At 37.0% G+C, this 67,262-nt stretch overlaps 4 protein-coding genes across 11 annotated transcripts in view; 1 reads left to right on the top strand and 3 right to left on the bottom strand.

Annotated features, from left to right (window-relative positions):
* Positions 1 to 12,673: 12,673 nt before the first annotated feature.
* On the bottom strand, positions 12,674 to 14,895 carry LOC127787148 (LOB domain-containing protein 30-like). 2 transcript variants are annotated; one of them, XM_052315046.1, is made up of 2 exons: positions 14,296 to 14,895; positions 12,674 to 13,221 (listed from the first exon to the last, which is right to left on the bottom strand). In XM_052315046.1, exons 1-2 carry the CDS (start codon positions 14,674 to 14,676, stop codon positions 12,868 to 12,870), a joined length of 735 nt encoding a protein of 244 aa, XP_052171006.1. In that variant the 5' UTR covers positions 14,677 to 14,895; the 3' UTR covers positions 12,674 to 12,867. The 2 variants fall into 2 exon arrangements, with proteins under 2 accessions (XP_052171006.1, XP_052171005.1); XM_052315045.1 differs by having other exon boundaries at positions 12,674 to 13,236; positions 14,296 to 14,885.
* Positions 14,896 to 21,050: 6,155 nt separating this feature from the next.
* LOC127786684 (molybdopterin synthase catalytic subunit) lies at positions 21,051 to 56,144 on the top strand. Of its 7 annotated transcripts, none has more exons than XM_052314257.1 (3): positions 21,074 to 21,161; positions 22,289 to 22,398; positions 55,331 to 56,144. In XM_052314257.1, exon 3 carries the CDS (start codon positions 55,432 to 55,434, stop codon positions 56,038 to 56,040), a length of 609 nt encoding a protein of 202 aa, XP_052170217.1. In that variant the 5' UTR covers positions 21,074 to 21,161; positions 22,289 to 22,398; positions 55,331 to 55,431; the 3' UTR covers positions 56,041 to 56,144. The 7 variants fall into 7 exon arrangements, with proteins under 7 accessions (XP_052170219.1, XP_052170216.1, XP_052170214.1 ...); XM_052314258.1 differs by having other exon boundaries at positions 21,093 to 21,161; positions 22,279 to 22,398; XM_052314259.1 differs by lacking the exon at positions 22,289 to 22,398 and having other exon boundaries at positions 21,051 to 21,161; positions 55,419 to 56,144.
* On the bottom strand, positions 25,855 to 26,460 carry LOC127787642 (uncharacterized). Its single transcript, XM_052315700.1, has one exon. It carries the CDS (start codon positions 26,458 to 26,460, stop codon positions 25,855 to 25,857), a length of 606 nt encoding a protein of 201 aa, XP_052171660.1.
* A 9,822-nt stretch (positions 56,145 to 65,966) lies between the features above and the next one.
* Positions 65,967 to 67,262, bottom strand: part of LOC127786683 (uncharacterized) — a 2,460-nt gene continuing 1,164 nt past the window's right edge. Inside the window, exon 1 of the mRNA XM_052314253.1 lies at positions 65,967 to 67,262. This exon is cut by the window's right edge and continues 1,164 nt beyond it. Coding sequence (XP_052170213.1) covers positions 66,182 to 67,262 — 1,081 coding nt within the window. The 3' untranslated portion in view covers positions 65,967 to 66,181.

Raw genomic sequence — 67,262 nt, 5'->3', positions numbered from 1 at the left:
AAATATTTTTGGATCAAGAATTTCTTAAAGTGATTCATGGTTCTTACATTTCTTAGAAGAGGACTGTAATTAATCTATTATGGATTGGCACATGGGTTACTATTTTTGATTAGTATGAGATACTAATAATAAAGGATGGTGAGTCACATACTATAATCTATGAGATGGATATAATAAACATGTGGGTAGATGTTAGTAGAATATTTACTAAATGTGACGCAAGTGATATATCATATAACTTAGATGATCTATAATCTGTCACTGGTTTCGATTATATTATTGGTTATTTGATCAGAGGCAACATAGTTGTCTTGTATGTTGGTGCTTGAGATTTTTTGTTACTAAGAATCACCTGATTTTCGCGGTGGGAGACACATTGTGTGGTCTCTGTGCAGTGACACATGGAGGCAGGTGATTGTTAATAGGATCTGTTGACCTCCAGCGTGAGATGAACATCATATGCAATCAGTAGTGGTTGTGATTGCACAAACCCTTGGCCAAGGTACACATGATTGAAAATGTATTTCTAATGTCAGAAGACGTTCTGATGTGTCATCTCAATCACACCACGCTTGATCTTGGCATAGCTATTGAGTTAATGAGTTCAATCAGTCCATGACTCTCACTCGATCGGGATGTTAGTCGATAAATGGATTATAGTACATGGGAATCGAAAGTCCAAATAAGTTCTCTTTGAAGTAAGACTTCATTACTGGTAAGATCGCCCTAACATAATGTTAGTTGCCACTCAAGGTCTTTCGGGATACATTGAGGAGATGGAGAGATCCTCGTTGTAGACCAAAGATTTTGGTCAATGTTGAAGTGTTTGACGTGTCCTGATTGCTACTTAGTGGTCAATCTAGAAGGTCACATGCATATCTGAGTATAGTGATTAACAGAGCGATGAAAACTATAACAATCATGAAGAGTTAATGGATAGGGTTTAAGTTAGTCAGAGGAATTGTCAAGAGTTGACAGGCATGCCGATAAAAATTAATGAGGGCCTATGTTTCACCATGAGATGATGAAATGGTCATTAAGAGTTCATAGTAGGGCTAGATGCAATTTGCAGAAACTTTAAACTGGGAATAAAATTGATCAACCAACCTTGGAGGCGATCAATTGACTCGTGGCTGAATCGATTAATAGGTTGAGAATCGATCAACCGTTTCTTCAAAATCGGTCAATTGTTTCTAATAGGAAGGGTTGTGATTCCACACGATCTTTTTATCGTTTCTGTATCCAATCCTATAGACGCGTGGAAGAGGAGGACGACGATAAGGATGGCGTGCCTAGGACATGCCTCTTACTCTTCTACCTTGTCTATTCTTTCTCTCCTAGGGGTTTGTTCGGATTTGGAAGCATTTAAGGTTTTAGGACATGATATGAAAGGGAAGAGGAAGAAAAATGGATAAGGTTTTTCATTGCAATTATTGCTAAGTCTTCTCTCACAGCTATCGTGTTTTTCTTCTCATTCTAGAGCCCTTTTGAGATCTCTTCCATTCTTGCTCCCATTGCTTTATTGTTTGATTGTTGCTAGTGTAGCAATACTAATCCAGAAAAGAGTCTATTGGATTTGGGATTTCAGTTTTGAACCTAATTCCAACTTAATCAGCTACAAGAGGTTTTTCTAGCACATAGTCTCTCTTGCAGATTTCAACCTCTATTCGATGTGTGGACCAACTAAGGCCCTTGTATTTTTTGGGGGTTGGATTGGTTATCCAGTTTGCTGTTCAGAGTAATAGGAGTTTGCTCAGTGGAGCCATTTGGGAGCTATTGACAAGCAACAATTGCTGCCTCAGTGGACTTTTAGACTTTACATCGAATCGAAACTGTAACAACCCGTTCTCCCAATCAAGCCATTACTCGGGAAATCTCAGGATTTTTTTTTTTTTTTTCATTCACAAGATTTATAAATTTTATTTTTTCCATCCAACCAATCTTAAAACCACAATCTTTGCATACTTCAAAACCTCAAAATTCCCCAATCATACCCTATTTAGCTAACCGGGGTTCAAGACTGAAGCTAAGTAAGGTATTTCAAGTGTACAACGGAGATCAAAATCCTAATAGATTGTCATGTGTTACCATAACATAGCATGTTCATACATAATTGTCTCGGGACTAAAATAAGATCAGAATAAGGATTACATGCCAATCGTACAAAAGGTGATATCGAAAGTAATTTAACATACATGATTCCCTTCTTCAACTAACTAGCCATGTCTTTCTCTTCGCTGCAAGCCCCGGCTGGAACGTTGAATGTTCCAGGGGCAAAACCCAGGTTAGATGCTGAATCATCTAAGTGAATAGCATAAAAATAATTTTAATGAAATGCATGAATGATCATGTGCATGGCATAAATCAGACTTAACTTGTCAATCTTGGGACATCATCTCGGCGTACTTAGTCCCTGGAAAGTAATCTGGCCACCGCCTGTGGAAACCACCATTCCCATGCTTTCCGTAAGGGCGAACATCGCCTCCTCCACAAGGAGACCCCAAATCCCGACCCACCAGTCATAACAATGACATGATTCAAATATGAAAATAGCATGCAAATCATGTGCCATGCATGTCAGAATATCATGTCTAGTTAATGCATCAAGTAATGATCAATATGCATGAAATAATAAATTTAGAAATAATTAAGCCTCTCACAAGCTAAAGCATTTGAAATGGAATACCGAGAATATAGGTAGGTCAATCACTAAACAGGGTAGTACCACTCACCTTGCAAAAGATGATTTTGCCCCTAGTGTTGTTTTGCCTCGAAATTAATGCGAAACTTCAAACTCCTTGGCCAAACCACCCCCGGCCAATAATTCCCAATAAAATCTATAATCCAATTTTTTTTTAGGATTTTTCAGAATTTTTCTCTAATTTTCCTCAAATTCCATAACCTTAATTTCTTCAAAAATACAAAATAAATACCTACTCAAGTAAATTTTTCCATTTTTCTCCATGAAAATTCCTAGAATAACATTTCCAATCTCTAGAAATTTTCTGAAATGTTTTTAGATTTTCTCCCTATTTTTCACAATTTTCTCCCAAAATTTCCTTTTCTTTCAAAAATCAAAAATAAATAATTCCATAATCATTTTTCCAAAATTTCTTCCATAAAATGTATAAAAACAGTTTCTTGATTTTCTGGATATTTTTTCATATTTTTCTATTTTTTTCCTTTTTTCTTTCTTTTTCCCTATTTTTTTATTACATTTCTTCTTCGGTCGTTTTCTCTGGCGACGGCGACCAGCGACTATCTCCGATCGACGATCCGACGACACCTCTCCTGACTTATTTTGAGCTTCTGATCACAGTGGTGGCCTCCGATGATCAAAACGATAGCCGAAAATGCCTCGAAATGGCCGATTACAGTCGGCTCCGGCGGCCTTCACGATTTTTTGATGAGCCCCAAAACTGCTTCAAAACACATCCTAAAATCACCAAATTTTCCATAAATGTTCTCCACTACATGGGCAACAAAAGCCCTCAACCAATTTTCTCAAACGAACACCAAAACACCCTCGATTGGGCAGTTTAAATTCCTGCTCCGGCGACCTTCAATTTTTTTTCTAGTTATGCATAAAACTCACTCTAAACTACTCCAAAATCTCCAGATTCACTCCCCACGACCCAAGAAACAATAGCCCCTTATCAAAAACAATCGATTCTCTCTCTAAACCCTCCAATCGAATTTGAATTTGTATAAATCCATTTGGCCGCAAGATTGCTATTTATAGGCGATTTCGACCCCAAAATCCTTTGATTCTCAAGTTAATCATACCCTAAGATGCTAGATCTAGCCCATAATCACCTTGATTCGTCCTAAAAATCGAGAAAAATATCTCAACATATCTGATTACATCTTCGGCCATATACGACTGATTCTTGCGATTTTCATGGCAGATCTTCAACCAATCTCCACCACAACCAGCCCATAATGGTCTAAACCTACCCTAGGACCTTCTGGAAACCCTCTCTGGCGACGACATGATGGCTGGCTGGAGATTTGCAGTGCCGTACCCAATGTTGAGATAATTTCAGATTTGCCCCCTACTCTATTTTTCTCATTTTGCAGATTGGTCATTCCCCAATTCTTTAGAGTTTCCTCAAGCACGCCAAACTCTAATTTTCTCATTTCAGTCCCCAAAGAATTAAAATTTTCAATTTGACCACATTTGACCAAAATTTAGAAATTTCACTTAGTCCTGAATGTTTGAAAAAAATTACATTTTTACCCTTATCTTGCAAGTTTCTTCAATTTTATTAATTCCAACTTTTCTTGTTTTTATCTCCAAAATTTTGTTTAACACAGACCATATTTTGGCCAAGGATTGAAAATTACACTTTGGCCCTAAAGATTGAAAAATTGCATGTATACCCAATAATTTCACAAAATTTCAATTTTATTCATTTATAAATTTCTTGGGTATTACAGAAACTTTCCAGGAAGGTATATTTCTAAATGCCCAATGGATGAATTTGCTTTATATTGCATATGACATTGGAAACCGAGTCTTGCAAGGTGGTCTTGTGCTTATTTTCGCTACATATTTGTATGAGTTTTCGAATAAGTTTTGAAAATGGTAAAAATGTTGCATTGATACTCCAAGTGTTATCATTCCCCTTCAGTGGTATTAGAGCATTGGCTTAGCTTCAATGATCTATGCTTGATGTTTTGTGATATGCATGTGTTTCGGGCAAGAAATGCTCACTATTTTACATGTTTATGTAGAAACGATCACGGTCAACCATGTTCAGCCATCGATCGACAATTCTCGGCCTTTGGCCTAGTAGAGATGTCAACTGGAAGTAGACCAGTTGATTGGTAACAGGGAGCTGGTCAACAGTTTTGAGAAAACAACCAATGGTTTGAGTAACCCAGATACCAGTCGACTGATGCCTAGCAAGCTGTCGACCTTTTTTGGTCCAGTGGGAGGTTGTCAACTTATTCTTTAGAATGGTCGACCAACCCACTTGGTGCCTAGAATTGGTCGACTGTTTTGGTACTAGCAGTATTGGTTTGGGGTTTTTCGATTGCTATTTCGATGTAATGAGATTGCATTCGGGTAAAGTCGATTGATGCTCTTGATATAAGATATCAGTAGTCCGGAAAGGATGCATATTACATTAACATGGAATATTTTGCCAAATTATTCAATAAGATTCAATGGATGTGTGATCATGGACTTTGTACAATGTGATTGTATGGATGAATGAATGAATGAATGTTACATGTATTCATGGTCTGTAATAATAATAATTTCATTCTATTTCGGATTGTAATAAGACATAAGTCTCCTTGTTATTTTCATTTTAGTAGAAACAAAATTTTATGTAAAATGAAAATGAAGCCATCAAGAATTGGTGATTTCAAGGAACAAGAAGGCGAAGAGAGAATTTTTGTGCATGGGATGTACGTTGTTTGTATGTATGTCCCTCAATGCGATTGGTTAAATTTAGAGACCTGGATTTAATCAATAAGCATAAAGTTCGTGATCATCCACAATGTATGCATGAGTTTGTTGTGTATGAGATACATAATAGAAAACTTAAATACATGTGCAAAGTGAAATCTCTAAAATAAATTTAGTGTACATGAGTTGTTACTTTAAGTCCTTATATTGATTGAGAGTAAACAAAGTTTTTATTTGTGCCACATAGAATATACACATAGAAAATAAAAAGTGTTATGTCATAAAAAAGTCACGTCAGCGAGACACATCAGATTAAAATTTATCTTGACAAAGAAAAGATCAAATTACACCCATAACTTAAAAAAAAAAAACATAAATCCCAAACATTTAAACCTCTGATCACTAACCCAAAATATGCTATCTTCTTATATTCTCAATCACAAAATATAATAGAACTAATACCCGTTCTTTCTTTTTGTTAAACTTGGTTTTATCGCTCTTTCACTATCTTGTTTATATAATTTTTTGTGTCTCACGGTAAGTATTTAAAACAATAATTTTTAATAGTTAAAATACAAATTTTAACATTTTGCACATTAAGGACTAAACGCCATGTTTTTTAATTGATGAGGGAGCACAACAAATCAATCAACTTATTCAAATATTACCAACTAGTCATTCACGTGGTATGTCATTTATAAAAACAAGCACGTTCATACACGCATTAATGTTCTTTTATGACAAGGACTTAAAGTAACAATTTTTAATAATTAAGATATCGAATCTTAACAACTTACACATCAAGACTTAAATGCATATTTTTTTATTGTTGATAAGGTGTCGTATGTATTAAGGCTTTTTTAAAAATTCATAAATTTGTCCTTCATTAAATCATGTTTTCATTGAAGGGCATAATAATGGTCATTTATAATTTACAAAATATTTTTTTTATTGTGTTTGGTCGACAAAAAAGATAGAAAATATTTATATAATGAAAATATTTTACACCAAATGATGTAAAATAAGTTATACCAATTCAAAATTCGTAAGTCATTTTCTAATTTACAATAAAGTGAATAAATGATCTTTTTCTTTTGTCAAAAACATGTTTTCATATGTATATATTTGTATGTATATATATATATAGATACATGCACATACATATATACATTTATAGTGGCGAACCCAAAAAAGAATTTTAGTCCGGGCTAAATTATAAAAATTATAATTACTTATAATAATATATATAAAAATAAAAAAATCAGCTGGGGTCAAGGCCCCAGTTGGCCAAAACGTGGCTCCACCACTACACACTTACATATGCATGTACTTACAAAAACAAATATATGTACATGCATATGGAGACATATATATGCTCACATATACATGCATATAAACATGGCTAAATACATATTTTTACTCTTATACTTTTACGTTTTTTTCGTGTTATTATTCAAACTTTTTTGTTATTTTAATTACACTTCAAAACTATACAGTTTTGAGTTAGCTGCATATCTCAGTTAGGGTACGTAATACACGTGCACTAAAATGCCCAAATTACACCACTATCTATGCCATAGCTTTTTCTTTCAGTGAACAGTGACAAGGCAGGTGTAGGCCAATGGCTATGGCGAAAGGTGCAGAGGCCGTCCTCGGTTGAGAATGGCAAAAATAGAAGAGTTAAAGGCATTGGCGATGGAGTAAGGCAAAGAGACGAAGGCGTCGAACATGGCAAAAGGTGTATAAGTCATCGACAACATACTTTCATCGCCAACTCCTTCACATTTTTGTCTTCCGTCACACTGACACCTTTGCCTCTTCACCTTCTGCCACTGCCAATGACAAGCTCTATATCTTCCGCCATCGCCGACACCTTTGCCGCTTTACTTTTCTTCATCACCGACGCCTTCGCCTTCCCTAACTAACAATGATCCCTGTACTTTTCGTCGTCGTTGGAAACTAAAGGAAGAAGTTGTGGCATAAATGGTTGTTGTGTAAGGGATAATTTCACTACAAAAAATCTAGTATTTAGCAACGAAAATTAGCGATAGAGCAATTTAGTGACAGAATTAGCGACGAAAATTTCGTTGCTGAATTAGCAATGAAAAGAAAAATAAAAACAAGGCCCCACGTTCCCACCGTGTGGGCACCGCGTGGCCTCGCTTCGCCTCTGCTTGCCACTTGGCGAGCCCACCAGCAACCACGTAGCGGCGTTGGGAATTATTTTCCCAACGAGCGCTTTATTCTTTTCTTTTACAGGGATTGAACCCTAGACCTCTCAGCCTCCAAAGACTTATCCCTAGGTGCGCGACCAGCTAATCTGAAAGTTTCAGTGATTTAGTATGCGCATAAAATATTTTTATAGTATTTTTGTTTAAACTTTTCAAAATTACATTTGTACCCCAAAATTTTGCAAACTTATTTTTAAAATATTCCATCACTCATTTTGAATTTAATTTGTAATTTCATGTTTTATTAATTTGCAACTTAACAACGGAACATTTCGTCACTTATTTTGAATTTAATTGAATTTTTTATAAATTCTACATTTAATTATGAAAATTTTTATTATCAAATCATATTTTAAATTTAATTTAAATATTTTATGAATTTAACATTAAATTTTTATATATGTTTTGTTAAAAGTTATTTTCAGTAACATTACTAAGTTTTTGTATAAATTCCTGAATTATATAGCGTGATATCATCTAATTAATAATGAAATTTAAAACAAGTGAAACGTATCATTTCAATATCGTAGATATTAAAAATTCTATCTGTATATTATTAAATTAAAAAAATAGGTATCCGTTAAAGGATAACATATTATTCAATAATGAAGATCAATATATTTAAAAAATATATACGTATATAGGGTAAATCTAGATTTTTATTTATGTACTTTTACATTTTTTTTTATATAGTTAGTTGAATTTTTTGTTATTTAATTACACTTATTTATCAATGTTTTTAAGTTAATTTCATTTTTATATCTATATTTTTTAATCAATTTAATCACTTTACTTTGATAGGTAAAAAAGAAGAAGATAAATACGAGTATATAGATATAATCAAAATAATAAAAAATTAAGTTGTCACAAAAAAAAAATTAATTAAATTGACTCAAAAATATAAATTTAATTGCTAAAATATGAAATTAACGTATGAATTTCACATTTTATAAATTTATTTGTTAAAATATATATATTTTTTATTTTTTAGCAATGGATTTGTTTTGTTACTAACGTTTTAAATTTTTAATTTTTCTTTTTGCGATGAATTTATTTCGTTGCTAACGTTTTTAACTTTTAATTATTTTTTTCTTTTTTAGTGACGAATTTATTCTATCGCTAACGTTTTTATTTTTTAATTTATTTTTTTTCTTTTTTAGCAATGGATATCTTCCATCGCTAAATTTTTAACTATTTAATTTAAATTTTTTTAGCAACGGATAATTTTCATCACTAAAGTTTTTAATTTTTTTATTTTTAGCGACGGATTATTTTCGTCGCTAAATTTTTTAATTTTTAATTTATTTTTTTTCATTTTTAAAGGCTGATAAAGTTTTTTATTTTTAATTTATTTATTTTTCATTTTTAGAGACGGATATTTTCCATTACTAAAGTTTTTAATTTTTAATTTAATTTTTTTCACTTTTAGCTAAGGATTTTTTCGTCACTAAAGTTTTAATTTATTTTTTTATTTTTAGTAAAGGATTTTTTTAGTCGCTAAAATTTTTAATTTAATTTTTTTATTTTTTAGCAATGAAAAAAATTCGTCGCTATATTTAAAAATTAAAAAATATTTAATGACAATTTTCATCGCTAAATTCAAAAAATTTTAGAGACTGAATAAAGTGTCACAAATCCGTCAGAAAAATTTAGCGACGGATATTCGTCTCTAATCTATCGCTAAGTAGTGACGGAATAATTCCGTCACTAAATTCTGTTACTAAAAATTATTTTTTTTGTAGTGTTTGAGCATTTCAATGTGCATGTATTTCACACTCAAATTGAGGTGTGTAATTAATTAAGAAATATATAATTCAGAGTTGTAATTGAAATATCAAAAAATTCGGGTGGACACATAAAAAAATGTGAAAGTACATAGATATAAATATATATTTGGTCTTTAAACATAGTTGCACATATGTATGCATTCATGATTTCATGCATATATATGCATATATAATGAATTTTTAGAAAATATTTTACAATGAAAACAAAACACTAGAAGATAAGATAAAAAAAAAAAAAAAACAAGACTTAAATCTCTTCCAAAAGGACTAATAAGCAAAATTGATAGAGTAATTTCTCGCCATAAGGCTCAACAAATGATTTCTCCCAAATGGCCCAATTTTTTAGACCATTTGGGAGAGAAACAAATATCTCATAAGTCTCACCTTATTAGAAAACTCATGAAGAATAATATATCACTCGAATGATAGGATCCAAGAAAAATAATAAGATCAACATAATTATTCGTTCTTAATATTTCGAGCCACATTCATTCCCAACCTTCAATTTATTTAAAAGTTGGATCATGGGGAAGAACCTAATATATGTTCCGATTGATTTATTTTCTTACTTAATCTTCATTCTCATTAGTAATTTTTAATTAACTTAAGCATCGAAGACCTTTTTAGGGGAAGGCCTCAAGCACAACTTTCCTTATATTTATCTATGAAATGTCCACATATCTAATAAGCAAACAATGATGCATAGGGACTTGTAGTCAATACGACTCAATTCTTGAGGATGACTTTCCACCATCATTAAGTGATGTCGTGTAAGGGAGAGTAGAAGTTCGGTTAAACCGAACTAATTGAACCATAGCGACTGAATTTGTTGATTTAATTCGATTATTTTCTTGTAATGGTTCGGTTGAGTTTTTTTTTTAGTTCAGTTTTCAATTCAATTTTTTGATTGAAATAATGGAACTAACCAAATCAAACAAAATGACATCATTTTGGGTGTTGTATAAAAGAAATATACGAAGAATCTATATAAATAGAATGACAAAAGCGAAAAGACCAAATTGCCTTAGCCTTCGGCCCTTTCCCTTCCTTTTCATCTCCAACTCTCCGACGACCCATCACTTCCTCTGATGTCGATGTCGACATTGACGCCGATAGTGCTCGCCCGTCGACGCCACCTCGATAGCCATTGCTACTAGGCTACCAACATCACTACTGTGCTCGTCCATCAACACCACCTTGGCAGTTACCATCCCTTCAAACTGTCACTGTTTCCTTTAGATATTCACACAATACTTAGGCCCATTCGGTAAGTTTTCTGGAAACCTTCTTATGGGTGGGTGTTCTACATTAAAACTTAGATATACTAAAATCCAACCATCAGATCCTTTTAATTTTTGGGTATGTGTGGGTCACTGAGTCAAGGCAAATCTAATGGGCAATTCTAATAGTCAGAATCCGCTGTGGATGGTGGTCGACGACGTTTTTTTAGAAAGAAGTTTTGAGTTTTTTGACAATAAAATTAATGTTTAGATATACAAAAAATCAACCGTTGGATCAAACTCATTTTTTAGTATATGAACCATCGCGATTAAGGGAATTCAATGATTGACCCCGATCATTAGAATCACCGGCTGACTAGGTGGACGACGGCAATAGTAAGTCCGAACATTAGTTCGGTTTGTTCAATTATTTTTGGGTTTATTTGGTTTTTAGTACGGTTCAATTAGTTTAGTTCAATTTTATACAGCGATTCAATTTTTTTGGTTATTGAATTTCGGTCGATTCGGTTTGCACACCCCTGGTGTCATGTATGGAAATGGTAGGGTCTTGAGCTTATAGTGTGTTTGATAGCACACATTTGTCATAGAAAATGTTTAATCATGTGTAATTATTGCACATATTTTTTATGGAAACAATCAAACACTCTTAATTTTCAATGAAAAATATATGTATGGTACAAGCATTTAAATTTTTTTTTCATGGAATTCATTTTTCAAATGGGTGGGGTAGTTTTTGTTTTTTAGGCAATCATTATCTAAAATTAAATTTTAAGTAATGCAATCAAACATATTCTTATGATGATTCAAATCGAACCACAAAACTCACTCTATGAGCAACGTAAGTAGTGAGGAGAGGTGAGGGGTTGCACTATCACCTATCATAAACAACCACATGATTAGGGGTGTAAATGAACAAAAATTCTCGACTCAACAAAAAGAATTTAAACAAAAATTCTCGACTCAACAAAAAGAATTTAAACAAAGGCTTGTTTGACTTGTTTATGTTTATGAATGAATTCGTTTATAATTTATTTAAAGATCGATTAAAGTTGAAATTATTGTTTGTTTAAAATGTTATATCCTTATCTTTCATATATTATATATACATAATTATTAATTAATTTGGCTTTTTCATTAATATAATTAATTTTTTACACTAGTTGAACAATAAACGAGTTTGTAAATGATGTGTTCATTTAATAGGTTCATTTATTGTTCATGAACAAATTTGAAATGAGATTCGTTTAAATTAAAAGAATGAGTTCAAACTTAACACAAACATAAGCGAATAGGGCTTGCAAATATTCAACTTAGCTCATAAATAAACTAAACCCAAACAAAATTCAACTAAACTTGACTCAATATTTAAAATGTTGTCATTGAATAAACCTTTTCAGGTATACATTGTAATGGAGCCCAATAGAAGAAACCTATAGGCCCTCCGAGTTATCCTTGCTAATAATGAAGGAATGAAAGAGGAGACATCAACAAAGATAAACCATGGTGAGAATAAACAAAAATCTTAAAAGTCGAGGTATAAAGAGAATAGATCTCTAGTTTTGATTTGTTTATTGACAAATCTTGAATTTTAAATTCTAAATTTTTTTAATGTGAAAATTGAGGAGTCTTTATTGCAATAGCCTTCAGTTGAAGCGTCCCACTCTCCCTATAAGTCATGGTCTGCCACACCCGAGCTGGTGGGTCAGATAGGTATAGTGCGAGTCGAAACCCAGGTGCTAGCTCCACTGATATATGCAAATTATCGACAATTACATGGAAACAGATTCAATCCCTCAAAGTTGAAGTATCTTAAGTCTTCAAATGTGTGCAGTGGACCATTTACGTTAGCTTAAACTCTAAACTTTAGATGAGTTTTATCGAAAACTCTACAATAGTTCTCCTTTTTGTTGCAATCTAGCAATATGTTATACGAAAAAATATATATATTTTTTTTGAGTAAATAAAAGGGAACCCCTCGTAATGCAATGCTAGAATGTATATGAAATATTATGAACTAATATTGGATTACATTAGGGGTTTTTTTTCAAGATAAAAAAAAAGAAAAAAAAAAAGATTTGATGCTAAAATAACTTTGCCAACAAAAAGGTAAAATGAGGATCACTAAACTGCTGATTCAGATCCGGACCTAGCCTCACGGTCCGGGCAAGCACCATCCGGTCGGGTCAGGCTCATTCGGAGCGCGGTGGCAAAGGCGGAGCTTCGGTGCATGGCACAGTTGCAGAACCATGCCCTCGCAGAAGTCCGCTCGCCATTGCTTGGAGATCCCCGCCGCCACTCCCGCTTCCTCCGGGCGGGGGAGCTCTGGTGACGCCGAGCTGCTGGTACTGCATGGGCGGCCACGAAGCATGCATCGTCGGCTCAAAGAGGGAAGATAAGTCGTAGTTGCCCGGGATGGAGGACGGCTGCGGGAGGTCGGATATCGAGAGCGGATGCTGTACTAGCAGCGGCTGCGACGGCGGCGGAAGCGCCGGAGTTGGAAGCTCGAGCGCTGCAAGGTGGGCTTGTAAGTACGAAAGCTCTGCCTGTAAATTCACCATCTGTCATCACAAATATATATGATTATATACAAGAAAATGACCCAAACAACACTCAAATTATCCAAATTAATTAAGCTTTAATCACATCATTAACAAAACCCTATATATATATATAAAGAACAACTAAAAATATTCTACATCCTAGATGAATCCGGAGAGCTCACTGTTGTCCGTAACGGATAGGCACAAACATCATTCTTATTTTGCACAAAAAATCTATGCTTGCCTTTGCCACTGTGTGTGTATATATATATATATATATGCACACAGAGAGAGAGAGAGAGGGCTGTTCTCTTTTAAACACTCAAAAGGCCGACCAATTTCCTTAATAACAGCAACAGCCATCTAGTTTGCACAGAAACTGGTGCATGCAACAACTTATTATTAAAGAATCATATATATATATATGCAACATCTAGATTTCAGTCAACTATACTTGTATTATATATATGTGTATATTATATTTATATATAACACTAATAGTATATATATAATGCTTACAAATTGAGCTGCTCAGTCTTCAGTTTGACCCAATAAAGCCTTGAACAAGCTTGCATGATTTCATCGCGCAAGAACTCAACTGATCCTTACATATATATATATATATATATATATACATGTATTAGAAGTTGATTATGGGCATGGGCATATATATATAGATATATGTGTATAGGGTTTGATGATAGTTTGCAAATAAAGAGTAGATTTTCATTTCCTTGGAAAAATGGGATTAAGATTACTGCCCTCTGTCGATTTACCCACAAAAGGGAAATATGGGTTTTTACACATTTATATTTCTAATGTACACCCACTTGGAATTATTCACTTAATTAAGCTTATTATATACATGGCAACACGTATCAACTTATATATATAAGTTACAAATATATATATATATATATATTAATAGTTTATATATATTAATTAATTCATAAGAAAAAGTAATAGTAACGTCATTTTGTTAGTCCTTTTGCGCAGAAGTTATGCGAGATAACATGTAATAGGAGTTTTGGGATTTAATAAATAATTAAAAGTTAGGGCTTACGGTTTAGAGTTTACCTGTTGTTGGAGGGTGAAGATTTGAGCGACGCAGCCGTAGATGGGGTCGCGGAGCCGAGCCTGGGCCTCGTAGCAGATGGTGACGACGGCTTCGGGCCGGCGGCTCACGGGAATCTGCTGGAGCAGCTTGGAGACGTTGCTGGCGCCGAACACCTTGTGCACGGCGGCGAAGTGGGCTGCCCCCTGCTCGGAGTCGAAGTAGGGCGCGAATATGCAGCCGGCGACGCACTTCCTCCGCAAGAACTTGCAAGCACCACAGGGGCCTCCGCCTCCTCCTCCGCCAGAGCCCCCGGAGGAGGAGGAGGAGCTTCCCCCTCCGCCTCCGCCCGCTCCTCCTCCGCTGCCTCCGGCCGAGGAGGCTGTGGTTGCGTTTGAGGCCATGTTTTTGGATAGATAGGGGAAGAAGGGGGTTGTGGGTGGAAGCTTAAAAGAGTGAGTGAGAGAGAGAGACAGAGAGAGGCTTTAAAGCCACGCGAAGAAGCAAACACTGGGCTTAGCTGCTTGCGTGAAGCAAACATGCGAGTTTAAGCCAAACTACTACTTCTCTTCTCTCTCCTTTTTATATATAATTCTCTCTCTCTCTCGTGAATTTCGCTACCAACGCTCATGTTTCTCTCTCTCTCTCTCTCTCTCTCTCTCTCTACAGACACATGTAAATTCTTGTGCTATATATATAGTGAGATGCTATATATATATATATAGATGTTGTGAAATAAAGATGATGGATTCAGTACAGGTAGAAACGTGAAAAGGGAAGTACTGTTTGTCTTTGCCTCTCCTGCGTGTTTGAAGCTGCGTAGACGCCAATGGACGCCATCTCTCTCTCTCTCTCTCTCTCTCTCTCTCTCTCTCCCTGAAAACGACTCACCTGTTCTTTCGAAAGAACATTGATGATATAATCTTATTTATATAAAAACCCGACACCCATCAAAGTAAAGTGACAGCCATACATATATACTTTTGTAATTACGAGTCGTTTCGAATAACTTTTTGTTTCTTTTAATCAATGGGCTTCAACTTAACTCTGACTATACCTTGAGCATATATATATATATATATATATTAACAATTAATGGGCTGTCTAATTGTGGAATTAAGCATGGATTGAAGATATTGTTCTATGGTGGTGATGTATGAGTTTGAACAATATGGTATCCATTTTAGGGTATAAGAAACCAAATATAGAAAGCCATAAATTAACAAGTGGGTACATGAGCAAACGTGGTAAAACGATGTAATGAATGATTAATTAACCAAAGTATAGTGTTAAGAGACATTAATTAATTAATTAATTTTCAACTTCCTAGCTAACTAACAAGTGTCCTTTATATTCATCAAGCGACGAGGGCCCATGCGAGAGAGGACATCCTCGCTTATATTCAAGTCATTGTGCATATGTAGAAACATTAAAGCAAGGTTTGTAAATTAATGAGGAAATTAGTGGGTGGATTAGCCAAAGCTAATTAATTAATTAGTTAGTAATTGTTTGCTTTTTTTATGCCATAAAGTGATTAGTCAAAGCCAATTAATTAGTTAATAATGGGTAAGTTTGGCATTCTAAAGGACATTAGTCAATTTGTGGCCCTAACCGGTATCTTAATCTTATTTAAGTAATGATTGTTAACCAAGAAATGAATTGAAAAAATTAAAATATAAAAAGTATTTCAGATAAAAATATTTTTTTATTATATTTATTAAATTAATCTGATAATTTACTGAAAATAATTAACGAGACTTTTTATCTGGGATTTTACGGATAAATTTTTTTCATCTCATAAAAATGACATTTTTAGTGCATTTAAAAAAAATAACCAATAATTTGATAGAAATCTTAAAATATTTTACAATCTTTTCTTACCTATTATATATCTTGATTCGAAAAACATTTCAATCTTATCTTAATACAATTTTATCTTACTCATTTTAATAAATGTTATCTTAAAAGATTTACAAAATCAAATGCACAAGTCACATGGTCTAGTTTATAGATATTAAAACGATATCTCTTTACCCATTAGAGAGAGAGAGAGTGTGTGATCGCTCCCAATATTTGGATAATTGGTCATGGTGTATGGACATTCCTAACATTATTTAGCCATTTTAGTCTACCATGTTACATTACTTGCCATTCGGTGGTCTACCATGTTTGTGATTTATTTCAATTAATTTGTCAAAAAATATAAGAATAATACTAGAAATTATGACTGATGACATCATTATCAGTTTTGCATTACTCATAATAAATGTTGCAATGGTTAATCGGTGTTTGGAAGCTATAAAGAAAATATAATAAATATACATTATGCATACATGTTTGAAAATAAGATACATTTATAGCACTTTAAAAATAATTATTCTATGTTTATGCAAATAAGATACAATAAATATATTTTATTTTAGATAAAGTGTATATTTTATATTTTATTTCTAATACATAAATACTCTCGTCAATTGGTGATATGTTTGAAAAACAAGATTTTTTCACCAATCAATGAGTGTTTATACATTAAAAAATAAGCATAAATTGAAAATATGCATGTATATAAACTAGCCATGGCCCTAGTAATGATTAAGGCACAATAGCCCCAGGATGTAGATCAACTAGCAAAGAAAAAATATGCTAGAGTGTTACTTTTTGGGTCCTCAAGTTCCATGTTTGAGCCATGACCAAGAGATAGTTTAGTAGGTAATAAGCGATCCTGAAAAATGAAAAATGCTTGTCATCTTCAAGTTTGCGGTTGTGCTAGAGGCCAAAACTTGCCTGCTGGATTTCCTAATTTACTTCTCTTGCTAAAATCGTGTGGTCGAACAACGGGAGACGCTCGTGATATATAGTACATTAATAAAAAAAATAATTAAAGTACAATAAATATGCATTATTTTTGTTCTAAAACAATATCAAGACACAATGTATTAATCATCAATTAATAAAAGTGTTTTATGAATAAAAATAGAATATAATTAATATACCTTACTTAAAAATAATATGCAAATTTACGACATGTTAACTATTGTCCTATGAATAATTATTAACGTTACTTTGAAAATAAAGTGTGTTTATTATTTTTTATCACGTGCACTTAAAAGCATGAGATAAAAAAAATTCCATAAAAAAATATGTTAATTTTGATAAAAGTATTTCTTATTTAAAAAAAAAAAAAGGAGTTAGTTGTAGTTGGTCGAAATCATCAGGGGGAGAAGTGTAATTAGAGTGATAAGTGGGGGGTGGGGAATGAAACGGAGTAAAAGATTAGCGTACGGTTGGTAACGGCGCGGGTCACCGCGCCGCCCGGTAGGCTGTCCAAAGCGTGTTGTGTGAGAGGGAAGCAATGGCCGACACGTGTCCCGACTCATGACCCTCTGCTGACGTCCTCACAGTTCGGTTTCATCAGATTTGACCCTCCAAACACGCCCTTACCTCCCTCCCTTTCATCTTACTTTACCTCCTCCTCTCTCTCTCTTTCTGTTCAAAACCCATATGCCCATGCGTTACACGTCTTTTCCATGTGGTCTGGTGTAAAACGTGTCATGCATTAAATTCATTATCCTAGCTCGAGAATTTGTACCAATTTAGTATAAAAAATAAATCATGATCAAATACATAAATAGATACAAAAAATTTATGTAAAAAATTTAATTTAAAAAGATAATATCACTACGATGATATTGTTACTATAATAGTGATATTATTATAATAATTTTAAGATATTGAATACTTATTTATAGTTTTACCATTTATCTATACATATATAAAAAAAGAATTAATTTGTATAAATTTATATCATAAGGTAACGTTTATTAAAATGAGCAAGATAAAGAAGTATTAAGATAAGTCCGAAATTATTTTTAAACCAAGTTATGGAACAGTCAAAATAAAGTTGAGAAGCATTCTAAGATTTTTATCAAACTGTTTGTTAAATTCTTTAGAATGTATTAGAGGACACAAAAGTCATTTTTTTTTCTTATATGTAAGAACCAAGATATTTTTATCTTGAGAGGATGAGAGATATGCATATCTTGAAAAATCAAGATAAGAGATCATTAATAATTTTTCCAATAATGATTAGATAAATTTAACAAATATGTTAGAAATAATAGAAGTTTGGAATACATCCCATATCTTGATTAACAAACGCCCCCTACAGAGGTACAAAGATAAATTTTGATGAGTCATGAAAATAAATCTTCAATTGTAGACGGAATTTTAATTACAGTCAAATTCGAGGTCTCAATCAATATTAAATTTGAAGTCCCAATTATAGTCAAATTTAAATTCTAGATTATAATTATAACAGTTCAATGAAATTTATTGAATTTGAATTATTGTTGGTTTAATTTTAATTTTTTAATAATTTCATTAATTTATCAAAATTAACTTACAAGCATATAATAAAGTGGATTGCTCGAGACACCTTTGAAATCACCTCTGATCTCTAAGTCAGACAGGATATAAAAGAAGTAGGCATGATAAAAATTTTAAAGGGATAAAGTTCGAAAGTAAATTTGCCTTTTTTAAGAATTCTTTAGAATAAATGGAATGTCTTTTGGATTTTCTTTATATATATATGTTCCCTAAGTTGATTGGTGTCAATTTTTCCACTCATTTTCTTCCCATTTTACAAAATTACCCTCTCTTATTAAATTATTGAACCCCATATTTACCCTTATCAATTCATAAAATTTATAATTTTGGACACTTATAATAAACTTGATCAAACGTAGGTGAAATTAACTTATCTACCTCGTCATTTATTTTGTCCTAATAGAAAATTTGAGGCAAATAGTAGTTTAGGAACCAAATTGTCCCTTTATTGTAAAGGCCACGTTCATTCTCTATTCTTATTTATGAAATGTTGTTACTTGTGCAAAAGGACAATTTGGTCTTTTGACAGTTACTACTAAGTAATACAAATTTAATATTTTTACATACTAAACAAGGGACAATTCATATCTAAGTTATGCCTCGTTTACCAAACATAGAACAATAGTATTTATCTCGTCGCTATACTCGGTTGCACGAAAATATAAATGAGAAACGGATACAATATGAAACAGAAAAAGGAAAATGGCATTTAAAGCAGGCATATGCTAAACATGAATATCCCCTGAAGTCACAGATATAACACATTTTTTTAAAAGTAACAACGGAAGAGCGAAAAAACATGTTAAAAAAAAATTACAATAGACTTTTTTGTAAATATAATTTTTAATATATAAAATTATAAAAAATAGTTATTCAATTTAAAAATAAACATATTCTATAATGCATTCAAAATAAATTTAAAAAAAATAAAAATTTTGAGTTAAAAACAAAAAAATTCAAACTCTAACATCTTCGTGGACAAAGGAAATGTGTTTTTGATATTTTCTTAATATTATGAAATGGTCTCGAAATGTTTTTAAAATTGTAAAAATGACCTAAAAATATATTTTTGATATTTTTTGACGTTTTGGTATAGAGTTTCGAAATGACACCCTCGAGGTGTTTTCGTGCATTATAGGCACCATGTACCAAACGTATTTGTTAACTCCTTTGTAGTCACAATGTGCCAAACGTTTTCACAATTACAAAAACGGATCGAATACGTTTTTTTGTATTTCAAAAACACTGAAATGGCACCCCTGAAACGTTTTTGTGCATTATAGAATGTCTGTTGCACTTGTTAGTTAATGTATATTGATTATATTTATTTTTAATTCTAAACACTTTTGTTAATTGATAAAATATTTAAAAATAAACTATATTTATTATCAATTAATAAGAGTATTTGGAGATTGGAATCAAGTTACAAGAATACTTGTTACCATTACTTAAATTTCTACATTTAGTATTTTGCTCCTTGTTAAGATGCATTTAATGCACTTTATTTTCTGCATTTGAATACTTTTACTGTTAGTAAAATATTTTAAAACACGATATATTTATTTTTCAACCAATAAAAGTATTTAATCTTAAAAATAAAATGTATTAAGGTATTGTTTGTTAACCAAGATATATGCTAGAAAATGTGAGATATGAAAAGTATTTCGGATAAAAATATTTTTCATTATATTTGTTAAATTTATCTAACAATTTTTAAAAAATAAGTCACTTAATTTTTTATCTAAGATTTTTTAAATAAATTTATCTCTTCTCCCTTTAAATAAATTTATCTTAAATCTTATAGATAAAAAAAAAATGACCCATATATCTTCTAATACATTTCAAAAAATTTAACAAACAGTTTAATAAAAATATTATAATATTTTTTATTATTATTTTAATTATTTCATATTTTGGTTCGAAAAATATTCAAAACTTATTTTAATATAATCTTATCTTATTCATTTTAATAAATACTAGTTACGTTACCTAAATATACCTTATCTCAAAAAGTAACAGATATTTCAACAAAACCATTAACATTTGATTATTTAACATTGATAACATCTAATAATCTAACAATAGAAACGGATAGAAGAGTAAGAATTCCTAAGATTATCGTTCACTTATTTAATGGGAACTTGTCGAGTGAGATTCACATTTATCTTTTCTTGTGATCTTTATAGTTATTAGGACACTCATTGACAAAACCCTCATAATTATAGATCATTTGAATACATTTTTTTAATATTTTTTTCTATTAATATACAAATATAAGAACAGGATACTGGGTGGGCCTCAGTTAGGACATGGCCCCAGATTTCAAGCCCATTGGGCTGCTTGGGTTTAGCTAAGAACGGAATGAACCGGAAAACCGTGAACCGGACATTGAGCCTAAGCCCATCAGAACTTCTCGTCTTCTTTCTGAAGTCTGAGCAATCGTCTCTCTCTCTCTCCCGTCGACATTGAAGCGAACTCAATCAGTCAATCAAGCTTTGCTCAAGTATAATTCTCTCTCTCTCTCTCTCTACATAATTGTATATGGAAACATTAGAATCGTGAATTTGTAGCGTGTTTGTAACTCTTTAGCCTTACAATTCTGTTTGCATTCAGAGTAATGTTTTAAGCACCTCTGGATGTGTTCTCTATTTACAGCTTATTATCTGATTTCTGAAGCGAAAGTGCGGCTAACTGTTTGTGTTTAGACATAAAAATCTGAGTTATGCGTTCTTTGTATTGTTGTAACGATGGAGTTTCCTTGATTAGAGGATTTAGTCCTCTTCCTTTTGGAAGACGCAGAAGGGTGGAAGGAAGAGTCCCCAACCAGTTGAGAGCCCGTCTTGTTTCTGATAGATGTGGAATTAAGAATGGATTAGGTTGAGAATATCTAGCATGAGCTTATAGCTTTGAACATTTCAGAATTATTTTCAAGAGAACTATTTTCTGGTTCAGAGACTAGATAAACTTGGGAGAACACATTTGGGTATCCAAAACAAATTTCAAGTTTAGAGACTAGATAAACCCAAAAGAATGCATTTCAAAAGATGGTTCTTGAAAACTATTTAAGAATTTTATCTTAAAAAAATCCAGGTTCCAATACTTGTTCTTGCATAAAAATGAGAACTGTTTAAAACCATTTGTATCTTCATAGTCTTTGTTGCCTTCGGTTCTAAAACAAAAACAGAAAAAGAAGTGCACAGACATGACCAAGCTGTCAATTGTGTTATTTTCAACTTCAGATAGAGTTTATTTCCTTGTGCTTTTCATTGTTTCATCTTTGTCTACTTTTGTCAACTTCTTTCCATGGTTGTTGAGCATATGGTGGTTCCTTCTGTGACCTTTCCTTGCCTCTGGAGTTGAGATTAGTTTAGTGTATGGAATGCTTTTCTGTGGTAAGCTACTTTATCAAACCTCATTATTTTGCAATTGTCTATTCATTTTATCCTGATGTAGACCCTGTTGCTGGCCTTCATAATGGTTGCATGGTATGCTTGGCTTGTTTAAAGCCTCTAAGATTTTAAAGCAAGCCGGATGCGTATATCAACAGGGAAAATAAGTGACGTATGTAACAGAATATGTTCCAAATTTTAGTTCTAACACCTTGAATTGATGGGTTGAAGTTGATCATAGGCTACAACTGCTTTGGTTCATGTTGACCATGGGGATGTGAATAGTCCAAATTTCCCACTTTGGGTACTTTGGTTGATGAAGGTTTGACACCTGTTCTTCTGTAAGTCAAGGTTAGTGGTGTCTACTATCAACTGAAGATTATTCAAGTTAAATATTCTCTGAATTCTCTCTCTGGTGTTGCTCTCTCCCTGTCAACTTCTTCCCCTCCCTATTTTGTCTTCATTCTGTCTTTGCTAGCTTCATGTTTCTTCTTCTTAATCAAACCTTTCAAATCTCTTTGAAATCTATCAGTTTTGTCTATGGTGTTGAGAACAATTAATGGAAGACAGAGCATATCCCTATCATCCCTAGAAAGGAATAAGAGCACTAACATCACTTCAAGCCAACTGGTCTAATCTTCCAAAAGATGTTCTGAAGTTGATATTAGACTGCTTGTGTTTCATTAGCGTGGTTCGTTCTAGAGGTATTGTAGTTATTGAAGGTCCATTGCCAAATCCTACATCTGACCACTATTGTACAGCCCAATTATCTGACCTCCATGGCTGATGCTTCGCAGTGAAAGTGACCAAGGCAACAGTTACTCTGGTCATGAGGACCAAGAAAACCCTGTTCACTCTCTTGGCTGCTGCTTTCTCAATCCAAGAAGAGGCTATGCAATCTGAAGGAGATGCCAAAAGATGAGTTGAACTTGAGACTGGAGTAGCGGGTGGCTGGTGCTTTTGGACAGAGAGGAAAAGCCATATATCTTCAATCCCTTTGTGGATGTTGGCGTTCATCTTTTCCCATGTCTTCTATTAATCACCAAAGCTATTTCATGGTCAGACCCTATCCTTAGTATCAACAACTATGGTGTGAGCCCTCTTGCACTCTGATGTCATTTATGCAAAGTGCAGAGATGGCCCTTGGAGAGGTCCCAAAGGCAGTTGTGGGCTTTATTATGATATCATATGCTGGGAAGATGAAGTTTATGCATTATCCTTTTAGTGTCGGTTGATGTTTGGGATTTTAGCAGCTCTAATTTGCCTTGACAAATTAGGATGAAAGTTAATTCGTTCTTCCACAAGAAATCATTGAATTCATGGATCCCACTAACGCCAAAGAGTTTTACTTGGTGGAGTCTCTGTAACAGCTCTTGATTGTAGTAAGGTACATTGGGAAGTTCGTTGGATCATGGAACAGTCATTTATGCGTTCAATATGCTTTATCCTGAGAATATTGATGGATTCAACCTTCTGTACAAGACAAAGCTATTTCATGTTTATAAGCTGGATTTTAGCAATGAAAAGTGGGAGAAGTTGGAGTCTCTAGGTGATGAGATTCTGTTTTTGGGTGCAAGTGAGTCTATTTCAGTCTCAGCCAGGGACTTCTCAAAGTGTGAGAAGAATTCAATATATTTCTTGGACCATCTGGATCGTCATTCCTTATACGGAGGCCATGATATGGGAGTGTTCAGTTTGAAAGATGGTAGTATCAAATATATTTATGACTTAAACTGTTCATAGGATTCAACCATCGCCTTGTTCGGTTGTGCCTCCTCATAAGTGACAACCTGGTGACTTCATTTAGAAGCCTAACATTTTTCTTTTGATTTCAAAACTATTCATGTTCTTTATTTAATTAGTGTTGACGACAACGCTTAACCACTAGTGATGTGAGTATATTGTAAGTGATGACAAAAGGCCATCCAACCACTTTCTTCTATGGTTCGGTGATTGGGCAGTACAGATCAACAAAACTTGAGAATGAGTTTTTCTCACACCAAGGGAGAATGAGGGGATTTTAGTTGGCTTATTTTTATTTATCTTGTTTTATTTTATCTTCTATTTAGATTTTAGAGTTACATTTGGTTTAGGTTTTAACTTCTTATCTTTAAGTTAGGTTTATCGTTAGTTATAATTTGGATAGGATTTCATAATCATGCTATCATTAGGATTGGATTTTGCCTATAAATATTAATTTTATTAGGTGATTAAGATATTCCTAACCAAATACATTTGATATGGGAGAGGCATCCTATGTGATAGGAATTGAAATATTTCATGATAGATTACAAGGAATGTTGGGGTTGTTTCAGAAAGCCTACATTGAAAGGGTTCTAGAGAAATTTAACGTAGATAAGATGTTCAGCTGGAGTTGCCCTAGTACAGAAAGGGGATAAATTTAACCTCATGCAACATCCAAAAAAATGATGTGGAATGAAAAGCAAATGGAAGCAATTCCATATGCTTCAGTTGTGGGCAGTCTTATGCATGTGCAAACCTGCACTAGACCAAATATAAGTTTCACGGTCAATATGTTGGGCAGATATCAAAGTAATCTTGGATTGGATCATTGTAAAGCTACAAAGAAAGTGCCGAGATACCTGTAAGGAACAAAGAATTATATGCTCATGTACATGACATCCATCATTTTAGAAGTGATTGGACATTCGAATTCAGAGTTTGTTGGATGCCTTGACATCAAGAAGTCCACATTTGGATATTTGATTCTATTAGCAAAGGGAGCAGTATCTTGGAAGAGTGTGGAACAATCTGTCATTGCTGCATCCACCATGGCGTCAAAGTTTGTGGCATGTTTTGAAGCCACAATCCATGCTGCAGAATTTTATTTCAAGACTTTTGATTGTTGACACCATAAGCAAGTCACTGAAAATTTATTGTGATAATTCTGCAGTACTTTTCTTCTCTAAGAACTACAAATACTCAAAGGGGCCAAAGACATGGAATTGAAATATTTTTCCATCAAGGAGGAGGTTTAGAAACAAAGAGTGTTGATTGAGCACATTAGGATGGATCTTATGATAGCAAATCCCTTAACAAAAGGTTTCCAACCAGAATTATTTAAGGAACATGTTCATAGAATGAGTCTTGGTTGTAATAATGATTGATGCTTGTAATGACACTTTGAACTCTCTGTTGTGTTTCTAACATACATTATGTATATTTCCTATTTTTAATGTTTGTGTATGCATTATTTATTTTCAAGCAAATAGGAAAGTCTTTATCAACACTATTGTGGCCCATTATAGATTATGTTTGATGAGGGAATATACTACATTAAATAATACATGACTGCCATAACTCACACTAGACAATTTATCATGTTATAATATTATGTCAGGCATTATCTCAAACGTATAATAATTGTCGAATGTTTAATAATTATTACATTATAGTAATCGGGCCAAGTGGGAGAATGTAAGAGATGTGGTGACAAATCTTGGCGGGATTGAGACTTGAATTACCAAAACATATAAGAGAATTGAGGAAGAGAGAAAGAGAGGGAAAGAGAGAGAGAATTTGGAGGGAGAATTGAGAGAGGAAATTGGAGGGAAAGAATGCAATATTATTTTCCTTGAATGAATTCTCGTCCTTAAGGGCCTAAGCCTTTTATAGGCCATCCCTCTTGCAGTTACAGCCATACTGCGAGGGTAGACTGGTCCTTACAGTATAACTGAATCAGTTAGCTACTATCTACTTTTAAAAAAAATTGAAAAATTACAAAATTAACCCTTAGGTTGTGACACTCCTCTACCCTTCAACAGCATTCTTTTCCTCCAGAATTCTTTAAAGTAGTCTGGTAGCTCTGGAAAATTTCTTCAACAGCTCATGGAGGTATTCCCAGGTGGTACAGTCGGACTGGAGGTGTGACCATTGGACCAAAACTTGGATAAGGGGCACTGCTCCTTGGTGCACCACCCTCCTGTCTAGGATAGCCCTAGGTTCCAGGTGCTCCTCTAATTCATCTTCGATCTCTAGTAGTTGTGGGCTCGTGGATGCCCCTAGTTCGATGGATCTCTTAAGCAGAGAAACATGGAACATGGGGTGCACATGTATCCCTTCGGGCAGCCTTAGTTTGTAAGCCACCTTCCCTACCTTGGCTTCGATGACATAGGGCTCGAAATACTTGGGGCTGAGCTTGGATATAGGTGTGGGCATGAAAGGTTGTTGTAGGAACCTCTTCACCTTAAGAAACACCTTGTCTCCTACTTCAAAATCTCTGTCACTCCTTCTTTTGTCTACTGCTTGCTCCATCCTATTCTGGACGTTAGTTAGCTCCCTCTTAAGGATAGAGAGCATTTCTCTCCTCTGCTGTAAGTAGTGCTCAACTGCTGCCAGGTTAGATGAACCGCTCGTTATGGATGGTAGGAGGGGGGGCTTGTACTCGAACATTGCCTCAAAGGGGCTTCTCTTGATTGCACTATGGAAACATGAGTTATACCACCAATGGGCTAGTGGTAACCACCTGTTCCAACTCTTTGGTTTGGTAAAGCACGTGCACCTCAAATAAGTCTCTAGGCATTGACTTACCCTCTCTGTTTGGCCATCAAATTAAGGGTGGTAGGTAGTTGACAGGTGCAAACCTACTCCCAACTTCTTAAATAGCTCCTGCCAAAAGCTGCTAGTGAAAATCCTATCTTTGTCGGACACAATGGTTTTAGGGACCCCCCCATGCAGTTTGTCACCGAATCTAGGAACACCCCGGCCACTTCTTGTGTTGAGAATGGGTGCGTTAGGCTAATGAAGTGTCCAAATTTTGTCAACCTGTCAACAACTACCAATATTTGTTGAAGAAATAAAATAAGACCGGGCCGAGCCTTAAAAATTATCCATTATCATCTTTCTATTTATTTTTGTTCTTTTGCTTTATTTATTTTGCTTTGTATTATCTTGTATTATTTCTTAGATTATCTTTGTATTATCTTTTAGTGTTGTAATCTAGTAGAATAACATCTAATCCTAGATAATAGGGTTGTAATCTAGTCCTAAATCTTAGGAGAATTCTTAACAAACTTCTTGTATAAATATTTCTGATTCATAACAATAAAGTGTGTGGAAATACCGCTTCCCTTTCTCCCTTTCTACATGGTATCAGAGCCTTGTTAATAGGCTGATACAGTAAACCCTAGTGCCTTCATTGCACTATCACTTCATCCTGTTCAAGTGCTTTCATTGCACCGTCACTGTCGAAGTCAGAACACCACTGTCCGGCTATCGCCTACCAGCATCGCCACCACCATTGGGTTTGCTGTCATCAGATCGACCAACCACTAGAGACCCATTGCCGTCGAAGTCCCCACGCGCCGCCGTCAGTCTGCCTCCGACCCCACGTGTCGGTGCGTGAAGGTGCGTCCACTATCCTTTCGCCTCCAGCTGCTCCAGATCGGCCCTCTGATGTCTTTTTAGCCCATCCCTGGTGTCGAAATCCTTCGTGTTTGTGCCTTCCAATTGTATCATGACAGAAACATCCTCGTTGAACGCCCCATTTTCTGCTCCTTCGTCCAACATAACCGGAGAGCCCTATAGTAGAGGAGTTGCCCAGCCTTCATTAGTCCCACCGATTAGATGGTAGGAATTATCTTCAATGGGCTCAATTGGTGAAGACCCTTCTTAAAGGATGCAGCAAAGGAAGTCACTTGACAAACAATCCACCGAAAGAAGAAGATCTATCCTTCACTGTATAGGATGTGGAGGACTCAAGGATTATGTCCTGGTTTTGGAGTGCAATGCAACCGGACATAAGTAGGAATTTTATGTTCCTAAGAACAACCAAAGAGATATGGGAGACAATCCAACAGACCTTCTCCAAGGTTAAAGATGTCTTCGTGACTTTTGGAGTGAAAACAAATATCAACTCCACCAAACAAGGGCAGTTGACAGTAATCGAATACTACAACCAAATGAAGAGCTTATAGTTGGAGCTTGATCAATATCAAGCCATCAAGATGGTGTGCCAAGAGGATGCTGCAACTCTCAATCAAATAATTGAGAGAGATCGGATTGTGGAGTTCCTAGCTTGGCTCAACCATGAATTTGACCAAGTAAGGGTGCAGGTTCTTGGTAAGGACAAACTCCCAAATTTAAATGAAGTTTTTGCTATTATAAGGAGTGAGGAAAATCGAAGATATGCAATGTTAACTGAGCACAACACCAAGGGATCAGCACTGATCATCAATAAGCAAGAAGAAAGAGGAAACAAGGCTCGAAAATCAGGTTTTCAGAACCCTGGAAGACCTGGTCCTGTTTTTCAGAACCAGGGTGCTAGCTTTAATCGTGATGGACAATGGTGTAGCTATTGCAAAAAGCCTTGACACACTAGGGAAACTTGTTTCAAATTACATGGGAAGGAAGCGATCTTGAGCTGGATTGGAGGCTTCAAAAATATGAAACCCCAGAGTTATCTATCCAACAAGGATCTAGAAGAAGAAGCTGATAAAGGAGAATTAAAAGCTGATCTAACTCAATTAAATACCGAGGAGTTAGGCAAGCTGAAGGCCTTTCTCCGAACGTTTCAAGATGGAGTCTCCTGCTCCTTAGTGCAACAAGGTAATACTCTTTCCTATACAACTTTTACAGTTTCTAAATCTGATAAGAATAGCATTTGGGTCCTTGATTCAAGAGCTACGGATCATATGACCGCTAATATCCATTGTTTTGAAACCTATGAAACCCTTGAATGGTTGAACCTACCAAACATATCACCATTGCAAATGGAACAACTATCCCTATCTGTGGAAGAGGTAGAGTGTCATTAAACCCACAGCTTCACCTTGAATAGGTTATTCATGTCCCAACCTTAGCTACCAGTTTGATCTCTATACATAAACTAACCAAATATCTTAACTGTTTGGCTGTTTTTTCACCTTCAACATGTAAATTTCAGGACAAGGAAACGGGGAAGATGATTGGTGTGGCCAAGGTTTGGAATAGGCTCTATCTCTTCGACAAGGAGAGTGATTGTTCTACAAAGAGACAACAACAACTTGTGGCCTTCTCCTCCCAGTCAGCCTCTAATCTGTCTTCTATTTGGTTACATCATTTTAGGTTAGGCTATCCTCCATTTGGAGTGTTAAAATAATTATTTCCAAATTTGTTTTAAGTCTTTAGGTCCTAGTAGCTTTAGGTGTGATGAATGTATTGTTGCTAAACATCATCAAGTCTCATTTCCAATTAGTAACAAGTTATCTTCAAAACCTTTCAATTTGATTCACTTTGATGTTTGGAGACCATCCAAAATATCCAATTGTTCTGGGGAAAAATGGTTCATCTCATTTATTGATGATTGTACTCGCATGTGTTGGGTTTTTCTTCTAAAAGATAAGGCTACCATTGGATCAGTGTTAATCACATTTTGCAAAATGATTCAAACCCAATTTGGTACTCCTATAGAACGGTTTAGAACGGATAATGCAAGGGATTATTTCAATACTAACTTGCATACTTATTTTCAACAAGAAGAAATCATCCACGAGTCATCTTGCATTGATACACCCCAACAAAATGGGGTGGCAGAGAGAAAGATGTGACATCTTCTCAATGTCACTCGAACCTTCCTTCACCATCATCATGTACCAAAATATTTTTGGGGAGAGGCAGTGTTGACAGCCACCTATATAATTAATAGGGTGCCATCTAGGATTCTTAATGGTTAAAGTCCTTTCCAATGTCTAGCTCGTTTCTTTCCAGACCTCAATCTTCATACTTAGTTAGCCTTAAAAGTGTTTGGATGTGTGTGTTTTGTTCACATATTCAAAATCCATAGAGACAAATTGGACCCTAGGGCCCTTAAGTGTATCTTCCTTGGATATTCTCCAACACAAAAGGGGTATAAATGCTACCACCCTATCACTCGAAAATTTTATGTCTCTAAAGATGTCACATTTAGTGAATCACAACCATACTTTACTCCAATTCCAGATAGGCCAGAAGTCATCGGACAAGCTGATATGGATTGGGAATTTCTCAACCCTAGTCTTGAAATAGTAACATCCAGTTAGAGTCTCCCTTCACAAGATCCCAATCCTATTATGTCATCTCAACCTCTGCCATATGATTTTGCTACTGAATAGGCTCACTTGAGGCTTAGTTCTCCTATAAGATACAAAGGCTCTCCCTATGTTTACAAGAGAAGGTAGCCCATTGAAGATCTGAAGCCAAACACATCATCAGTCTCTGACACTAGCTTGAAAATTTCACATGGTGAGGACTCTACCAACACTTCTAACCCGTCTCAGACTCAACCGGAATATACAGATCTAGACATACCAATTGCCATCCGGAAAGGTGTTAGAACTTGCACCAAGCACCCATTGTCCAACTTCTTATCCTACCACCACTTATCCCCTAACCACCGGAGCTTTCTAGCATCATTGGATACAATTGCTATTCCTAAATCAGTGGAAGAGGTTGTAAAAGACCACAACTGGAAAAAAGCTATAGTGGAAGAAATGAATGCGCTAGAAAGAAACCATACTTGGGAGCTAGTTCCTAGACCAAGGGATGCAAAACTAGTGGAGTGCAAGTGGATTTTTAATGTCAAATACAAGGCAGATGAAACACTTGACAGGTATAAGGCATGCCTAGTTGTCAAAGGCTACACTCAATCTTATGGTATTGATTACTTAGAAACATTTGCTCTCGTGGCCAAAATGACTATTGTTAGAATTCTTATAGCATTGACAACTAAATTTGGTTGGAAATTGCAACAATTTGATGTCAAGAATGCCTTCTTACACGGGGATTTAGAAGAAGATGTCTTTATGGAAATACCTCTAGGTTTTTAGCATAAAGAATATGGAAAAAATCAAGTTTGTAAACTTAAGAAAGCCCTATATGGGCTCAAGCAGTCCCCATGTGCGTGGTTTGACAGATTCTCAAAGGCCATGTTATCTATGGGATACCACCAAAACCGAGGGAATCATACTCTATTTATCAAGCATTAAGGAGAGAAGGTATGTTATGTTAGTTGAATATTAGACACATGTAATAGGCGGTAGACCTGAATTTAGTAGGTTGAGGCCTTGTGTAAATAAAAGCCATGGATAAGCATAGCTAGAGGAATGTTCTAGCATGCTATTTGACAAGTTGTTAAGTAAGTGGGTAGGATAACCGTTTTGGCACCCATTTAGGCCACCGATCAGTATAAAAATAGTTGATCTTTGCCTACTCCCACATGTTGAATGAAATCTGGAAATTAGTTTCCCTTTCAAACTCTTTTCCCTCTCAATTCTCATTCTCTTTTTCTCTTGCCTTTCTTGATCGATCGAGAACTCACTTGTCAGATCAGGAATCTGACAAATTGGTATCAGAGCACTTTCTTGGCCGATGCTTCCGAAGGAGGAGATACTATAGCTGACGATACCCGCATGAAACAAATGGAGATGCAATTGCAACATGTAACTGCTACAGTGAATGAGATGCAACAGTGGGTGGGAAGTATGGATGACGCGATCGGAGCAGTAGACAAGAAGCTAGAAGTTGTGGTAGATTGGTTGCGGGGAGATATGCGCAACTAGATCTGAGAAGAGATGCAGGAGCATAGCAACATGGTTTGAGATTAGATGCAACAATTCATGCTGATGTTCTCAAACCAGGCGCAGGTAAGAATATCCCTGGACTTTCCCGCACATGAACAATTGGATCCAATACTACCAGGTATGGGTATGGGTTTGGGTTATAGGGCGGTAGGATCGTCTGAATTGGGGGGTGATCAGGCGGGGATGGGTGAAGGAGTAGTGGAGAGGAGATCGAGAATGGTGGTGAATTCGAGTCACTCTAATTTTCCAGTACCCAAGCTAGAGTTACCGGTGTTTGATGAGACTAAGCCAACATTCGAGAAGTTGTTCAATATCCATCAGGTGGCCGAGGACCAGAAAGTTAATCTGGCCTCCTGTGACACCCCCGGTCCCACATCCAGGGTGCCACCGTAATCCACAGTTACAACCACGATCATTGGATAAATTTGAAGTTCGGCCATGCTCTACAAATTAGGGCGCCCGCCCTTGGTGGGATCTAGGTTTTACCGCCTTCACTCATCCAAAAACTCGGGTCCCATAAATATAGGCAGCAGTGGGCACCCACATCTTAGCCGAGCTATACGCTTTACAAATCTTTGGGATGGAAGCTTAGTTTTATACAATTAAATTATTTCTCCAACGAAATACTATAAGTTTAACATATCATTTGTCTCACACAAATATATTACAAACTAGGAATATAAAATACTCATAAATTCGCATTACAACAAAAACCCTGTCACGGCTGGTCAACCACACTTATCGGTGAATCATCCACTACCACTGTTTTCCCTCTACTAGGGCCTGAATCATCTGTGGTTATTTATAAAGGGTGAGTCCGGGGACTCAGTAAAGTCAATATGTAAACATAGCAAATTGTAAATCATGACAATCATAGATAAATATGAAATGAATCATGTATGCAGGTCTGTCCACCTCACCCACCCCTCTTGGACTCTTGGTGGCCCTTATGATTTTCTATGGACCCTAACACGAGCTCTGTCTCGTCCAAGTAAAAATCCATAGCCTCATGCCTAGGCACTTCCCTATTATCATATGTGAGTCATGACAAAATAATTTGCACAGAAAACATATTAAACCCTTACCGAAATAGTATTTACTGCCTTTCTCTAAATTGCTAAAATCATTGATGTCATGCCTTGAAATTTTTACTAGCAAAACACAAGAAGACAGTAGTATAAGGCACAATAATTTCTTAGATACTAAAATCAACTTTCATATAATTTTTGAATTATTTCGCACTTACCATGCTGCCTACTTATCTTTTTTTCCAATTTCTCCTCACTCTGGCTATTGCTTTCTACTCCCAATTCCAATTCTTCTATTTATAGATGATTTCTCACTTGGCTGCCAAACTTCTATCTTCAATTTTACATCCACACAATGTCAATATGTGCCACAATTTATCCCTTAATCCCCCTATTCCTTTTTGTCTTATTTGTAGGTCCCATCTTCCTGATTACCTGCAACTCTTTTCACAAAGCACCCCCTTTAATTTAACAAGATTAGTGCCTCTTTTTACAAAGCATTATCCCTGGATTTAAGGAGAATAGTGGACCTTTCTTTGAATCGGATAAGATTGGTGGCAACGTACTTGGCCACCATGGAATTATATTCCAAAAAGATTTAATAATTGCATTCTAACAAAGAATTGAACCTACAACCTACCCCAAGCAAGGACCCATCCTTGCGTCGGCCTAACCATTAGGCTACAAGCTTTCTTGTTTGATATATGCGAAATAATTAATTCTATACTAATCCCATCTACCTTTACTAAAAGTATAATTTTCAGCCTTTTACTACCAAGACTCGAACTCTGAACCTATCACAATTCTCTTGTGTACAAGTAACCACTAGGTTATAAGACCCCTTTGATCATAATTTTCACAACAATTAATTTTATGCTAAAGAAACTACAAATTCAAACCTTATACTTAGATCTCGAAAATTCCAAAATTTTCAATCACTTCCCTATTCAAAATTTAATATTCTCCATTAAATTCCACAATTTTACAAATTTTCAATAAATCATAAATAAATCATCTCAAAAATAGAAATTAATTTATTATTCGTTTCCAAAATACCAGGGTGTTACAGTCTCCCCTCCTTATAAATTTCGTCCTTGAAATTTTCAAACAACCCTTCATATCACACAAACTTCCAGAACTAACTACGATTCTCGAATAAATAATGATATTTCTCCTGCATTTTCTCCTCCATCTCCTAGGTCGCTTCTCTTTCCAAGTGTTGACTTTCATTGCACTTTTACCATAGGAAGAACTCTATGTTTTAATTATCGGTTTTGCCGCTCTAGCACTCGTACCGGTTTTACTTCAAATGTAAGGTTAGGCTGAAGGTCAATTTCCTCAACTTGCAACCCAACCTCAGGGTTATATATGTGTTTCCTTAACTGGGAGACATAAAATACATCATACAATCCTGCTAATGCTTCTAGTAACTTCAGTCAATACGCAACTGGTCCGACTTGGCCTTTAATTCGGTATGACCCCAAATATCGAGGCCCTAACTTTCCTCTCCGTTGGTGCCTAAAAGCCAGATGTAATGGGATAGCTCGAAGATACACCAAATCTCCCACAGCAAATTCCAGAGGTTGACTTCGACGATCTGCATACTGCTTTTGCTGATCTTGGGCTGCTTTCATGTTCTTACGAACCACCTCAATCTGTTGGATCGCTTTATTTATAAGGTCTGTTCGAGCAAGCCACCATTCCCCTACTCCAAGCCAACTTATCGGCGACTGGCATCGTCGTCCATACAGTGCTTCATAGGGTGCCATCCCTATGCTTGCTTGATAACTATTATTATAGGCAAATTTCGCTAAACATAAATATTCATCCCAACTGCCCCCAAAATCTTGCACACATGCCTTGAGCTTGTCCTCTAAAATCTGATTATCACGCTCCGTTTGTCCATCCGTTTGGGGGTGATAGGTTGTACTGAAGTTCAGTTGGGTTTCCAATTCTTCCTGCACAGCTTTCCAAAAGTTGGACACAAATCGACTATCTTTGTTAGACATAATACTTATTGGAATACCATGTAACCGTACAATCTCTTGAACATAGAGTCGGGCAAGCTGTTAAGTGCCTATGTTACTTTTAACGGGTAGGAAATGTGCTGACTTTATCAATCGATCCACAATCACCCAAATAGCATCCACTTTTCTTGCAATCCAGGGTAGTCCCACATTAAAATCCATTATCACATGTTCCCATTTCCATTCAAGAATCTCCAAAGGTTGCAAACTCCCCAATGGTTTTTGGTGTTCAGTTTTCACTCATCGGCAAGTATCACATTTCCTCACAAACTCAGCCACACTTTTCTTCATTCCTAGCCACCAATATACTTCTCGAAGATCCCGATACATTTTGGTAGTTCTAGGGTGCACCGGAACCTCATCTTATGAGCAGACGATGCCGATCGCTGATAAGTTGGCTTGAAGTAGGGGAAAGACGTCTTGCTCGAACAGACCTTGTAGATAAAGAGACCCAGCAAATTGAGGTGATTCGTAAGAACATGAAAGCAACCCAAGATCGGCAAAAGTAGTATGCAGATCGTTGAACTCGGCCCTTGGAATTTGATGTGGGAGATTTGGTGTACCTTCGAGCTACCCCATTACGTCCGGCTTTTAGGCACCAACGGAGAGGAAAGTTGGGGCCTCGATATTTGGGACCATATCGAATTAAATGCCAAGTCGGACCAATCGCGTATTGACTGGAGTTACTAGAAGCATTAACAGGATTGCATGATGTATTTCATGTTTCTCAGTTACGAAAACATATATATAACCTTGAGGTTGGGTTGCAAGTTGAGGAAATTGACCTTTAGCCTAACCTGACTTTTGAAGTAAAACTGGTATGAGTGCTAAAGCAGTAAAACCGACAATTAAGACATAGAGTTTTTCCTATGGTAAAAGTGCAACGGAGTTAACACTCGAAACGAGAAGCGACCTGGGAGATGGATGAGAAAATGCGGGAGAAATATCCTTATTTATTCGAGAATCATAGTTAGTACTGGAAGTTTGTGTGATATGAAGGGTTGTTTGAAAATTTCGAGGACAAAATTTATGAGGGGAGACTGTAACACCCCGGTATTTTGGGAACGAATAATAAATTAATTTCTATTTTTGAGATAATTTATAATTTGTAACATTTGGAATTTAATGGAGAATATTAAATTTTGAATAGGGAAGTGATTGAAAATTTTTGGAATTTTCAGGATCTAAGTATAAGGTTGAATTTTAGAGTTTTTTTAGTATAAAATTAATTGTTGTGAAAATTATGATCAAAGGGGTCTTGTAGCCTAGTGGTTACTTGTACACAAGAGAGTTAATAGGTTCAGAGTTCGAGTCTTGGTATTAAAAGACTAAAAATTATATTTTTAGTAAAGGGAGTTGGGATTAGTATAGAATTAATTATTTCGCATATATCAAACAAGAAAGCTTGTAGCCTAGTGGTCACGCTCACCCAAGGATGGGTCCTTGCTTGGGGTAGGTTGCAGGTTTAATTTTTTGTTAGCATGCAATTATTAAATTTTTTTGGAATATAATTCCATGGTGGCCAAGTACATTGCCACCAATCTCATCCAATTCAAAGAAAGGTCCATTATTCTCCTTAAATCCAAGGATAATGTTTTGTAAAAGGAGGTTCACTAATCTCGTTAAATTAAAAGGGGTGCCTTGTGAAAAGAGTTGCAGGTAATCAGGAAGATGGGACTTGCAAATAAGACAAAAAGGAATGGGGGGATTAAGGAATAAATTGTGGCATGTATTGGCATTGTGTGGATGTAAGATTGAAGATAGAAGCAGTGAACTAAAACGCGGCCTAAGCGGCGCCAAGGCGTTAGGCGGCCGCTGGCCGCCGCGCTTATGGCCAAATCGGCCACCTTAGACACCGGCCCGGCTAATCGGTACCGGGCGGCGCCTAGGCGGACGCCTAGTCGCGTGAACCGCCTGGCCGATTATGGCCTAATCGGCCGCCTGGGCCGCGTGAATCGATTTAGTATAAATTTATTAGGGTTTTTGTTTCCCCTTATTCGTTACCCCTTCTCTCTCGCGCGCACCGCCATCGTCTCTTGTAGTTGCAGTCGCCTCCGGTTCTTGCAGTTGCAGAGTCGCCTCGCCTCTCTCGTGCTCGCGCACCGCCACCGATTTCCCCTTCTCTCTCGTGCTCGCACACCGGTTGCAGAGTCGCCTCCGGTAAGCAGTGAGCAAGCAGCAGCACCGATTTCCCCTTCTCTCTCGTGCTCGCACACCAGTTGCAGAGTCGCCTCCGATTTCCCCTTCTCTCTCGTGCTGCTTGCTATTGCGTGTCGCATCTTTGTTTTCTTTTTGTTTTTTTGGTTATTTAATTTAGGATTTATGTTAATATTTGATTATTTATTATTCACTTATTTAAATATTTATTAATTATTGTTATTAATGTTTTAAAAAATTTAATGTCATTCCATTATTATTGTATTATTATTGGTTTATGTTGCATTATTGATACTTTTCAACTTTGATTTAATTGAAAATAACATCAAATTACATCACAAAATTAAAAAAAAAAAAAAAACAGTTTTCCTAGGCCCCGCCTAGGCGCTAAGCCCCAGTCTGGCGCCCGACTAGCGCCTAGCGCCTTTTAGAACACTGGATAGAAGTTTGGCAGCCAAGTGAGAAATCACCTATAAATAGAAGAATTGGAATTGGGAGTAGAAAGCAGTAGCCAGTGTGAGGAGAAATTGGAAAAAAGACGAGTAGGAGCACGGTAAGTGCGAAATAATTCAAAATTTATATGAAAGTTAATTTTAGTATCTAAGAAATTATTGTGCCTTATACTATTGTCTTCTTGTGTTTTGCTAGTAAAAATTTCAAGGCGTGACATCAATGATTTTAACGATTTAGAGAAAGGCAGTAAATACTATTTCGGTAAGGGTTTAATATGTTTTCTATGCAAATTATTTTGTCATGACTTGCATATGATAATAGGGGAGTGCCTAGGCATGAGGCTATGGATTTTTATTTGGACGAGATTGAGCTGGTGTTAGGGTCCATAGAAAATCATAAGGGCCACCAAGAGTCCAAGAAATGTGAGGTGGACGGGTCTGCATGCATGATTCATTCATATTTATCTATGTTTGTCATGATTTACAATTTGCTATGTTTACATATTGCATTAATGAGTTCACTAGGAATGATCCACCCAATACAAGAAAATCAGTTCTAACCTACTATAGCATATGAAACGTAAACTACAATACTTAATTTCTGAGCACAACAACTTGAACACGGATATAAACAGCAACAAGTTCTTCTAAATGGCAACAACCAACAAACAAAAGCAGATGTTACCAGACCGGAACAACAAAGAGGAGACGACGGGTGAACAACAACCATTTAGAAGCTGGAACATTAAGAAGACGATGAACAGAAGCAAGTTGAGTCGCGCAAAGCGCTATCCTGAAGACAATTAGTGCGTTGCACTAGCGGGAAGCAGACTATGGCGACTGTCTCAGTAGGATGAAACGACATCTTCGGTAAACGACAACCACGAACAACCGGAGCTAGCAGAACTCAAGATGGGCTCGCTCTTAGTAACGGAAAACTCGAGAAGTCCAAGTCCCAAAAAACTCGAAGAAGCTTAGGGAAATATAAAGGCCGGAAGAACTTGGGGACCAAGCAAAGCTAGAAGAACTTGGGGACCAAGCAAGACTAGAAGAACTTAGGGGCCAAGCAAAGCTAGAAGAACTTGGGGACCAAGCAAGACTAGAAGAACTTGGGGGCCAAGCAAAGAGAAGCATAAAAAGCCATGGGCATCCTTGTCACCCACCGAAGTGGGACAGCAACCCACTGCGCACACACACACACACTTCCAATAATCCCCCACATGAGTGCGTGTGTGCGAAAAACATACAAAACGACACGGAGTCACTGAGAGCAAATAGACAAGTTATGCATCAACAAGGTGTCTTTTGGACTTGAACATTCTTTAGTGAATGTATATCGAACTTACCAAAGAAATATTGAGTCTGGCTCTTGAACTATCCTTCTGGATGTAAATCGAGACAATAGACATCACACACAACTTGTCTTGACCTACTGAGTTCTATACGATTGTGTCCATTTTGGTCCTGGACAGCGTCTTGGGTTTCATGAGAGCTCTAGAGAACCCAAACCATTGAACAGTCTCACAGAAGCGACCTCACTTCTACTCTCATATAGGGAAGCATTGACTAAGAATACCCTGTCACTACTCCTCTTATTTCAAGATATCAACCTTCCCTTTAACGTCGACAGGACACACTCTCCAATTTCTGAGACATGGGGAGAAACAAGAAGTTTCTTAGTGTGTCAACTATGACTTATTCCAACCAGTTGACCAATTTAACCTAGATCTTAGGATCTCCAGTCAACTAGGTTTGGTTACCACTGGAAAAGTCATTTTAAAGGCTTTAGCCCCATTCCCTTGATGTGAATCTGACTTGCTCACGAGTCACTCCTTTTGTTAAAGGATCAACTAGATTTTCTTTTGACTTCACGTAGTCAATGGAGATTATTCCATTGGTGAGCAACTCTCTGACAGTGTTATGCCTGCGCTTAATGTGTCTTGACTTTCCATTGTAGACACTATTCTTAGCCCTCATTAAGGCAACTAAGTTGTCACAGTATATGCAAATGGCGTTAACAGGTTTTGGCTATAATGGAACGTCTTCAAGAAAATGGCGAAGCCACTCAGCTTCTTAGCTTGCTTTGTCCAGAGATATAAACTTTGACTCTATGGTTGATTGTGCTATACACGTCTGTTTCGAAGACTTCCACGACACAACAGCACCACCTAAGGTGAACATATACCCACTGGTTGATTTAGTCTCTAAGTTGTCGGAATCTAATTAGCATCACTAAATCCTTCCAATACATGTGGATATTTTGTATAGTGCAATCCATAGTCCAGGGTGTACTTCAAGTATCTAAGTACCCTGACTAATGTACTCCAATGGTTATGCCCAGGATTGCTCGTGTATCTCGCTAGCTTGCGTACAGAGTAGGCAATGTCAGGTCTAATACAATTCATGATATACATCAGACTCCAAATAACTCTGGCATATTTCAAAGAAGATACACATTTTTCTTCAATTTCGAATATGGGTAAAACGGAATAATTGTTGGCTTACTCTTGAAGTGACCAAATCTTCTCAATATTTTCTTTATGTAATGAGACTAAAAAATTGCATACCTTTCGGAATTCCTTATTATTCGAATTCTAAGAATGACATCAACAAGACCAAGGTCTTTCATGTCAAAATGAGAGTTCAACATCTGCTTTGTGGACTCTATGACACTTCAATTTGTGCCCATTATTAGCATATCATCCACATACAGGCACACAATGACACATTCTTAGTTTATGATTTTCACATAAACACATTTATCACACTCATTTATCTTAAATTCATTCGACAACATTGTTTGATCAAACTTCTCATGCCATTGTTTGGGTGCCTGTTTCAACCCATAAAGAGACTTTATTAGTTTACAAACCTTCATTTCATGTCCCTTTATAACAAACTTTTCAGGTTGTTCCATGTAGACTTCTTCTTCTAAATTTCCATTCAGGAATGTTGTTTTTACATCTATTTGATGTATCTCCAAATTGTGTAACGCTGCAATAGCAATCAACATCCTGATAGACGTGATTCTTGTCACTGGAGATTACGTGTCAAAGAAATCTTGTCATTTCTGACGATAGCCTTTAGCTACCAGCCAAATTTTGTACTTATCAATAGTACCATTGGCCTTCAATTTCTTTTTGAAAATCCATCTATACCCGATTGGTTTACACCTAGGTGACAAATTGACCAATACCCAGGTATTACTTTGCAAGATGGAATCCATTTCACTATTAATAGCCTCTTTCCAAAAAGAAGCATCAAGAGATGACATAGCATCACCATAGGTTTGCAAATCTGGGCCAAAGGAAGAGGCCTTCCTTGCCCCTTTGCTTCTTGGAGGCTCAACGTTAATTTTTTGCCCATCTTGGCTTTTTCAAAAACTTGCCTCATTAGTTCTCTTAGAACCACTCTCACTGGGTTTATCTCTCTTAAAAGGGAATATGTTCTCAAAGAACTCTACTTCTATAGATTCTAGAACAGTATTAGCATTAATGTCAGGAATTTCTGACTTCGTTACCAAGAACCTATAGGCAGCACTATGCGAGGCATAGCCTATAAAGACGCAATCAATAGTTTTTTGACCAAGTTTAGTCCTTTTAGGTAAAAGAACCTACAACTTAGGCAAACACCCCCACACTTTTAGGATTTTGTAGGAGGGTTGCTTACTATTTCACACTTCATAAAGCGACTTGTCAGACTTTTATGTGGAATTCTATTTAATATGAAATTTGTTGTAAGCAAAGCTTCCCTCCACAAATTATAGGGTAAACCCGAACTATTTAACATGCAATTAATCATGTCTTTCAAGGTTTGGTTTTTCCTTTTAGTTACACCATTTTATTATTGTGGTGTATAAGGCGTTGTCGCCTGATGGATTATACTATGAGATTCACAAAACTTAGACAGAGCTGACGATTCATACTCACCACCCCTATCTAATCTGAGCACCTTAATTTTCTTTCCCGGTTGATTTTCAACTTCTACCTTAAATGTTTTAAAAACATCAAAGGTCTTATTTTTACTGCGTAGTAAATACACATAGCAATATTTACTGCAGTCATCAATAAATGTGACAAAATAATTCTTTGCACCTCTAGTGGGAGTACTTTTCATGTCACAAACATCACGTGAATTAGATCAAGTAACTCACTATTCCTTTCCATAGATGGAAACGACTTTCTTGTAAATTTTGATTCAACACAAACTTTACATTTGTTTCTTATCAATGTCAAAGTTAGGTAATAACCCTAGATTAACCATTCTTTGGAGGGAACAATAATTGACATGTCTTGATCTTGAATGCCAAACATCACACGACTCAACAGTATAAGTAGAAGAGTCATTCTTATTATTCTTCTTAGGCACTTGGGCCTATACATTTAACTTGAACATGCCATCATCTAGATATCTTCGACCCACATACATTTCTCCCTTAGTAAGAGTAAACTTATCAGACTCAAAAACGAGTTTAAACCCATTTTTGTTCACCAGGGTTTAAAACACCAAATTCTTACGAATCTCGAGCACATGCCAAACATTAGTAAGGGTCATGATCTTATCAGATGTCCACTTTAGTAGCACCTTGCCCTTGCCTTTCACAGTTGAGGTTACGACATTTCCCATGTACGCCTTTTTGATGCCATCCATCTTCTCATAAGTTGAGAACAAGGATCTATCATTACAAATGTGCCTTGAAGCACTCGTATCAATCCACCAGCCTTTGGCATTATCAACTATGCAGACTTCAGTGATGACTGCAACGAACTCATCATCTTCCACCATATTGGTATAAGAAGGCTTAGACTTGTGTTGGTTGCTACCAGAGTTTTGACCCTTCTTGTGCCTACAATCCACAGCCCTATGGCCTGTCTTATCGCATACCCAACAGGTGCCTTGAATGTGTTTGTTGGCAGTGGTCTTCTTCGGTCCCAGCAACCCGCTTATTTTCTTGTCTTGTTGCTTCTTGTACTGGGATTTGGGAGCCTCAGCTAAGTGGGCCTTAGCTTCAAATCTGTTTGAGACTTTATCTCCGTTACGGTTGTCTTTTTCAATACGAAGTTGAAGAGCCAAATCTTCCATGGACAACTCCTTGCGCTTGTGCTTGAGATAATTTTTGAAATCCTTCCAGGAAGGCAGTAGCTTCTCAATCATAGCGGCAACTTGGAATGGCTCATTAATGATTAATCCCTCACTGTGCAAATCACTAATGATGATTTGTAGTTCCTCCATCTCCAATTTGGTATCAACCCTCTTATAGTCGAGAAACTTCCCGACTAGGAACTCCTTGGTGCCAGCATCCTCATGCTTACATTTCTTCTCTAGGGCCTCCCACAGTTGCTTAGAAGTAGCATATGCGGTGCAGTAAACATTGTACAGTGGGTCGGCCAAGCCACTCAAAATATAATTTTTACAAAGAAAATCTGAGTGCATCCATGCCTCCCTCGCAACCACTGTTTCAGTGGTCATATTCTCCTCCGAGACAATGAGACAACCTTCTTTGAGGATGTGGGCTAAATTCAACGTGGTTAGATAAAACATCTTCTGTTGCCATCTTTTGAAATCTTCACCATTAAATGGCGGTGGCTTCTCAACATGTGGGGTTGGCTTGGCCACGGCTGAACCGAATCCTGAAATGGTGGCTATTGCAGAGACAACAGTAGGAGGTGGGTTTGGACCCGAGTGTCATAACCCAAAGAATAATAGAAGGGCATCATTGTAATAGGGTTGCAATGGGTTATTAGGATATTTTTACAAGTTGTTAGAAGCACATGGGTGTTGTTAGGATGCTATTAGAAATTAGTTAAGCAACTAGCTACTATGTCTATAAAAAAGCCAATTGTAAGAGGAGAGGGATATGCTTGAATTGATTAATGAAACTCTCATTCTCTCTAAGAATTCTCTCAAATCTCCCTCTCATTTCTCTTTATTGCTCTCCCTCTATTCTCTCTAATTTCTCCCCCATTTCTGTTCAAATTCCCCTCTAAATATTTTGTTCTTAACCCTAAGCCTCTTGGATCCCTCTGAATGCCAACTTCAGCCCGTTATGAACCCTAGGTTCATGACACCGAGACAACAACAGGGGGAGGGTTTGAACTCGAGGCAACACCAGCAACAGCAGCAGCAGCAGTGGGGGGCGGGTTTGGACTCGAGGCAGCACCGCCAACAGCAATACCGACAACATCGGTAGGATTTGGGGCATCCATCTTTCCTAATCTCTCCTTCTAACTGTCTTCAGATTGTTAGGGATACATCGAGAATATATATGAAGATTACACTATAAATGATCCACCTAATACAAGAAAATCAGTTCCAACTTGCTACAGTATATGAAACGTAAACTACAATACTTAACTTTTGACAACAACAAATTGAACACGGATATAAACAGCAACAGGTACTTCTAAATAGCAACAACAAACGAACAAAAGCAGATGTTACCAAACCAAAATAGCAAAGAGGAGACGACAGGTGAACAACAACCACCAGAAGCTGGAACGTCAAGAAGACGATGAACAGAAGCAAGTTGAATCGTGCAAAGCGCTGTCCTGAAGATAGTTAGCGCCCGGCACTGGTGGCGAGCAGACTATGGCGACTGTCTCAGCAGAATGAAACGACCTCTTCGGTGAACGGCAACCATGAACAACCGAAGCTAGCAAAACTCAAGACGGGCTCGCTCTTAGTGACAAAAAACTCGAGAAGATCAAGTCCCAAAAAACTCGAAAAAGCTTAGGAAAATATAAAGGTTGGAAGAACTTGGGGACCAAGCAAAGCTAGAAGAACTTGGGGACCAAGCAAAATTAGAAAAACTTGGGGGCCAAGCAAAGCTAGAAGAACTTGGGGACCAAGCAAGACTAGAAGAATTTGAGGACCAAGTAAGACTAGAAGAACTTGGGGTCAAGTAAAAGGAAGCAGAAAAAGCCATGGGCATCCTTATCACCCACTGCACACACACACACACACACACTCACTTCCAACAATCTTGTGATGCCCCCGGTCCCACATTCGGGGTGCCACTATAACCCATGGTTACAACCACAGTCATTAGATAAATTTGAAGGTCGACTATGCTCTACAGATTAGGGCGCCCTGGGTGGGATCCAAGTTTTACCGCCTTCCCTCGTCCAAAAACTTGGGTCCCATAAATAACATAGGTAGCGGTGGCACTCGCGTCTTGGCCAAGCTATATGCTTTACAAGGCTTTGGGATGGAAGCTCAGTTTTTCTGCAATTAAATTATTTCTCCAACGAAATACTATAAGTTTAACATATGGTTTGTCTCACACAAATATATTACAAACTAGGAATATAAAATACTCATAAATTCGCATTACAACAAAAACCCAGTCACAGCTGGTTAACCACGCTCATCGGTGAATCGTCCACTACCATTGCTTTCCCTCTACTAGGGCTTGAATCATCTATGGTTATTTATAAAAGGTGTGAGTCTGAGGACTCAGTAAAGGCAATATGTAAACATAACAAATTATAAATCATAACAAACATAGATAAATATGAAATGAATCATGCATGCAGGCCCGTCCACCTCACCTCTCTCGGACTCTTGGTGGCCCTTATGATTTTCTATGGACCCTAACATGATCTTTGTCTCGTCCAAATAAAAATTCATAGCCTCATGCCTAGGCATTCCCTTATTATCATATGCGAGTCATGACAAAAATAATTTGCATAGAAAACATATTAAACCCTTACCACAACAATGTCTACGACCTTTCTTGACAAACTCCTCTAAGCCGTTAGAATCACCAACGTCATGCTTCAAAATTTCTCTAACAAAATTAAATACAATAAATAAAAAGAACTATTTAAATAAGTACCACTAAACCCAAATTTATCTACTACCTGACATATCTCACTTACTTTGCTCCTTGACTTTAACTACTTTCTTCCTTTTAATTTCTTCTTAAATTCACGCTCGTCTTCTCCTTGTTAATTTCTCCTCTACTTATTCTTCACCATTTATAGCAAATTTTACACACATTTCATTAAAATGTCCCATGTCCCACATCCCACGTTTTCCTCCAGAAATCCAAGTCTTTCCTTAATTTTCTACACTTGATTTAAGGTGTGAATGTTGCAAAAGTGGAGAGCACGTCATGAATTAAGGAGATGTGTCCATAACTAAGGAATAAATAATGCATTGGGTGGCAGCCTTTAAGGAGATATTTTTATAATAAAATAATGCATTAGTGGTAGCATACCTTTCTCATTTGTTTGATATATGAGCAATAACTAATTATACACTAATCTAACATTAATCCCAACTCCCTTTAAAAAATAAATTTCAACCTTTTACTCCCAAGATTTGAACCCTAAACACGTCAACTCCCTTGCGCACAAGCAACCACTAAGCTACAAGACCCCTTTGATTATAATTTTGCAATAATTAATTTTATACTAAAGAAACTCCCAAATTCCAACCTTATACTTAGATCTTGAAAATTTCAAAAAAAAAAAAAAAAACTTTCAATCACTTCCCTATTCAAAATTTAATGTTCTCTATTAAATTCTACAATGCCACAAATTTTCAATAAATCATCTCAAATATAGAAATTAATTACTATTATTTTTTTAAAATACCGGGATGTTACAATACAGTGTGGCCAAGCAAACCATAGTATAGTTTGGCATCCACCACCATTGTCTTAACCCTTACATTGTATGTTTTCCCCACAGATGCACTCATGTGGGGGATTGTTGGAAGTGAGTGTGTGTGCGTGTGTGCAGTGGGTTGTTATCCCATTTTGGTGGGTGACAAGGATGCCCATGCTTTTTATGCTTCCCTTTGCTTGGCCCCCAAGTTCTTCTAGTCTTGCTTGGTCCCCAAGTTCTTCTATCTTTGCTTGGCCCCCAAAGTTCTTCTAGTCTTGCTTGGTCCCCAAGTTCTTCTAGCTTTGCTTGGTCCCCAAGTTCTTCCAGCCTTTATATTTCCCTAAGCTTCTTCAAGTTTTTTGGCACTTGGTCTTCTTGAGTTTTTCGTCACTGAGAGCGAGTCCATCCTGAGTTCTGCTAGCTCTGGTTGTTCGTGGTTGCCGTTCACCGGAAATGTCATTTCATCCTGTTGAGACAGTCGTCGTAGTTTGCTCGCAGCTAATGCAGGGCACTAACTGTCTTCAAGACAGCGCTTTGCGCGACTCAACCTGCTTTTGTTCATCGTCTTCTTAATGTTCCAGCTTTTGGTGGTTGTTATTCACTCGTCATCTCCTCTTTGCTGTTTTGGTCTAGCAACATTTGCTTTTGTTCGTTTATTGTTGCTATTTAGAAGTACTTGTTGCTGTTTATATCTGTGTTCAAGTTGTTGTGGTCAGAAGTTAAGTATTGTAATTTATGTTTCATATACTGTAGCGGGTTGGAACTGATTTTCTTATATTGGGTGGATCATTCCTAGTGTAATCTTCATATATATTCTTGTTGTATCCCTAACAATCTGAAGACAGTTAGAATGAGAGACTAGGAAAGATGGATGCCCCAAATCCTGCCAATGTTATCGGTACTGTTGTTGGCAGTGCTGCCTCAGGTCCAAACCCGCCCTCCGTTGCTGCCGGTGCCACTGCTGCTGGTGTTGCCTCGAGTTCAAACCCTCCCCCTGTTGTTATCTTGGGTCCAAACCTGCCTCCTCTTGTTGTCTCTGCAATAGCCACCATTTCAGGGGTCAATTCAGCCGTGGCCAAGCCAACCCCACATGTTGAGAAGCCACCGCCATTTAATGGTGAAGATTTCAAAAGATGGCAACAAAAAATGTTGTTCTATCTGATCACATTGAATTTAGCCCACATTCTCAAAAAAGATTGTCCTATTGTCTCGGAGGAGAATATGACCACTAAAACTGTGGCTGCGAGGGAAGCATGGATGCACATAAATTTTCTTTATAAAAATTATATTCTGAGTGGCTTGTCCGACTCGCTGTATAATGTTTACTGCACCGCATATGCTACTTTTAAGCAACTGTGGGAGACCCTGGAGAAGAAATATAAGCTTGAGGATGTTGGCACCAAGAAGTTCCTGGTTGGGAAGTTTCTCGACTATAAGATGGTTGATACCAAATTAGTGGTCAACCAGATGAAGGAACTGCAAATCATTATTAGTGATTTGCATAGTGAGGGATTCGTCATTAATCAATCATTCCAAATTGCCGCTATGATTGAGAAGTTGTTGCCTTCCCAGAAGGATTTCAAAAATTATCTCAAGCACAAGTGTAAGGAGTTTTCTATGGAAGATTTGGCTCTTCGACTTCATATTGAAGAAGACAACTGTAAAGGAGATAAAGTCTCAGACAAATTTGAAGCTAAGGCCCACTTAGCTGAGGCTCCCAAATCCCAATCCAAGAAGCAACAAGGCAAGAAAATAAACAGGTTACTGCAACCGAAGAAGACCACTGCCAACAAACGCATTCAAGGCACCTATTGGGTATGCGGTAAGACATGCCATAGGGTTGTGGATTGCAGGCACAAGAAGGGTCAAAGCTCTAGTTGCAACCAACACAAGTCTAAGCTTTCTTATACCAATATGGTGGAAGATGATGAGCTCGTTGCAGCCATCACTGAAGTCTGCATGGTTGATAATGCCAAAGGCTAGTGGATTGATACGGGTGCTTTAAGGCACATTTGCAAGGATAGATCCATGTTCTCAACTTATGAGAAGGTGGATGGCATCGAAAAGGTGTACATGGGAAATGTCGCAGCCTCGACTGTGAAAGGCATTGGCAATGTGCTATTAAAGTGGACATCTGGTAAGATCTTGACCCTAACTGATGTCTGGCATGTGCCTGTGATTCATAAGAATCTGGTGTCTGGAACCTTGTTGAACAAAAATGGGTTTAAACTCGTTTTTGAGTCTGATAAGTTTACTCTTACTAAGGGGGGAATGTATGTGGGTCGGGGATATCTAAATGATGACATGTTAAAGTTAAATGTACAGGCCCAAATGCCTAAGAAGAATAATAAGCATGACTCTTCTATCTATACCGTTGAGTCGTGTAATGTTTGGCATTCAAGATTAGGACATGTCAATTATCGTTCTTTCCAAAGAATGGTTAATCTAGGGTTATTACTTAGCTTTGACATTGATAAGGGACAAATGTGAAGTTTGTGTTGAATTAAAATTTACAAGAAAGTTGTTTTCATCTGTGGAAAGAAATAGTGAATTACTTTATCTAATTCACAGTAATGTTTGTGACATGAAAAGTACTCTCATTAGAGGTGGAAAGAATTATTTTATCACATTTATTGATGACTGCAGTCAATATTGCTATGTGTATTTACTATGCAATAAAGATAAGACCTTTGATGTTTTTAAAACATTTAAGGTAGAAGTTGAAAATCAACTGGGAAAGAAAATTAAGGTGCTCAGATCAAATAGGGGTGGTGAGTATGAATCGTCAGCTTTGTCTGGGTTTTGTGAATCTGAAAGGAAAAATGGTGTAGCTGAAAGGAAAAATTGAACCTTGAAGGACATGATTAATTGCATGTTAAATAGTTCGGGTTTACCCCATAATTTGTTGGGGGGGGGGGGGAAGCTTTGCTTACTGCAAATTTCATATTAAATAGAATTTCACATAAAAGGTCTAACAAGTCGCCTTATGAAGTGTGGAATGGTAAGCAACCCTCATACAAAATCTTGAAAGTGTGGGGGTGTTTAGCTAAGGTGTAGGTTCCTTTATCTAAAAAGACTAAACTTGGTCCAAAAACTATTGACTGCATTTTTATAGGCTATGCCTCACATAATGTTGCTTATGGGTTCCTAGTAACAAAGTCAAAAATTCCTGACATTAATGTTAATACAGTTCTGGAATATATAGAAGTAGAGTTCTTTGAGAACATATTCCCTTTTAAGGAAAATAAACCCAGTGAGAGTGGTTCTAAGAGAACTCGTGAGGTAAGTTCTTCAAAAGGCCAAGATGGGCAGAAAATCAACGTTGAGCCTTGAATAAGCAAAAGGGCAAGGAAAGCCTCTTCCTTTGGCCCAGATTTCCTAACCTTTGTGTTAGAAGACGAGCCGCAAATCTATGGTGATGCTATGTCATCTCTTGATGCTCCTTTTTGGAAAAAGGTTATTAATAGTGAAATGGATTTCATCTTGCAAAATAATACCTGGGTATTGGTCAATTTGCCACCTGGGTGTAAACCAGTCGGGTGCAGATGGATTTTCAAAAATAAATTGAAGGTCGATGGTACTATTGATAAGTACAAAGCTTGACTGGTAGCTAAAGGCTATCGTCAGAAAGAAGGATAAGACTTCTTTGACACATATTCTCTAGTGAAAAGAATCACATCTATCAAGATGTTGATTGCTATTGTAGTGTTACACAATTTGGGGATACATCAAATGGATGTAAAAACAACATTCCTAAATAAAGATTTAAAAGAAGAAGTCTACATGGAACAATCTAGAGGGTTTGTTGTAAAGGGATATGAAATGAAGGTTTGTAAACTAATAAAGTCTCTTTATGGGTTGAAACAGGGGCCCAAACAAAATGGCATGAGAAGTTTGATCACACAATATTGTCGAATGGATTTAAGATAAATGAGTGTCATAAATGTGTTTATGTGAAAATCATAAACTAAGAATGTCTCATTGTGTGCCTCTATATGTGAATGATATGCTGATAATGGGCACAAATCGAAGTGTCAGAGTCCACAAAGCAGATGTTGAACTCTCATTTTGACATGAAAGACCTTGGTCTTGCTGATGTCATTCTTGGAATTCGAATAATAAGGAATTCCGAAGGGTATGCACTTTTTCAATCATATTATATAAATAAAATGTTGAGAAGATTTGGTCACTTCAAGAGTAAGCCGGCAGTTACTCCGTTTGACCCAAATTTGAAATTGAAGAAAAATCATGATGAAGGTGTATCTTCTTTGGAATATGCCAGAGTCATTGGGAGTTTAATGTACGTCATAAACTGTATTAGACCTGACATCGCCTTCTCCGTAGGCAAACTAGCAAGATACATGAGCAATCCTGGGCATGACCATTAGAGTGCATTAGTCAGGGTACTTAGATACTTGAAGTACGCCCTGAACTATGGATTGCACTATACAAAATATCCACATATATTGAAAGGATTTAGTGATGCTAATTGGATCTCTGACAGCTTAGAGACTAAATCAACCAATGGGTACGTGTTCACCTTAGGTGGTGTTGTGTCATGGAAGTCTTTGAAATTTTTACTAAAATCAAGCCTTGAAATTTTTACTAGAAAAACACATGAAGACAGTAGTATAAGACACAATAATTTCTTAGATACTAAAATCAACTTTCGTATAATTTTTGAATTATTTCGCACTTACCAGACTGCCTACTTGTCTTTTTTCCAATTTCTCCTCACGCTAGCTACTGCTTTCTACTCCCAATTCCAATTCTTCTATTTATAGATGATTTCTCACTTGGCTGCCAAACTTCTATCTTCAATTTTACATCCACATAATGTCAATACGTGCCACAATTTATTCCTTAATCCCCCTATTCCTTTTTGTCTTATTTGCAGGTCTCATCTTCCTGATTACTTGCAACTCTTTTCACAAGGCACCCCCCAAGGAGATTAGTGAACCTCCTTTTACAAAGCATTATCCCTGGATTTAAGGAGAATAGTGGACCTTTCTTTGAATTGGATGAGATTGGTGGCAGCGTACTTGGCCACCATGGAATTATATTCCAAAAAAAAAAATTAATAATCACATTCTAACAAAGAATTGAACCTGCAACCTACCCTAAGCAAGGACCCATCCTTGGGTGGGCGTGACCACTAGGCTACAAGCTTTCTTGTTTGATATATGCGAAATAACTAATTTTATACTAATCTCAACTCCTTTTACTAAAAATATAATTTTCAGTCTTTTACTACCAAGACTCGAACTCTGAACCTATCAACTCTCTTGTGTACAAGTAACCACTAGGCTACAAGACCCCTTTGATCATAATTTTCACAACAATTAATTTTATACTAAAGAAACTCCAAATTCCAACCTTATACTTAGATCGTGAAAATTCCAAAAATTTTTAATCACTTCCCTATTCAAAACTTAATGTTCTCCATTAAATTCCACAATGTTACAAATTTTCAATAAATCATCTCAAAAACAGAAATTAATTTATTATTCGTTCCCAAAATACTAGGGTGTTACACCTCAGCATATCTAAATGATGTAAGAGACATATGGTTTTAAGGCTAGTTTGGGGTGAGAGAATGCTACAATTGGGATGAATTCGCCAGGAGACTTTGTGAGAGGTTTGGCGAACAAAGGACGGTAGACATTGTAGAAGAATTCAATAAGTTGAAGCAAAGAGGTACGGTTCATGAGTACCAATTCAAGTTCGAAGAAACCCCTACTTAACGGAGGAGTATTTTGTGTCGAGTTTCATTAATGGACTAAGTGATGATCTAAGGTCCATGGTAAAGATGATGAGGCCAAGATCGGTGCAGGAGGCTGCAGAGGATGCACCGTTACAAGAATTGATCGTTGAGGCTTTGATGAAGAAGAAGAGGGGGCCGAGCAGGGGGATGCACCTAGGGATGATGCCATTTAGAGGAAGAATGCAGAGCAAGGAGAATTTTAGAGGAGGAACAAGAGTGAAGTATCTAACCAATACACCCTAGGACTCAAGCTTAGCCCCAAGGGACAAGATCTTTGAGCAGAGGAGGCTTGCGGGTTTGTGCTTTCAGTGTGGGGACAGATATACATCGGGACACCAATGCAAAAAACAACTACTCCTACTAGGAGAAAAAGGTAATGAAGAGGAAGAAATTATCATGGAGGAAGAAGAGGACGAAGAAGGAGGAGGGGCCATTTCCTTACACGCTATAAAAGGAATGGCTAGCAGCAAGATCATAAAAGTAGAGGGGAAGGTCCAAGATAGCACCCTCATGGTCCTAATTGACAATGGGAGTACCCACAATTTCATAGACGAGGGTACGACTAAAAAGATGAAGTGGCCGTTAGCAGGCAGTCACCACTTTCTGTAACCGTGGTTAATGGAAGCAGAGTCATCAGCAAATTCGCGTGCCTGGGATTTTGCTGGGAAATGCAAGGGGAGGACTACCAGGCAGACCTCAGGTTGCTGAAGCTAGGAGGATGCCACATTATTCTCGGAGTGGATTGGATGAGAAAAGTAAGTCCAATTAACTTTGATTTTAACAAAATGGAGGTGACTCTAGAGAAAGATGGGAGGAGGATAGTATTACAAGGAAATATGGAAGTGGGAGCATGTAAGATGATAAGGGGAAAGAAGTTGCAACGGCTGTTCAAGAAGAAGATATCACAAGTAGCCCAATTATTCTCAATTAAGGCTACTGGGCAGTTGGAATTGGAGACGGAAGGAACATCTCAACAAGAAGACTCCTCACTCACGGCCAATTGGCAAGTACATGAATTGGCTCTCCTTGATATACTTTTAATTGAATACCAAAATCTGTTTGTAGAGCCTAAAACCCTTCCCCCTCAAAGATCCTTGGACCATACCATACCCCTTGTACCTAATGCCGAACCAGTGAACATTAGGTCCTACCGATACCCCCCAAAACTCAAATTTAAAATCGAGAAGCTTGTCAAGAACATGCTAGGCCAATCTATAATCCGACCCAGCCATAGTCCATTTGCTTCTCCTGTTCTATTGGTTAAGAAAAAAGATGATACATGGCGATTTTGTATCAATTACAGACAACTCAACACCATTACCATTAAAGATAAATTTTCCATTCCTATCATTGAGGACCTTTTGGATGAACTTAAACATGCCTTTGTTTTCTCTAAGTTGGACCTAAGATCGGGATACTATCAAATTAGGATGGATCCTAACAACATTCCCAAGACAGCCTTCAAAACGCACCATGGCCACTTTGAGTTTCACTGTCATGCCCTTCGGCCTAACCAATGCACCAGTCACATTTCAAGCCCTCATGAACCAAATCTTTGAGCCTTACCTCAGAAAATTTGTGTTGGTTTTCTTTGATGACATCTTGATTTACAGCTCCTCTTTTGACCAACACTTAAACCACCTTAAAGCTACATTCGAGATCTTGAGATTCAATCAATTGTATGTCAAAAGGTCAAAGTGTGCTTTCGCACAGAAACATATGGAATACTTGGGGCACATCATATTAGGGGGAGTAGGAACAGATCCAAAAAAGATTGAGGCAGTAATGGCATGGCCAAAACCCCCCAACATTAGGGCCTTAAGAGGGTTCCTAGGGCTTACGGGGTACTACCAGAGGTTTGTAAGAAACTATGGAACAATAAGCAAACCACTAACTGAAATGTTGAAGAAGGACAGTTTTAAATGGAGCCCTCAAGCGGAGGAAGCTTTTGAGAAGCTGAGTGGTGCTGGAATCACCTTGAAGCATTGATTTGTTCACTCAATGCCTTCTTTCTAGGAAGTACTATTGGTATATTTGAGTTTTTCCATCTTCTTTGTTTGAATTGTATGTGTTGCCTGTAGGGATGACAATGGGTACCTTATTTGGTGGGTACTTGCAATATCCTACCTGCTTGGGAAGGGTTTGGGTAGAAAAAAGTACCCATCAAGGAGGGTTTGGGTGAGATACTCAAAATACCCACTGGATGCAGGCGCAAGAACGACATCCTTGACTTCTCCCCTACCCATTTACAAATCATGATTCAGAAATTAAGAAACAAAACCCCACATTGCAGGAGCCCTAAGCCCCCCATTCTGTTCATCAAGTGCCACCCTTCCCTCTCACCTCTCTGTAACCCAACTTGCCCAGTTTCCCTTCTCACATTCTCTTCTCTTCTCTCATCTGTGTTGAATCACCTTCGTTGGCACACGGAGTGAGTTCCATGATTTGATTCATTTCGATTGATGTTCAGTACATTTGGAAACATCTATATGGCATAGATTCATTTTGTTTGTCTATAGGGAATAGATTTTATCATATATATGGCATGTGTAGGTACTATAGTATGAGAATTCATTTTGAATTTAACTTGAGTTTGGGATCATTTTCTGATTTTCTTACTCATTTTAACTGCCGTATTAAGGATGATAACTGGAAAACTGTAACTAGAATCTGTGTTTGCATTTGTTTATGGGACTTCTTGATGATTGAGTCTGATTTTAGTTATACTGGAATGGAGTGATCTTTTTTTTGGTAATTAGGGGTTTAATATCAATAGAGTTTGTCACAGTTTTTGCGTTATGGAACAATATGGATTTTGTGGTGCTTAGTCGAGTTTAATGTTGTTGTTGCTGTTGCTGCTGCTGCTCTGTATTTTCATTTTGATATCTTTATAGGTTAGTTTACAATTTAAATTGTTGTTGCTTGCGTTGTGAATTATAAACTTTTACAGGTTTAACATCTTACAATTGCTAATTTTAGCTTTTTGCTTGTATTGGTGTTTTATTCATTTGCTTCTTATTGCTGAATGATTCGGGTAATTGTACCCACTACCCTACTGGTTCAATGATGAAAGGGTTAAACAAAATACCTTGTGAGTATGGGTATGGACAGGGACAAGAAGGGAGGTGCGAGTATTTGGGATGGGGAAGGGGTACCCATGCCCTTCCCATTGCCATCCCTACGTTGCCAGTGTGTTGTCACGTTGGTGTTGCACAATATTTCATTTGCTATCCGCTATTTAATTTTTATTCTTTCATTGATTGTTCATTGCTTCTGTCCACTATGAATATACCTTATAAAATGAAAGTATGAAGTAAAGACTTAACAAATTAACATTCCATTGCATGTTCTGCGACACAAATTATTGAGTTTTTTTTTTTTTTTTTTGTTCTTTCCTCTTCATGTGGGGCATCACCAATTTAGACCTTTGTTGCTAACCTTGTAACACGGTTGGTAAGATGTTAGCTTTCATGATTGTGTGATTTTGTCCTGCCATACTTGGACATTTGGTGTTGATCAAATATCAGATTAGATCATTTCAGATGGCAAGAAAATTGAAATTCATTGGTTCCTTGTGGCCCCAGATTGGTCTTAATCCTGTTCATTCCCAATTCTAGTTATACTAATGTGGTTTCCTTGTTTGAGTTGTCCACTTCCATTTTGAAAATTTTGGGTTTAAATTGCAGGTGCTAGTACCATGTTGTTTTGCAAAATATTCCACCCATGTTTTCCACTGACTGATGTGACTATCCTCCTAAATGGCTGCTAGATCAGGAAAGGAACTTCCATGGAAGAGATGGTGCAAAAGAATGATCCAGAGGACAAAGATTTGATCGAAATTTTAGAAGAAAACATTCCAATTGACATAGCAAAGTACATCAATTATGTGCAGGCTCCACAATGTGGTGCCATAGCAACTTTCTCTGGGACAACACGGGACAACTTTGAAGGCAAGACAGTGTTGGAGTTGAGGTACGAAGCTTACTCGCCAATGGCCATTCGCTGCATCAAAGCCATCTGTTCATCGGCTAGAACAGCAATGAGTCTCCACTCGATTGCAGTTGCCCACCGCCTCGGCCCAGTTCCAGTTGGGGAAACAAGCATCTTCATTGCAGTCTCCTCCGTCCACAGAGCTGCAGCGCTGGACGCTTGCAAGTTTCTGATCGATGAGATCAAGTCCTCGGTGCCAATATGGAAGAAGGAGGTGTATGCCAACGGAGAGGTCTGGAAGGAGAATTCAGAGTTTCTGGAGAGGCGGCTGGAGCTTGGGAAGAGCATGGCCATGGCGACAGGAAGGAAAGTCGAGATCGATGACAGTAGACATCAGAAGGGTTGCTGTGGAATGAAGGTGAAGGTGGACGATGGGCCAGCAGCAGCAGAACATGGTGCTAAGTGAGGGAAGAGATGTAAAACAACTGAAAACAGATACAATGGAGATGTAATAAGCTAAACCATAATAGAATTGTATAGCAGATGAACTATCAAAAGGGATGCTGTCCTGAGCTCCAAATACTCAAACCACATATTGAGTTGCTCATTATCCCAATTATGCATTAAGTATGCAAGTAAGAAGAAAAATTATAACATCTCCCACAGGACATGAAGAAAGAGGGGAATAGGTTGTAATTGCAACTAAGGAAACCAAAACCCATCCACACCACAATGACAAAAGACGAAACAGAAATTTGAAATCAAAACAATAATGATAATAAAAGAATTTCAGTGAAGGGGGAAATTAAGGTAAGATTAAACCAAATTAAGGGTGAAAAACACAAACTTAGAGGAGTAATGCTGGGAAAAAGTTTTTGAGTTCAAATTTTAATGCAAATCTGCAATTCCAAACATAGTTCTCAACATATTCCTTGTAAGACATCATTAAAAACTGAGTAACCATACATTTGACCTAACCCAAGAGGGAGAGAAAAAAAACTGAGTAAACCAGGTTTGCTGAGAACACTTACGAAGCCCCACTGTTCTGGGGTGAAATCTGACGTATATTTTAATGCGAAGACTACGAAGAAGAATGGTTCTTCATAAAGCCTCTACCCTGTGGGGAAAGATAAAGTATAGAAGAATTATCAACATTTAACACATAGTAGGCAGTCTCATCAGGAACTAGGCCATAATAGACCAAGTGAATGTCATTGAATTGAAATATTAGCAAACCTGCCCAGGTATGGCCTTCTTGTTTCCATACTGCAGTCTCTTTTAGCAGTGTGAAATCAAGCAGGGTGCCACCACAAACTTTTAGTGTCACAGGAAATATTAATGATACATTAACAATACATAAACTTTACTGAAAATGCGTAGCCGTTGTATGAGGCTCCCCACATGGTGAGGGTCAGAGAGGGATTGTCTTTTATACCCGGCCTTGCCCTTTATTTCGTAAGAAGTCCACAACTAGAACCCAAGACCTTCTAGTCACAAAAGAAGGCTCACCCACTAATACAAAAGATTTACCAAAAGAAAGAAAATGAACACCCTTAGTGGCAGGAGAGAATTTTGTGGAAAACTTAAATAACAAAGGACAAGGATGTATTATGCTGAGTTGCAGTACAAATAATTCCTGTTCCACCCAGAAAATAATGAGTTGAAGAGCTTTACAAACTAATATGCTCAAATACAAACAGATTTTCCCATTAAAAAAAAAAAAAGACAAACATATTTTAAGAGCCAGATAACTTGAAATAGTATGAGAGCAAAAGGGATAAACCAGATTTGTGTTTACAAGGTAAAACATGAAAATTGGACTTCTTAACACCTTGGCTAAAATAAATACTCTCGTCATGTTCCCAGGAGATTGTGCATCAATTCCAGCAGAACACAGGACCAGACAGAACATTCACATAGCAATTACCCTTCAACCAACCATTGGCTCAATCCAGTTGTGGTGCCACATCCAGAGTCTCAAGTCAAGAACAATCAAAATTTTATTTCATAGCATCAAAGTGTATGTGAAGATGTAAAATACCTATTAAAATCCTCCACTTAAATCATAGAATAAAGCACACCTTTCTTATAGCCTGACTAATTCCGCTACACATTAAGATTGGTGATATAAAGCATATTAAATCTAATGACTTCTCAACACACAAACCACCCAAAATTCAATAACCGTTATCATTCAAGGACAATGACTTGAACAGCTCTCATTCAAATGATAAATAGCCCTTTTCAGTTTTCTCTTCCTATAAAGGCTCAAGATTTTGCTTTCAGCAGTAAATCTCTCCACACTACCCGTCAATGCAGAGACAAACTGCCCATAATCTAAAATTTACCCCATGAAGTGTCTCCACAGCCAAGACAAGAAATCATTCCCGACGGGAGATTAGTTTTAAAAATCTGTCAAGAGTTATATGCACAATTTTTTTTATTTTAAGTAAAAGATAATTCTGCTACAAGTAACTATGTTGTTATGTTCTTGGAGTGGCTACCAAGTGCTTTGGAAACTTGAAATAAAAAAATGGAGGTAGGGAAAAGTACAATCTTAGAACTTGAACTCATAATGCAAAACAAAACAATTTATCTCATAAGAGGAAACTTAAACTTCTATATCAGATATTCAAAAATACTATAGTGGATAGATCATGCAAAACATGCATCAATGATAACCTTCGCCCTTTGGAATACAAGTCACTGACAATTACAGAAATATCTAGAAAGTAGAAAATATAAATTCATATTGCATAAACATGCTGGAGATATGGAAAAGAATAAGGAGAAGCAGAATCACATGGTAAAATATTCTCTCATCATTATCACCACTAAGTCATCAAAAGAGACAAATTTATGTATAAAATTACTTGTGATATAAGTTTTCAAACCCTCAATAGCACCCAATCTTATATATAGCAAGAGGAAAGTAAATTGGGCAGTGCCAGATGGGAATTATAAAGTTGACTATAAACAAGATCAAAGAAGGGATATTAAGCTCATCTTCAGTTCAAGGAAATGTCTTTTTGAGTGTATAGACACAGCTGATCAGCTGAGAGGGGCCACTCACCTTTACACATGCTTCATATTACACAGTTCTTTGGTATTGCATGTGGCAATAGAATTAGAGTGGATTACTCGAAAAGAAATGCAGAATTTATGAACGGAGACTGCAGATTTCTTTCACTGGCTATCAACTGGGAAAAAAATAAACTAGTTGGTACTACCTATACCAGATTTATTCACTTAACCTGCATCATTTGGCCTCTTTAAAAACAATGGAGAGATTAATATGCAAGGGCGCTGAACTTGTTGGTTCACATGCCGGTACGCACATAGAGAGGAGTAAAATCCTAATCAAAAGAATCACCAAGTTTGATGTCACAGCACAGCAGCCATTCATAATTGTCACATATGCCTTTCAAAAACTCAGTCATATCCCTCTCGTATCATTGCAACAAAATTTAATATCATCCAAATGCATCTGAATTAACAAGCTTCAACCATCTTATTTGCATACTTTATTCTAAAAAGCTCCTAGAGAATCCTTCATCAAGCAAAAATCAGCAATATTAACTATTTAAACATGTTAGTAGCAATGAACTTCTCTTGAGCCTTCCTGCAGTAGACACCTGCCCACAGTATCAAAACTAGGTGTCAGTTTTATAAACTATAAACATCTTACGGTGGAAAAATACCATTTTCATGTGACCACATTATTGCTTCACAAATTTGATTCTCCTGCACATGCGAACAATTATATGGTTTTGCATAAGAGTGTCATATGTCTGGAATGTGATTGACCTTATGGGTCAATATAGACCGCACTACAATCTAATACTTAACAGATTCTTTCTTTCTTTCTTTCTTTTTTCCCTGGTAAACGGCATTACTGTACAGATATCCTGTTCCAAGAGTTTGCATCCTTCTCGATGCTGTTAAAATAAGGGTTCCCATTTCTGAGATTAGGACTTTGAATTTTGAATTTCAATAGATTTTGTGATAGGATTAGTTTTAAAAGAGCTTTAGTTGTTATAGGGTTTTTAGTCTACAAATAAGGATATTGATGTAAACGAAACAATGGTTGAATACATTGAAATAATATTGGTTAGCTTAGTTTTTCCCTAATTCAGTTCTTCCAGTCCCCCTCTCCCCTGTTTTCTTCTTCTTCTTCTTCAACTACTCCTTTCTCCCTTCCCCATTCTTCTCACTGGTCTCTCCCTGGTCCCCCTCCCCTTTCTGTTCTCCTTCCTTTTTTTGTACATTCTCTTAGAAATAATCAAAGACAATTTGCCTTAATTGATTACAATGAGCAAGAACATCATCCTCTTTTAAGGAGAGGATTATAAACAAAAAATGAAGGAAATAATCTAAATATTGACAGCATCCTAAACTACATCCTTTACTTACTATATTTACATAATATTTACATAAAACTTAAATCCTAGAATATTCTAGGATCAATGACAAATCTTCCTTAATTTGAGTGAGCATATTTCCAACACTCCCCCTCAAGCTGGCTTGTAGATGTCTTCCATAGCTAGCTTGCCAATAAGTTTATCAAATTGCTTCTTGTGAAGACTCTTAGTTAGAACATCAGCAATTTGTTCAGTTGTTGGAAGATATGGCATGCATATTATTCCAACATCGAGCTTCTCCTTGATGAAATGTTTGTCCACTTCTATATGTTTTGTAACCGAATTATGAGCAATAGAGATGACAGCCTTGTTATCGCAATAGACTCTTATAGGTTTTGATTGAGGAAATTTCAGCTCTTCAAGTATCCTTTTGATCCACATCCCCTCACAGATTCCATGAGCAACAGCTCTGAACTCTGCTTCTGCACTACTTCTAGCCACCACATTTTGTTTTTTGCTTCGCCAGGTGACTAGGTTTCCCCCAACAAAAGAAAAGTAGCCTGAAGTAGATCTCCTATCATTAACACTTCCTACCCAATCTGCATCAGTGTAGAACTCAACGTGTAGGTGGCCATGTTTCTTGAATAGTAAGCCTCTTCTAGGAGTCCCTTTCAGATATCTTAGGATTCTGTAGACCGCTTCAAAATGCCCTGGCCCTGGTGAGTGCATAAATTGACTCACCATACTCACTACAAAAGCAATGTCAAGTCGCGTATGAGACAAGTAGATTAATCTGCCCACAAGTCTCTGATATTGTTCCCTGTCCTTTACTTCTTCAGCTTTGGCAGCATATAGTTTTTCACATTAGGCTCAATGAGAGTTTCTGACACCTTGCAGCCGAGTAATCCTGTTTCTCCAAGAAGGTCAAGAACATATTTTCTCTGATTAACAAAGATGCCTTCTTTGGATCTTGCAAACTCCATTCCAAGGAAGTATTTTAGGATCCCTAGGTCCTTGATCTGCTTGAGGACTGCTAACTCTGTATCATTATTACCAATTAAAATAATGTCATCAACATAAACAATCAAAATTGCAACTTTACCATCCTTTGAGTGTTTATAAAATATAGTGTGATATGTTTGACTTTGAAGGAAGCCGTAACTAGTAACTACCTTTCCAAAGCATTTGAACCATGCTCTTGAAGACTGTTTGAGACCATACAGGGATTTCTTCAGTCTACATACTGTCACTCCCAAGTTTATTTTCGAATTCAAGTGGTAAACTCATAAAGACCTCCTTTTCAAGATCACCATTAAGAAACGCATTTTTGACATCAAGTTGGTGTAGAGACCAATCTGAATTTACTGTAAGAGATAACATGACTCTGATAGAGTTTATTTTTACCACAAGAGCAAAGGTCTCCTGATAATCAATCCCATAAGTCTGGGTGAAGCCTTTAGCCACCAGTCTGGCTTTGTACCTATCAACACTCCCGTCAGCCTTACATTTTATTGTAAACACCCATTTACACCCTGCTATTTTTTTGTCTTTGGGCAAGGTAATTATTTCCCAAGTGCCACTTCTCCTTAGAGCATTCATCTCCTCTATAACTGCTAATTTCCAGTTTGGATCATCCAAAGCTTCCTGTATATTCCTTGGCACAAACAAGTGTGAAATCCTAGATGTGTAAAAGCCTTATGATTCTTAGATAATCTATGGTAGGAGAGGTATTTAGCAATAGGATATTTAGTGTAACTTCTGACACCTTTCCTAATTGTTATAGGAATATCAAGATCAGAAATAGTAAGTAAATGATTGGAAATAGTTGAAGAATCAATTTTGGAACTATTAGGTAAAGTAGAAAGAGGTGGGCTAGAAGTTGAAATGGGAGTTCTTGAACTTATAGTGCCATTTATCGGGTTTTCAGACTGGTTTTGTGCAAAATTAACATTAAAGTCTTTATTCTTTTGATGAAATCTCTTCCCGGTATAAACCTGAAGCTCGGAATTTAGATTATGATGATCAATTTGTAGTAATTCTCCCCCTCCCCGAGAAACCCCTTTACTTGGCATCAAAGAACCAGAATCTCCTAAGTGACCATTATCAGAAACATGTGGGTCCTAAGTAGGATAAATTGCATTTGGAAGGGGGACAGAAACATCCCAAAAATTGTCTTCAGCTTCATGTTTCTCCTCCTGAAGGGAATTTTTGGTAAAATAGGGTTTGTTTTCAACAAATGAGACATCCATACTCATGTGAATCTTTTTTGTGAGATGACCATAACACTTATAGCCTTTTTTATGAGAGGTATAACCCAAGAAAACACATTTGACAGCCCGAGGATCAAGTTTTGAGCGAAATTGAGTAGGTATATGAACATACACAGTACAACAAAAACTTTGATGGGAAGGTCTGAATGTAATCTAGTGTTGGGAAAAATGTCTTTTAGGCACTCAAAGGGTGTTTGGTACTTTAATACTTTAGCAGGTATCCTATTTATCAAATAGGACGTCGTTAAAACAGCTTCACCCCATAAATATTTTGGAACATGCATAGAAAAGATGATGGCACGTGCTACTTCAAGTAAATGTTGATTTTTACGTTCAGCAATGCCATTTTGTTGAGAAGTATACCAACAAGTAGTTTGGTGGTGAATACCTTTGTTTTTCAAAAAATCCCCCAAGTGCTCATTGAAATACTCGGTGTCATTGTCAGAGTGTAAAATACCAATTTTGGTTTGAAATTGGTTTTCAATCATAGTGTAAAAGTTTTTGAATAAATACTCCACTTCAATTTTTTTGTGCATCAAATAAACCCAACACAAACAGGTATGATCATCTATAAAGGTAATATACCATTTTTTTCCAGATAGAGTAGAAATCTTAGATGGGCCCCAAACATCACTATGAATTATATAAAAAGGTTTGGATGCTTGGTAGGGTTTTGATAAATATGTAGAACGATGATTTTTTGCCAAGATGCAACTTTCACATTGAAAAGAAGAACAATCCATTACTTTAAATAATTCAGGAAATAAATGTTTCATATAGGCAAAACTAGGATGTCCTAGTCTAAGATGTCATATCATAATTGTGTCCTGAATAGGAATTGAACTAGTATTACTAAAGCCCTAAGCTTTTTTATTGCCAGAAGAAATTTCATCAAAGTAGTAAAGACCTTCAATCATCCTAGCACGCCCAATCATCGTCCCCAAGTTCTGATCCTGAAATTCACAATAAGATTTAAAAAACGTAACACGACAATTAGAATCTTTGCAAAGTTTACTAACAGACAAAAGATTGCATGCCAAATTAGGAACATGAAGAACAGAATGAAGATTAATTTTTTTGGTAAGTTTAATAAGACCTTTCCTACAATAGATGAAAAACTACCATCGACAATTCTGATTTTTTCATTTCCAGAGCTAGGAGAATAGGTATTAAATAAATAAGGACAACTAGTCATATGATCGAAGGCTCCGGAATCAATAACCCATGGAGAGGAATGGAGACAAGAAAGAGCTTTAGGTATTCTACCTGTGTGTGCCAAGGAAACACTAGGAATACCAGATGAGGAACTGGATTGTAACAGCTTCAAGAGTTGATCAATCTGCTCTTTATTGAAGGGACATGTGTCAACCTCATTCGCAGTTGGGACCCCACGATTACTACTCTTGTCTCCTTGCTTGTTGCTCTTCTAGTTGGCAGGTTTGCCATGAATTTTCCAACAAGTCTCATGAGTATGGCGTGGCTTGTTGCAATAGTCACACCAAACCTGAGGCCGCTCATTGCTCCTACGCTGGTAATTTGCAGCCTTGTAGGCAGCAGTATCAATAAACAAGGCAGAATTTTCAATTGACTCACCAGCAGTTTTTTTGCCGAGCATGACACTCCTTCGGCTTTCTTCTCTTCTAACCTCAGCAAATACTTCACCAATAGGAGGTAAGGGGGGATCGGCCAATAATCCTCCCTCGCACCTCATTGAACTCAATATTAAGGCCAGCAAGAAACTTGTAAATACGGCCATCTTCAACAATTTTCTTGTGGTGGTTGCAATCTTCAGTAGATTTCCACTCAAGTGTTGAAGAGGTCAAGATCTTGCCACAGTCTCTTTAATGAATGAAAGTATTTGGTAACGAAATCGTCTCCTTGCCGAATCTCCCCCAACTTTAGAGTTAACTAAAAAACCTGAGATTGGTTACCTAAGTCAGAGTACATTTGATTTACATTATCCCACAACTCATTTGCAGTAGGATAACACATATAATTGGAACTAATATCTTCATTCATGGAATTGACCAGCCATGTCATGACTATAGAGTTTTCAGCATCCCAAACAAAGTGTGTTGGGTCATCCACTGCAGGTTCCTTCTTGTCTCCGGTAATGTAGCCAATTTTTCCTTGCCCGCAGATATATATCCAGACATATTGAGACCAGCGAAGAAAATTATCACCATTTAAACGAATGGTGGTGATTTGGACAAAATGGGTGCTAGAATGGTTTGGCTAAGTCGCTTGATGTTTTGTTTGGATGGCAGCGGCAGGGTTTAAGGTGGTTTCGAAAGTGACTTCCGACATAACTTATCACGTTGGGAGTGGAAAAAACAAGAAGGAAAGGAAGCAAGCAGGGTTACCAAGATCTGGGAGGTAGCTGCAAATTGGTTGTTGTCGATGTAAGATGCCAACAAGCAGAAAGCGGTCAAGGCAGAGAGGCCGCAAGCAATCGACAGTGGCTGAAGCAAACACAGCCAACCCAATCAGAGTGGGCATCACCGTCCGGAATGGAGAGCTTGCACTCGCAGGAGGTAGAAAGCGACCTGGCAGTTGACAATGGAGGAAGTGACAGAGAAGATGACCTTGGGTCGATCTTGGGTGGCCGCGACCAATAGATCCGAGCTTGGCGACGACTGGGAATTGCCGAATCCGAGCGTCAGCGGCCAAACAAGAGGCCAATAGAGAAGGTGTAGGCAGTCGCGAGAAGAGCCTCACACAGAATGGATGGCTGGGATTTAATCCAGCTCTGATACCATCTTAGAAATAATCAAAGACAATTTGCCTTAATTGATTACAATGAGCAAGAACATCATCCTCTTTTAAGGAGAGGATTATAAACAAAAAAGGAATGAAATAATCTAAATATTGATAGCATCCTAAACTACATCCTTTACTTACTATATTTACATAATATTTACATAAAACTTAAATCCTAGAATATTCTAGGATCAATGACAAATCTTCCTTAATTTGAGTGAGCATATTTCCAGCACATTCTTTTTTCTTCTTCATCCTGCATCAATTTTTGGTATCAGAGCTTGTCCAACCCTCATCATCTCAATCTCCTCAACCGTTATTGACTAGCAATCTCAGTTAACAATCCTCTTAGATATCCATTGCGTCATCACAATTAAACTGCTTCTCAATTGTCTTAGACATCCATTCCATCACCATCACGAATTTCCGACAGTGAAACTTGATGAACAAAAAATAGAATGGTAAGCCTAAAACTCATCAGCTGGGACCAGTTAGCATGAAAACACTTAAGACACCCACTTACAGTCATCTATGAAATTGTATTGTGTGCTGAATAACCCCCAAAACATTATAGACTTTCCATCTAAAATAACATCATAAAACAAAAGGCATGCGTCTATAATATGAGCAACATAGAGGGCTATGAATGCATATATCAACAGACAAAGAAATTATGTAAAGACCAACTTACTCAAGTGTGGGAACAAAAGATCACCTACATATCTTTCAGACATCTCAATCTTTAGATAATTAAATAAACTCCAGGACTACAACACAAGCTATAAAGAATCACCCCTTTTTTCCATGAGTAAATACCGAAAAGAAGTTTTCCAAAATAGAGCATAATACGTGTATAAAGGAAGTAAAGTAAATTACAACATTAGCTTCTCTGTATCTCAAAATGCCTCGAAACAAATGGATAACCATGAGTGAACCTCTGTTAAACATGATCAAAACAGGATGGAAAAAGAAACTTCAAAAGTTGAATGCTATAACGCGGCTGATAAAACTTAAATGAGAACATATATGCAAAGAAGCCCGATGGCTATCCTGTACAGAACGACATACAGCAAGGACACCTAAAAGCATGTCAGAGGCTCAAATCTTCTGTATATATAACTATACAACCCACTGCCAGCTAGAAACATTGAATGAATACGCCTAACAAGTTCATGATTATTATGGTTAGAGTGGATTAGCCCAACTCTATAAGACCCTACACAGTCCCCCCATGCTTGAATTCATTATCAGTACAATCTGTTGCCGGGTCCAATGCACAAGGGGAGTCATCCCATTTAGGATTTTCTGGATAAAAGCTGTCAACTGCCATACCAGCAAGACCTACATCTGATACTATGTTCTCTTCATGCCTCATGCGTTTGGTTAGTTTTGAATCCTCGCAGTCAAGAATGCTCTTCTCATCAAACTCATTGCTTTTCAGCCACTTATCAGTTTTGCAAGTAGTGCCCAGCAGATCCTTCTCATCCCTACACCCTGTCCTCATGTGATACCATGGTGCAACATCCTCAAAGGTTCGCCCAAAGCTGTCCTCATCTTCTTCAATCAATTCCCCATCCTTGCCATCCATATATATCCTCTCATGGTGATGATGACCCCAATCTGCCAAATCACTCTCTACCAAGAACAAATCATCTGAGTTCAACTTTTCAGAAAGCAATTCAACTGACTTTGAACTATATTCTCCAATGGATCGAATTTTATTGAGAACATCAGACAATTCTTGTGAGACTGAACCCAATTGCTCACTCGGGATTCTAACAATTCTTTTTTCAAGCGACCCAACCACATTTCTCAACTCCTGCACTTGCTGTAGAACTGAATTCTGCAAATCCCCTACCTCCTTTCCCATGAACCCAAAACCCTCGTTATCCATTTCTTCGCTTGTTCCAAATACCATCTCCTGATCCATCAAATATCCCCCCTTTTGTCCCACCACTCGGTGCATGATCCGAGCATTACCATCTAATGGTCCAGGTTCATGCCCCGAATGCACCGCATACAATTTAAATACTGCTGTGCCCTCTTCCTGATACACAAATGTCTTGTCTTTCTCATTATAATTAGCAATGGGCACAATTGCCCTTATACGAAACCCACAACCACACCGCTTGGATGCATATGGTTCCCTCTTTAAAATCTTTGACTTCTTTGAGGCTGGCTCTCCTGCCCTGTGACACGCATAGTCCTTAACTTCTGCCATAAATGGTTTATACCTAATATACTTCTGTCTTATGCATAACACAACCTTATGCTTTGCTGCCAACTGTTGCAACCTC

The sequence above is a fragment of the Diospyros lotus genome, chromosome 12 (assembly GCF_014633365.1).
Source record: "Diospyros lotus cultivar Yz01 chromosome 12, ASM1463336v1, whole genome shotgun sequence".
Classification (NCBI taxonomy): Eukaryota; Viridiplantae; Streptophyta; class Magnoliopsida; order Ericales; family Ebenaceae; genus Diospyros; species Diospyros lotus.
This window is presented reverse-complemented; position numbering and strand designations above follow the sequence as displayed.

Excerpts from the sequence above, each read along its gene's own strand:
- LOC127787148 (XM_052315045.1), bottom strand. The coding sequence starts at position 14,676 with ATGGCCTCAAACGCAACCACAGCCTCCTCGGCCGGAGGCAGCGGAGGA. Across the intron at positions 13,237-14,295 it reads TCTTCACCCTCCAACAACAG|ATGGTGAATTTACAGGCAGA; the intron begins GTAAACTCTAAA and ends TTGTGATGACAG.
- LOC127787642 (XM_052315700.1), bottom strand. The coding sequence starts at position 26,460 with ATGTTCGAGTACAAGCCCCCCCTCCTACCATCCATAACGAGCGGTTCA.
- LOC127786684 (XM_052314259.1), top strand. The coding sequence starts at position 55,432 with ATGGAAGAGATGGTGCAAAAGAATGATCCAGAGGACAAAGATTTGATC.